At 35.2% G+C, this 72,089-nt stretch overlaps 1 pseudogene; it reads left to right on the forward strand.

The window, feature by feature from the left end:
• The first annotated feature begins 20,758 nt into the window (after positions 1-20,758).
• LOC139856857 (palmitoyl-acyl carrier protein thioesterase, chloroplastic-like) lies at positions 20,759-56,773 on the forward strand (annotated as a pseudogene).
• The last annotated feature ends 15,316 nt before the right edge of the window (positions 56,774-72,089 follow it).

Here is a 72,089-nt window from a genome sequence, read left to right on the forward strand (position 1 = left end):
ACCCCATCCAAAGTACCGGATGATTTAGTACTTCGAAATTTATATTATATCCGAAGGGTGTCCCGGAATGATGGGGATATTCTTATATATGCATCTTGTTAATGTCGGTTACCAGGTGTTCACCATATGAATGATTTTTATCTCTATGTATGGGATGTGTATTGAAATATGAAATATTGTGGTCTATTGTTACGATTTGATATATATAGGTTAAACCTATAACTCACCAACATTTTTCTTGATGTTTAAAGCATGTTTATTCTCAGGTGAATATTAAGAGCTTCCGCTATTGCACACTAAAATAAGGACAAGATTTGGAGTCCATGTTTGTATGATATTGTGTAAAAACTGCATTCAAGAAACTGATTTCGATGTAACATATTTGTATTGTAAACCATTATGTAATGGTCGTGTGTAAACAGGATATTTTAGATTATCATTATTTGATAATCTACATAAAGCTTTTTAAACCTTTATTTATGAAATAAAGGTTATGGTTTGTTTTAAAAATGAATGCAGTCTTTGAAAAACGTCTCATATAGAGGTCAAAACCTCGCAACGAAATCAATTAATATGGAACGTTTTTAATCAATAAGAACGGGACATTTCAGAGAATACAGGTGGCCTTCAACTTAGGCTATCCGAATAAGACGATGTCTCTTCTAATATTACACTTTTTCTTAACTACAAGAAGTAAATTCTTTAAGAAATCACGTAAACTATTTCTCTATATATATATATATATATATATATATATATATATATATATATATATATATATATATATATATATATATATATAACGTCTGTGTAAAAGTTCTTATTTAGACTTTAGAATTAATCGAGTGTAATGTCTTGAACCTATTTATGACAACTAAAAATCCCTTTTTCAATTAAGCTGTTTGTCTCAACCACTACAGTTGACCATGCATTTCTGTAATTATTTGTCACATATAATTACTTCAATCTCACCCGAGATGTTAACAAAGATAATCAACGAATTTATTAACGATTGACGTTTAAGTTTAGATAAACTGTTAACCACACAAATAATCGGAAAGGGTAATCTTGAACTAGTATTCTAGTTGAACAGTGTTAAATTTATATAAAGTAGTTCCCAAGAGTTTTAGTAGATTTATAATTTATGACTCTAAAGATATATGAAAGATTTTATTATTTGAAAGATATTTGTAATATTCAATAGCTTACGCGTTGAATATTACGGGGATATTACTTAATCAAATTAAGATAACGATATTGTGTAATTATTTTAACAACACATATAATAACCATAATAATACAGATAAGTGCTAATGTAAATAGGATAAGTATAGCAATAGATTTTTCTTACAATGACATAGACGATCTTGCAAACCTTGCTATCACGGTGATTCACTTATGTATTATTCAAAGATAAATATTACTTAAGATAGTGCTTTAACCCCAACTCTAAGAAGTATATACAACTTCTTAAAGCTCCAAAACCTACACTAATTTATAGTAAACAAGTCTAATCTTTGAGAGAGTGTTGTGTGAGAGATTGCTTTGGAATGAAACTCTTTGAATGAATGAAATGAAAATATGAGGCCCTTTATCTATAGTAGAATGAGTCCCCAATTTTAAGGCCTGGGTCACCAGTTTTGGTGCCCGGGTCGCCAAATGATAACCACGAGTCGCCAGTTGCTAACCACACGTCTCCATATGTGATGCCTTATATGGCCGAAACGGAAGGTTTATTTAGTGGCAGTGTCGTCAGGTCGCCGACCGTTTATTTCAGATATTAATTGGAGAGTATGGTTTTATATTTATAATATGCGAGGCCTAAATCTACTACTCTTTCCTACCGGTGAGGAAGGGAAGTATGACATAGGGTCGTTCGTTTAAGAAGACAACAGAATCGAAACTTATCTATAGAATTATCCTAATAACTAATTAGATAGAGGAGTAGTTTAGGGTTTTTCTAAAGGTCTAATCTAAACAGATAAATAAAGGAAAGTAAATGTGATAAAATTTGTAATTCAGATAAGGTTAGAATAAGCTGAGATTGTGGAATGTTGGCTCATGAATAAGTAGTAACTTTGCTATGCTATACCTATACATCCCTATCACGTTGGTGATATGTCACTGGGTAATTACGTTAGGTTTGGTGAGTCTGAATAGACAACAATGCCTTCAACCCCCGACGTCCATCAAACACGAATACATGTAGGCATGGGCAGCTCATCAATAAGAGCGCTCGAAAAGGCGGCATATTAACATTGCACAAGATCTAAACTTTCTTATGAATAACAAAAGACAAAGTATTCCTAATTCGAGAGACGTGATTTTTTTCAAAACTTTCGTTAATGATTTGTTAATACAAAGTGGTTAGGCCCTAAAAAGAGTTCAACCATATAGAACACCATGTCTAAGTTACTAGGTAACTTCCTTGAACACGTTTGGTTATCCTAATGATCTACTCCTTTATGGCTTTTAAACAAACAGTTCCTTAATCAACCAAGAATCCCTCAAACGGGGTGCAATGCTTGAGACCACATTATGGTGTAGTGTACTAGTCAACACTTAACTGTTTCCATGGCCTTACGTAGCAGTGGTACAGCTTATAACAACCGTTATACTTCAGCATGAACGAACTAAGTTTATATGCTTAGTAACTACACTAGCATGGTTCGAGACCGATAATGTACTCCTAGTCTAATCAGAGGTTTCACTATGAAAGGGATCTTTCTAGGAATCCAAAGCTCGTGTTGACCTACTAGAACCGTTGTGCCTCAATCAAGCTTACGTTGTATTGGACAAAGTTCTCTTACTAAGGGGTGACACAGATAGGGTACACTGAATCGGGGTTCGCGACTTCCTAATAATTGAGCCGGTAACTACATTTTATTTAATGGAAAAGCGATTGAGTTTAAAACATAATCGGTAAGCATCTCAACACATACACAATCCACAATATAGTTTAAGCAGCGTAAATGATACACTAAAGATAACTACTCGCCAATTATGTAAACAATATCATAAATCATAACAATGAAAGACATTATATAAAGATAAAGGATAGAAGTACCAGTAGATTAACTGAGTTCTAAAAATACAAAAGTGACAACTTCAGAATCCAGACCGCTCCTAATATAATCTTTGACGTTCACCTTTGGATACTAAATTGAAATGTCCCGTTCATATTGATTATAAACGTTCCATATTAATTGATTTCGTTGCGAGGTTTTGACCTCTATATGAGACGTTTTTCAAAGACTGCATTCATTTTTAAGACAACCATAACCTTTATTTTATCAATAAAGGTTTTAAAAACATTAGGTAGATTATCAAATAATGATAATCTAAAATATACTGTTTACACACGACCATTACATAATGGTTTACAATAGAAATATATTACATCGACATATGTTTCTTGAATGCATTTTTTACACAATATCATACAAACATGGACTCTAAATCTTGTCCTTATTTTAGTATGCAACAGCGGAAGCTCTTAGTATTCACCTGAGAATAAACATGCTTTAAACGTCAACAAAAATGTTGGTGAGTTATAGGTTTAACCTATATATATCAAATGGTAACAATAGACCACAGGATTTCATATTTCAATACACATCCCATACATAGAGATAAAAAATAATTCATATGGTGAACACCTGGTAACCGACATTAACAAGATGCATATATAAGAATATCCCCATCATTCCGGGACACCCTTCGAATATGATATAAATTTCGAAATACTAAAGCATCCGGTACTTTGGATGGGGTTTGTTAGGCCCAATAGATCTATCTTTAGGATTCGCGTCAATTAGGGTGTCTATTCCCTAATTCTTAGATTACCAGACTTAATAAAAAGGAGCATATTCGATTTCAATAATTCAACCATAGAATATAGTTTCACATACTTGTGTCTATTTTGTAAATCATTTATAAAATATGCATGTATTCTCATCCCAAAAATATTAGATTTTAAAAGTGGGACTATAACTCACTTTCACATATATTTCCTTCCTCGGAAATAAGACTTGGCCACGGATCGATTCACAAACCTATACAAATATGTACATATATATCAAAGTATGATCAAAATATAATTACAACCATTTTTATTATGTTTTAAAGATTTGAGTGTATTAAGTCAGCTGTCCTCGTTAGTAACCTACAACTAGTTGTCCACAGTTAGATGTACAGAAAAAATAGATATATATTATCTTGAATCAATCCACGACCCAGTGTATACACATCTCAGGCTAGATCACAACTCAAAGTATATATATTTTTGGAATCAACCTCAACCCTGTATAGCTAACTCCAACATTATTGCATATAGAGTGTCTATGGTTGTTCCAAATAATATATATACATGGGTCGATATGATATGTCAAAACATTTGCATACGTGTCTATGGTATCCCAAGATTACATAATATATTAGAATACATGTATAATACAATATAAGTTAGCTAGGATATGATTTGTATAGATTTGTTAAACATTTCCCGTAGCTAAAAAGATCAAAAATATCCAATCTTGTTTTACCCATAACTTCTTCATTTTAAATCCGTTTTGAGTGAATCAAATTGCTATGATTTCATATTGAACTCTATTTTATGAATCTAAATAGAAAAAGTATAGTTTTATAGTCAGAAATATAAGTTACAAGTCGTTTTTGTAAAGGTAGTCATTTTAGTCGAAAGAACGACGTCTAGATGACCATTTTAGAAAACATACTTCCACTTTGAGTTTAACCTTGATTTTTGGATATAGTTTCATGTTCATATGAAAAATCATTTTCCCAGAAGAACAAATTTTAAATCAAAGTTTATCATAGTTTTTAATTATCCAAACCAAAACAGCCCCCGGTTTCACTACGACGGCGTATATCCGATTTTATGGTGTTCATCGTGTTTTCAGGTTTTAAATCATTAAGTTAGCATATCATATAGATATAGAACATGTATTTAGTTGATTTTAAAAGTCAAGTTAGAAGGATTAACTTTTGTTTGCGAACAAGTTTAGAATTAACTAAACTATGTTCTAGTGATTACAAGTTTAAACCTTCGAATAAGATAGCTATATATGTATGAATCGAATAATGTTATGAACATCATTACTACCTCAAGTTTTCTGGATAAAACTACTTGAAATGAAAAAAATGGATCTAGCTTCAAAGGATCCTTGGATGGCTTGAAAGTTCTTGAAACATAATCATGACACGAAAACAGTTCAAGTAAGATTTTCACTCTAAATAAGATTGTTATAGTTGTAGAAATTGAATCAAAGTTTGAATATGAATATTACCTTGAATTAGAAATATAACCTACTATAAATAACAAAGGTTCCTTGATCTTAGATGATTACTTGGAATGGATTAGAAAGCTTGGAAGTAGACTTGCAAACTTGGAAGTATTCTTGATTTTTATGAAACTATACTTATGGAATTTATGAAGAACACTTAGAACTTGAAGATGGAACTTGAGAGAGATCAATTAGATGAATAAAATTGAAGAATTAAAGTGTTTTTAGGTGTTTTTGGTCGTTGGTATATGGATTAGATATAAAGGATATGTAATTTTGTTTTCATGTAAATAAGTCATGAATGATTACTCATATTTTTGTAATTTTATGAGATATTTCATGCTAGTTGCCAAATGATGGTTCCCACATGTGTTAGGTGACTCACATGTTCTGCTAAGAGCTAATCATTGGAGTGTATATACCAATAGTACATACATCTAAAAGCTGTGTATTGTACGAGTACGAATACGGGTGCATACGAGTAGAATTGTTGATGAAACTGAACGAGGATGTAATTGTAAGAATTTTTATTAAGTAGAAGTATTTTGATAAGTGTCTTGAATTCTTTCAAAATTTTATGAATACATATTAAAACACTACATGTATATACATTTTAACTGAGTCGTTAAGTCATCGTTAGTCTTTACATGTAAATGTTGTTTTGAAACCTTTAGGTTAACGATCTTGTTAAATGTTGTTAACCCATTGTTTATTATATCAAATGAGATGTTAAATTTTTACATTATCATGATATTATGATATATAATATATTTTAGTATGATATATATACAGTTAAATGTCGTTACAACGATAATCGTTACATATATGTCTCGTTTCGAAATCATTAAGTTAGTAGTCTTATTTTTACATATGTAGTTCATTGTTAATACACTTAATGATATATTTACTTATCATTTAACATAATTAACCAAGTGTATCAATATCTTAATATGATTCATATGTACCTAGTAAGACGTTGTTATAACGATAATCGTTATATATATCGTTTTCGAGTTTCTTAATTTAATAGTCTCATTTTTATGTATATAACTCATTGTTAAAACACCTAATGAGATACTTACTTATAATAAAATAATGTTAACTATATATATATAACCATATATATGTCATCGTATAGTTTTTACAAGTTTTAACGTTCGTGAATCACCGGTCAACTTGGGTGGTCAATTGTCTATATGAAACCTATTTCAATTAATCAAGTCTTAACAAGTTTGATTGCTTAACACATTGGAAACATTTAGTCATGTAAATATCAATCTCAATTAATATATATAAACATGGAAAAGTTCGGGTCACTACAGTACCTACCCGTTAAATAAATTTCGTCCCGAAATTTTAAGCTGTTGAAGGTGTTGACGAATCTTCTGGAAATAGTTGTGGGTATTTCTTCTTCATCTGATCTTCATGCTCCCAGGTGAACTCGGGTCCTCTACGAGCATTCCATCGAACCTTAACTATCGGTATCTTGTTTTGCTTAAGTCTCTTAACCTCATGATCCATTATTTTGACGGGTTCTTCAATGAACTGAAGTTTTTCATTGATTTGGATTTCGTCCAACGGAATAGTGAGATCTTTGAGATCTTCTTTAGCAAAACATTTCTTCAAATTCGAGACGTGGAAAGTGTTATTTACAGCCGCGAGTTGTTGAGGTAGCTCCAGTTGGTAAGCTACTGGTCCGACACGATCTATAATCTTGAATGGTCCAATGTACCTTGGATTTAGTTTCCCCCGTTTACCAAATCGAACAACGCCTTTCCAAGGTAAAACCTTAAGCATGACCATTTCTCCAATTTAAAACTCTATATATTTTCTTTTACTGTCCGCGTAGCTCTTTTGTCAACTCTGGGCGGTTTTCAATCGTTGTTGAATTTGGATGATTTTCTCGGTAGTTTCTTGTATTATCTCCGGACCTGTAATCTGTCTATCCCCCACTTCATTCTAACAAATCGGAGACCTGCACTTTCTACCATAAAGTGCCTCAAACGGCGCCATCTCAATACTAGAATGATAACTGTTGTTGTAGGAAAATTCTGCTAACGGTAGGTGTCGATCCCAACTGTTTCCGAAATCAATAACACATGCTCGTAGCATGTCTTCAAGCGTTTGTATCGTCTTTTCACTCTGCCCATCAGTTTGTGGATGATGAGCAGTACTCATGTCTGGACGAGTCCCCAATGCTTGTTGCAATATCTGCCAGAACCTTGAAACAAATCTACCATCCCTATCAGAGATAATAGAGACGGGTATTCCATGTCTGGATACAACCTCCTTCAAATACAATCGCGCCAACTTCTCCATTTTGTCATCTTCTCTCATTGGTAGGAAGTGTGCTGACTTGGTGAGACGATCAACTATTACCCAAATAGTATCATAACCACTTGCAGTCCTTGGCAATTTAGTAATGAAATCCATGGTAATATTTTCCCATTTCCATTTCGGGAATTCAGGTTGTTGTAGTAGACCTAATGGTTTCTGATGTTCAGCTTTGACCTTAGAACACGTCAAACATTCTCCTACATATTTAGCAATATCAGCTTTCATACCCAGCCACCAAAAGTGTTTCTTGAGATCTTTATACATCTTCCCCGCTCCGGGATGTATTGAATATCTGGTTTTATGTGCTTCTTTAAGTACCATTTCTCTCACATCTCCAAACCTTGGTACCCAAATTCTATCAGCCCTATATCAGGTTCTGTCTTCCCGAATATTAATATGTTTCTCTGATCCTTTGGGTATCTCATTCTTCAACTTTCCTTTTTTTACATCCCCCTGTTGCGCCTCCTTTATTTGAGTAGTAAAGTTAGTACGAATAATTATATTCATAGCTTTTACCCGTATAGGTTCTCTGTCCTTTCTACTCAAAGCATCGGCTACCACATTCGCCTTCCCCGGGTGGTATCGAATCTCAAAATCATAATCATTCAACAGTTCAATCCACCTGCGTTGTCTCATATTCAGTTGCTTCTGATTAAATATATGTTGGAGACTTTTGTGGTCGGTATATATAATACTTTTGACCCCATATCAATAATGCCTCCAAGTCTTTAATGCAAAAACAACAGCACCCAATTCCAAATCGTGAGTTGTATAATTCTACTTGTGAATCTTCAATTGTCTAGACGCATAAACAATTACCTTCGTTCGTTGCATTAATACACAACCGAGACCTTGCTTTGAGGCGTCACAATATATCACAAAATCATCATTCCCTTCAGGCAATGACAATATAGGTGCCGTAGTTAACTTTTTTTTTCCAACAATTGAAACGCTTTCTCCTGCTCATCCTTCCATTCAAATTTCTTCCCTTTATGCGTTAATGCAGTCAAGGGTTTTGCTATTTTAGAGAAATCTTGGATGAATCTTCTGTAGTAACCATCCAATCCTAAAAATTGACGTATATGCTTCGGAGTTTTTGGGGTTTCCCACTTTTCAACGGTTTCGATCTTTGTCGGGTCCACCTGGATAACTTCTTCCAACCAAAATGCACACTTTGAAAACTTAGCATACAGTTTTTCTTTCCTCAATACTTCTAGCACTTTTCTCAAATGTTCTTCGTGCTCTTGATCATTCTTGGAGTAAATAAGTATGTCATCGATGAAAACAATGACAAACTTGTCAAGATATGGCCCACGCACTCGGTTCATAAGGTCCATGAACACAGCTGGTGCGTTAGTCAATCCAAACGGCATAACCATAAACTCGTAATGACCATAACGCATCCTAAAAGCAGTTTTTGGAATATCATCCTCCTTTACTCGCATTTGATGATATCCAGAACGTAAATCGATTTTCGAATAAACCGACGATCCTTGTAGTTGATCAAATAAGTCATCAATTCTCGGCAGTGGATAACGGTTTTTGATGGTAAGTTTATTCAACTCTCTGTAGTCAATACACAACCTAAATGTACCATCCTTCTTCTTGACAAACAAAACAGCAGCTCCCCATGGTGATGTGCTTGGTCGAATGAAAACACGTTCTAATAGTTCTTGCAGTTGGCTTTGCAGTTCTTTCATCTCGCTGGGTGCAAGTCTGTAAGGAGCACGAGCTATTGGTGCAGCTCCTGGTACAAGATCTATTTGAAATTCAACAGATAGATGTGAAGGTAGTCCCGGTAATTCTTTCGGAAATACATCGGGAAATTCTTTTGCGACGGGAACATCATTGATGCTCTTTTCTTCAGTTTGTACTTTCTCGACGTGTGCTAGAACATCATAGCAACCTTTTCTTATTAGTTTTTGTGCCTTCAAATTACTAATAAGATGTAGCTTCGTGTTGCCCTTTTCTCCGTACACCATTAAAGGTTCTCCTTCTTCTCGTACAATGCGAATTGCATTTTTGTAACATACAATCTCTGCTTTCATCTCCTTCAGCCAGTCCATGCCAACTATTACATCAAAACTCCCTAACTCTACTGGTATCAAATCAATCTTAAATATTTCACTACCCAGTTTAATTTCTCGATTCCGGCATATATAATCTGCTGAAATTAATTTACCGTTTGCTAATTCGAGTAAAAATTTACTATCCAACGGCATCAATGGACAACTTAATTTAGCACAAAAATCTCTACTCATATAGCTTCTATCCACACCCGAATCAAATAAAATGTAAGCAGATTTATTGTCAATAAGAAACGTACCCGTAACAAGCTCCGGGTCTTCCTGTGCCTCTGCCGCATTAATATTGAAAACTCTTCCGCGGCCTTGTCCATTCGTGTTCTCCTGGTTCAGGCAATTTCTAATAATGTGGCCCGGTTTTCCACATTTATAACAAACTACATTGGCATAACTTGCTCCGACACTACTTGCTCCGCCATTACTCGTTCCGACACCATTTGTTCCTTTCGTTCTATTAACCCCCGATCCGTAGACCTCACACTTCCCCGCGCTATGACCATTTCTTTTACACTTGTTGAAAAATTTGGTGCAGAACCCCGAGTGATACTTTTCACACCTTTGGCATAGCTGCTTCTGATTGTTGTTGTTGTTGTGGTTGTTATTGTTGTTGGGATGATTGTTGTAGTTGTTGTTGTTGTTGTGCCGTTTGTTGTAGTTGCGATTGATGTTGTGATTGTTGGGGTAGTTGTTGTTGTTTTGGTGACTCTTATCACCATTTTCCTCCCACTTTCTTTTGACTATCTTCACGTTGGCCTCTTCGGCCGCCTGTTCTTTAATTCTTCCCTCAATCTGGTTCACTAGTTTGTGAGCCATTCTACATGCCTTTTGTATGGAGGCAGGCTCGTGTGAACTTATATCTTCTTGGATTCTCTCCGGTAACCCTTTCACAAATGCGTCGATCTTCTCTTCCTCATCTTCGAACGCTCTCGAACACAATAGGCACAATTATGTGAATCATCTTTCGTACGAAGTAATATCGAATCCCTGTGTTCGTAACCCTCTAAGTTCTGACTTGAGCTTATTGACCTCGGTTCTGGGACGGTACTTCTCGTTCATCAAGTGCTTGAATGCTGACCACGGTAGCGCGTAAGCAGCATCTTGTCCCACTTGCTCTAGATAGGTATTCCACCATGTTAACGCAATACCTGTAAAGGTATGCATAGCGTACTTCACTTTGTCTCCTTCAGCACACTTACTTATGACAAACACCGATTCAACTTTCTCGGTCCACCGTTTCAATCTGATTGGTCCTTCGGTCCCATCAAATTCTGAAGGTTTGCAGGCAGTGAATTCCTTGTAGGAACATTTAACACGATTTCTTGCACCGTTAGTTGTATTGCTAGATTCAGAGTTATTGTTGGTATGTAGCGCGGCCTGTACTGCGGCTATGTTTGAAGCAAGAAAGGCACGAAATTCCTCTTCTCTCATATTCAAGGTGTGTCAAGTAGTCGGTGCCATTTCCTTCAAAATAGTCGAATGAAACAAGTTAATCATACAAAATATTAAGAGTAGTCAATAGTATCTCGTAGCATAATATGAACTCATTTATAAAAGCGTTTTCTTCATATTAGCATTTTATAAGATTAAATTCGGGTACTACCTACCTGTTAAGTTCATACTTAGTAGCTAATATACAATTCAACTACTACAATTCCATATGAAAAACTGATTATAATAATATATCACATACAAATATTCTTCAAACTTACAACTTCGCTATATTACATATAACATGAAATATAGTACACTATGATACAGGACAGTTTTGAAGATAAATCTAGTTAATACGCAAGTTGTTCAGCAAAGGAAATAAAGACACGTAATTCATAAGTCCAGAAACAAGTCATGCATTCTGGTTTTACTAAGACGACTTCCCATCCTTGGTCTTATGGAAAATAACCGTTATGACCATTGGCTAGGCAGCATGTTGTAATTTCGTCAAAATGACGAGGGTTTCGTAATGTCCAACAGCCCCGTAATAATCTAAAAACCTTGTTTCTCACCCCAACTACTGAATCCGTCACTTGTGGGAAAGTTTTATTTAAAAGCTGCAATCCGATGTTCTTTTTCTCACTTTGGTAAGAAGCGAACATCACTAACCCGTAAGCATAACATGCTTCTTTATGTTGCATGTTAGAAGCTCTTTCTAATTCACGAAATCCTATGTTGGGATATGTTGAGTCAAAATAGGTTCTTAACCCGTAGCGTAAAATTGCATTTGGGTTCCCCGCATTTAACGCTTTAAAGAAAACACGGCGTAACTTAAAGTCTCCCCAATGTGATATACCCCACCTATCAAAGGAAAGCCTTTTATAAACTAAGGCATTTCTGAAAAGTCTTTCAAATGTTTGACAAGTTAATTTCGCCATAACTAAATGTGCTGATGAATTCTGACCGACTCTAGACAAGATTTCCTCAATCATATCCTCTTGTAGGTCTTCTAAAATATTCGGTTGTCTACCCTTAACGTCCATTTTGTTTTTATACTGTAAAATAGACAAGGATTAGATGCGTAATAACAAACGATACAAGCAATTTTTACATAGAACATAAAAGTACAAGCACACTACAATACATTTATTACACAACATGCTCACACCCCTCTAATCTGAATCACTGGTTTCTTCTTCTTCAGACTTGGTTCTTTTTCCTAATCTTCTAGGGATATATGATGTTCCTCTAATACGAGTCGTCGTTTTCCACATTGGTTTAGAAAAACCTGGTGGTTTAGAGGTTCCCGGGTTATTGTCACGATATTGAAAATACGGGTGTTGACGGTACATATAAAGTTCATCAGGGTCGGAATCAGATTTCTCTATTTTGATGCCTTTCCCTTATTATTTTCTTTTGCCTCATTAAATTGGGTCGGGGTAATTTCTATAACATCATCGGAATCCTCATCAGGATCCGATTCATCATAAAATTGGTAATTTTCCCAATATTTTGCTTCCTTAGCGGAAACACCATTGACCATTATTAACTTTGGTCCATTGGTTGAGGATTTTCTTTTATTTGACCGGTTTTCTGTGGTTCCTACTATTCCCCCCTCCGGAACGTCTTCTTCTTCCGGTTCCTATTCTTCTGGTTCCTCTTCTTCTGGTTCCTCTTCTTCCGGTTCCATTTCCTCTTCTTCCGGTTCTTTAAGAACTTGTGAATCTTGCCAATATATATTCGACTCTTCGTTATTATTAGGTGAGTCAATGGGATTTGTGCTAGAGGTAGACATCTATCACACAATATCAAACATGTTAAGAGATTAATATATCACATAATATTTACATGTTAATAATATATAGTTTCCAACAAAAATGTTAAGCAATCATTTTTAAAGAAAACACGGTCGAAGGCCAGACTCACTAATGCATCCTAACAAACTCGATAAGACACACTAATGAAAATTTTCTGGTTCTCTAAGACCAACGCTCGGATACCAACTGAAATGTCCCGTTCATATTGATTATAAACATTCCATATTAATTGATTTTGTTGCGAGGTTTTGACCTCTATATGAGACGTTTTTCAAAGACTGCATTCATTTTTAAAACAACCATAACCTTTATTTTATCAATAAAGGTTTTAAAAACATTACGTAGATTATCAAATAATGATAATCTAAAATATACTGTTTACACACAACCATTACATAATGGTTTACAATAGAAATATATTACATCGACATATATTTTTTGAATGCAGTTTTTACACAATATCATACAAACATAGGCTCCAAATCTTGTCCTTATTTTAGTATGCAACAGTGGAAGCTCTTAGTATTCACCTAAGAATAAACATGCTTTAAACGTCAACAAAAATGTTGGTGAGTTATAGGTTTAACCTATATATATCAAATCGTAATAATAGACCACAAGATTTCATATTTCAATACACATCCCATACATAGAGATAAAAAATCATTCATATGGTGAACACCTGGTAACCGACATTAACAAGATGCATATATAAGAATATCCCCATCATTCCGGGACACCCTTCGGATATGATATAAATTTCGAAATACTAAAGCATCTAGTACTTTGGATGGGGTTTGTTAAGCCCAATAGATCTATCTTTAGGATTCGCGTCAATTAGGGTGTCTGTTCCCAAATTCTTAGATTACCAGACTTAATAAAAATGGGCATATTCGATTTTGATAATTCAACCATAGAATGTAGTTTCACATACTTGTGTCTATTTTGTAAATCATTTATAAAATCTGCATGTATTCTCATCCCAAAAATATTAGATTTTAAAAGTGGGACTATAACTCACTTTCACAGATATTTTCTTCCTCGGAAATAAGACTTGGCCACGAATCGATTCACGAACCTATACAAATATGTACATATATATCAAAGTATGATCAAAATATAATTACAACCATTTTTATTATGTTTTAAAGATTTGAGTGTATTAAGTCAGCTGTCCTCGTTAGTAACCTACAACTAGTTGTCCACAGTTAGATGTACAGAAATAAATTGATATATATTATCTTGAATCAATCCACAACCCAGTGTATACACGTCTCAGGCTTGATCACAACTCAAAGTATATATATTTTTGGAATCAACCTCAACCCTGCATAGCTAACTCCAACATTACTGCATATAGAGTGTCTATGGTTGTTCCAAATAATATATATACATGGGTCGATATGATATGTCAAAACATTTTCATACGTGTCTATGGTATCCCAAGATTACATAATATATTAGAATACATATATAATACAATATAAGTTAGCTAGGATATGATTTGTATAGATTTGTTAAACATTTCCCGTAGCTAAAAAGATCAAAAATATCCAATCTTGTTTTACCCATAACTTCTTCATTTTAAATCCGTTTTGAGTGAATCAAATTACTATGGTTTCATATTGAACTCTATTTTATGAATCTAAACAGAAAAAAGTATAGGTTTTTAGTCGGAAATATAAGTTACAAGTCGTTTTTATAAAGGTAGTCATTTTAGTCGAAAGAACGACGTCTAGATGACCATTTTAGAAAACATACTTTCACTTTGAGTTTAACCTTGATTTTTGGATATAGTTTCATGTTCATATGAAAAATTATTTTCCCATAAGAACAACTTTTAAATCAAAGTTTATCATAGTTTTTAATTATCCAAACCAAAACAGCCCCCGGTTTCACTACGACGGCGTATATCCGATTTTATGGTGTTCATCGTGTTTCCAGGTTTTAAATCATTAAGTTAGCATATCATATAGATATAGAACATTTGTTTAGTTGATTTTAAAAGTCAAGTTAGAAGGATTAACTTTTGTTTGCGAACAAGTTTAAAATTAACTAAACTATGTTCTAGTGATTACAAGTTTAAACCTTCGAATAAGATAGCTTTATATGTATGAATCGAATGATGTTATGAATATCATTACTACCTCATGTTTTCTGGATAAAACTACTAGAAATGAGAAAAATGGATCTAGCTTCAAAGGATCCTTGGATGGCTTGAAAGTTCTTGAAACAGAATCATGACACGAAAACAGTTCAAGTAAGATTTTCACTCGAAATAAGATTGTTATAGTTGTAGAAATTGAATCAAAGTTTGAATATGAATATTACCTTGAGTTATAAAGATAACCTACTATAAATAATAATGGTTCCTTGATCTTAGATGATTACTTGGAATGGATTAGAAAGCTTGGAAGTAGACTTGCAAACTTGGAAGTATTCTTGATTTTTATGAAACTATACTTATGGAATTTATGAAGAACACTTAGAACTTGAAGATGGAACTTGAGAGAGATCAATTAGATGAAGAAAATTGAAGAATGAAAGTGTTTGTAGGTGTTTTTGGTCGTTGGTATATGGATTAGATATAAAGGATATGTAATTTTGTTTTCATGTAAATAAGTCATGAATGATTACTCATATTTTTGTAATTTTATGAGATATTTCATGCTAGTTGCCAAATGATGGTTCCCACATGTATTAGGTGACTCACATGGGCTGCTAAAAGCTAATCATTGGAGTATATATACCAATAGTACATACATCTAAAAGCTGTGTATTGTACGAGTACGAATACGGGTGCATACGAGTAGAATTGTTGATGAAACTGAACGAGGATGTAATTGTAAGAATTTTTGTTAAGTAGAAGTATTTTGATAAGTGTCTTGAAGTCTTTCAAAAGTGTATGAATACATATTAAAACACTACATGTATATACATTTTAACTGAGTCGTTAAGTCATCGTTAGTCGTTACATGTAAATGTTGTTTTGAAACCTTTAGGTTAACGATCTTGTTAAATGTTGTTAACCCATTGTTTATTATATCAAATGAGATGTTAAATTTTTACATTATCATGATATTATGATATATAATATATCTTAGTATGATATATATACAGGTAAATGTCGTTACAACGATAATCGTTACATATATGTCTCGTTTCGAAATCATTAAGTTAGTAGTCTTATTTTTACATATGTAGTTCATTGTTAATACACTTAATGATATATTTAATTATCATTTAACATAATTAACCAAGTGTATCAATATCTTAATATGATTCATATGTACCTAGTAAGACGTTGTTATAACGATAATCGTTATATATATCGTTTTCGAGTTTCTTAATTTAATAGTCTCATTTTTATGTATATAACTCATTGTTAAAACACCTAATGAGATACTTACTTATAATAAAATCATGTTAACTATATATATAACCATATATATGTAATCGTATAGTTTTTACAAGCTTTAACGTTCGTGAATCACCGGTCAACTTGGGTGGTCAATTGTCTATATGAAACCTATTTCAATTAATCAAGTCTTAACAAGTTTGATTGCTTAACACGTTAGAAACATTTATTCATGTAAATATCAATCTCAATTAATATATATAAACATGGAAAAGTTCGGGTCACTACATAAATTTCCCGCTTGGAAATGAAAGCCTCGAGAGTATGACTAATTGTAGTGAAAGAGAGTGAAAATTAAAGTGTGAAGTGTGTGGAAAGTTGCATGACAAATTGCCCTTTAAATAGCCACATTCTGGGCTTGGCAAGCTGTGGGCTGTGCCCTGACAGACCGTGGACCAAGGTCGTGGGGCATGCTTGTGGATGCTGGTGACCCGTGTGACTTGGCCGTGGACACTGGACTCTGGCAGGTCGTGGGACAGGCTGGCAGGCTATAGGTAATGGCCGTGTTCCGTGTTCGTGGGCTGGCTAGTCAGCGTTTGTCTCCTGGATCGTAATTCTAATTTCCGAGGTCGTAACTTGGTCTTCACCGTTTTCGCTCTAAATTCTTCGGTTAAAGTCCGACTTCTTCGATTCATTTTGTTTTTTCTTCGTAAGCACTTAATCTACAAAAATAAAGTGAATAAACGCTTAAATTGGCGATAAATTCTATATCTTTATTGATTTTGGACTTCATATCGGGGGTAAAAATGTAACCTTTTGGCCGATATTAATGCCCGAGTCGCCATGCTAACCCTGGATCACCAAATGCTAACCCTGGGTTACCAGTTGTGTCTTAGAGTCTTGAGTTAAGTTCGTAAGGTTGCCAGTTGATTCTTCTGGGTTGCTAGTTGAAGTAACCGAGTCTCCAAATGAAGTAATAGGTTGTCGTTGTGTTAGCTGGGTCTTCGGTTGCATTAAATGGGTCGCCAGTTAGCCTAACTGAGTGGCCAGTTTGGCTAAATTGATCTCCAGTTGTGTTTGTGCATTCTATATTTGCCGTATACTGGTTTCTGATAGTACATTATTGGGTACCAGTCAAGGTTGGAGAACTCGGATCTCGGGGAGATCTCATTTAAACTTTTTTAGGGAGATCTCGGCATCTCGGAATAATCTCGGGGAGATCTCGGATGTTGACTTACGTTGACTTTGTAGTTTTTTTACTAAAAATATACATAAAAGCATAAATATATGTATATTTATATACGTTTTTACGAGATTTTACAACAATATCCGAGAAATGAGCGAGAAAATCTTAGAAATTAAGAATTTTACAAGAAAATCTTACAAATTAGCAAGAAAATTCGAGAAATCATGGCTTTGACTAAGTTTGACCCCGTTGACCGAGAAATCTCGGGAGATGAACATCTCGTCTCGGTTGCCTTCTAAAAACGAGATCTCGGGGGAGATCTCGGGGAGATCTCGGGAGATTTACAACACTGGTACCAGTATGCGTTTTGACTTGTAGTTTAGTAAATGTACTTTCTTGGGTGATCAAGCATATTTCCACTAAAAACTGGAAACACGCTTGAGTGCAGTAATGGAGAGTTTATTAAGTACATCGATGTTAACATTCGATCTGGTTAGCGTGATAACCCTATCCGAGATGATGATCTCGGGAGGGTGGTTATGGATGTTTGCCGGTTGATTGAGACGGAGTTGATCGGCAGTTAGGGGAAAAACCTACACGACGATGTGGGTAAAACCCTTCAGGGGAGAAGGAGCTTATGCTCTCTTTCTTTCCTCTTTGCTAGCTATTTGCAGGAACACCCCAATTCGGTTTGGCAATACTATCTGAATAAACAAATAGAATGTTCGGTTCCCTAGACGTTGACAAATAAATAACCCATGTCTGCACATGTGTTAAACTTCTGCATTCCCACGTGGTCTTGTAAGGTCACTTGTTAGTCACCGACGCGTGTCCTTTTCTATTCAACTTTGTCGTCGGCTTCGGTTGAATAGTACAATTGATGTAGACCACACGGAAAATTATTATGCTTGTAATGGAGCATAATTGTCTAAGTGTTGTATGCTGCTATCAGCTATACTGGTTCACTTGATCTTCTTAATTTGCTTGGCACACATCTCATGCTGATTGAAGAATAGTGTCTACTTTATGCTGGTAGACCAGACATCATACTAGGCCAACTGACACAACAGTAAATGCTGTCTATACATAAATAAACCTATGCTGGCCGCACATAACATTTTAGTATATATAATACTATTTTGTCTTAATTAAATCCTTAATCATTTTAGAGACTTAATAATGTCTTTTTTAAATGTTCATATTTTCATGTGATTTTAATGTTAGAAAAAAATTTCAAAATAATGAAAAAAATCTACTTTCCCCCAAAAAAGTGCTTCCCTCTTGATTAAAACACTGTATATATAGTTAAGTTTTGTATTAATATTTGTTTTATTAATTTTTAAATTTGGTTATCTGTATAATATTTATACATTTATCATTTAAGATTTTATCAACATCATTTTAACAGCAGCCAATTCAACACGTCTATTTACTATTTTCTAGTCTATTATGTTCCACACGCCCATATGATATATGATAATATGTTATATTTTGCGGTAGTGGTAGTTATATTTGTGGCGGCTATTTCAAATTTGAAATATTCGATATTTAAATTTGAAAATATAAAATAAATAATTTGGCAGGTACAATTTAATAATTTATTAAGGGACACGACTAAATGAGTTTATAAAATTGCCCTAGAGCACGTCTAATTATACTTGAAACACGTCTAATTTTACTAACAGAACGCTTCCAAATGGGTTTAGACCACATCTAATCGAAGTAACGCAACACGTCTAAATGATTTAACGGACCAAGTCTAATTGAAATAACAGATCACGTCTAATTGAACCCCGTCTAGTTACTAATAAATATGTCTAATTGACATAAAGGAACACGTGTAATTGAGTTTATTAGACCGGTTCAATAAATCGCACAAATTAGCGCTATTAATTAGTTGCATCTAGATGTGTTGATCAACACGTCTAATTAGCCAATATGACACTTCTAATTGATGCTTTTTGTAGTAGTGAGTTTTATTTGTAGCCTTAGTTCCATTTGGAAATTCACCACGTTACGGCCATATGTTATGTTCATCATTAAAAACCCTAATAGTTTTTCTTAATGGCGATTTTTTGGCATTAGTAGATCATTTATTTGCACGTAACACACACGTTCGGGAGGAAACCCGAACCTGATCGACCGTATCCAGGCACACATCTATTCGGGCAGTGGTCCGGGTAGAGGTCTATGAACGAATCCGGTAAAACCTCCCTATAGGGTCAATATATACAAAGACTTTTTTATTAAGAGACCCGGGGGGACCCGCCCCCAGTCGATTTTGAAATTTTAGTGGAAAAATTTTAGATTTTTTGACTTTGTTCCGGTGGATTTTTTTTGCCCATTACCTATATATTTTGCTCCAAATCTTCAGATTTTGTCTAAAATTCTCCAAATTTTGCCTCAAAACCTTCGAATTTTGCCCACAAACTTTAAATTTTGCCTAAAAATCTACATTTTTTGCCTCAAAACCTCCATTTATTGCCCAAAAAAGTTGCTGCGATTTTAAATTTTTTTTCGCCCCCGGTGAAAAAAATCGTGGTTCACCATTATTGGTGGTCTATTGGTTTAAAGAAAATCATGTCATCTCTAAGGATCGAACCCATGATCTCTCTCTATACCATGATACATGGGGGAACCGTTGGGCTATGCCCACAAGTTGAGGTTAAAATTATTTTAACTATAAAATTTTTAAGGTTGCCTAATGGTTAGATGTTCGAATAAAATGATAGTGAGATTCGACCCTTACTGGCTACATTACGGAGTCTTGCTTTTAAGAAAAAAAAAAAAAACGATAAATAGTTAACGAATTGAAGACGGTTAGATGTTTACATATTTGCGGTTTTCACCCTTGATATGTTTATCGAAATCCAACAAAGAAAATGATTACTAATGTGATAGATAATAATAATCTGATGCAAAAGAAATTGGTGCCCCACAAAGACATAAACAATCAAGAACCAAAATCTGTTTGTATCCTTAACTATCGATGGATACTACAATTAATTGTTTAATTATCACATCCATAATTCAAACCACCAATGAAGTTAACAACTCATGTTCATAACAAAGTTTTCATTCATTTTTTTGTCTGCAAACCATAAATTCTTCTCTTGTTTTAATCGTACAAACAAAACAATTACTATAAGAACCATACAACACCCTGTTCTACTTTCCAAATTTGTTGGTTCCAGCTGAAGTTTCATACTCCAAATTCTTACTATTCTGATCTTCATAAAAAAATGACCACTTGTTTTATGTCTTATGTACCCTGCTACAAAACGAGCTCGTTAAACTGTGACGACTGGTGTATCATAGGTGGTTTAAAGATCAATGGAATGTTCGTTAGAAGGAAAATGAGCCGGATCACCATGACTGTTGCCTCGGTGGCAGGTGTAAATTGGAAGACGCTTGTTGAAAGTCGAACCATGATCCCAACTCAAAAGCAATTTGTGGACCCTTTTCGACAAGGGCTAATAATATTGAATGGGGTCAGGTACAGACAAATAGTCGTTGTACGCTCTTATGAAGTTGGAACTGATAAAACCGCAACTCCCCAAAGTCTTCTAAATCTTCTCCAGGTTTATTTTGTGTTAACTTATGGGAAGTAAGATTTAGCAACTACATTGTGGAATATATATGGATAGTTTTGAAACTTACATGTAATAGAAAAAACGTGCAGGAAACCGCGTTGAATCATGTATGTGTTGGAAATATGTTCTCGGGTTGGCTACGGTCCGACCGTGGTTTGACCGTGGTACATATATTCCGAAGATATGCCCATGATATTAAATAATAAAAGTCCATTTATCCTATTCGGTCACACACAAAGGCCAATCGTAAATTGTTTGATATACCTTCTAATCGGAAATTAATTTATTAATCATTAGTTAATGGTTTAATAAATTAAGTAAGTTTTTTTTATTTGTATACATATACTTAAAAATCTAAATATGTAGAGATTTGATTAGATTTTGCAAATCATATTTTATATAAGATATAAGATTTCATTTGATTTATAAAATATGATTTGATTTTGTAAATCTTATTTTATATAAAGATTTGATTTTGCAAATCTTTTCAAATCTTTATTTATTATATTTGTACTAGATGTATTATTGTATCAATTATGTAATATATAATACCAAGTCTTGGTATTGGAGATGTCATGTTAAAGATACAAAACACACATACAAAATTGCTATTTTTCTCTTTCTCATTTTCAAGTAACCAAAATACTTGAAATATATAATTGGGTTCGGTTTTGGTGGAAATAAGAAAGAAGAAAAGATCCGTTAAGTAAAAGGTATAGATCGAAGCAAGGTTGGAACTTTGGGTGTCTACCGTTTAGAGGAATCCTTCTTTGGGTTATCAAATTCGATCTTCAGAAGGCTACAAAGGTTGTAATCTAACCTCTTCTTGTTCGGTTTCATTAATTTGTTTTGTTTACTAAAGTTTTGTACAATGATCCGTGTAAAAGTATGATTTTGTAAAGTTTTAAAAATGCTTCCGCTCGCTTTGTATTTGTATCATACTCCAACAATGGTATCCGAGCCATCTTGTACAAGTTTTAGCAAACTTTTCTTATGATATTTAGTTTTGATGGATGTGTTGTGCATGATTCTTGGAGATGATCATGCATAACAAACATGCAAAACAAGTATCATGATTTATGTTTTATGTTTCCAAAATACTAATTTGAATCTTAGATTTTGGCAAAATGTAAAATGGGTTAAACTCATTTTTTTTCATTTAAGAAATATTTTTTCAGCTTGGACAGTCCATCTTTGATGGAGTGTTATGGGGCTTTAAACTCAATATTATTGTATGAGACCAATTGCATTTGAAAGCTAACTGAAAGAACTTAAATTTGAAAAAAACAAACATCGAAAACGGACTAGAAATGAGTAAGATATGACCATATGAAGTTGCATGTATGAATCTGCCAAAATCCGAAAATTTGATAAGGTAACTTGCATGTTGACTAAAAGAGATTCAAAATTTAGGAAAATAAAGTACATAAATTATATTCATGTTTTATATGAAATGAGAAAATTAAAATTGTTAATTTTAGACTTTATTCTTTGTTAAAGTGGATAAATCTCCAACATGTTTTAATTCACTTAATATGTTTTTTTGGATAGTTTTGACATGAAAACCATACTTACAAAATATGAAGTGGGTTTACATACATAAGTTATGTAAAGAAGGATTGATATTTGTTATGTGCCATTAAGTGTTATTTAAATCAATCCTTACCGAAACATGTTTCATAATATGGATGTTTGGCACTCCATTTGTAATATATATGATTATTGTATGAAATCGGTAGTATTTGCCTCTATAAGACCCTTGTGTGAATGTTTGGTTGTGTGATTTAATTTATTATTTATTCGGGATGAATGTAATAATTTATTAAACGACTTGCATGTCGTCTTTCTTATTTATTCGGGATGAATGTAATAATTATTAAACGACTTGCATGTCGTAGTTCTTTTTCATATTGTATTTGTAGTAGTATAGAAAATAAAATAGTTATTTTGTAAAATAATACAACCAAGATTGGAATCACGAAGATGATGTTCACAAGGCGTCCTTTCCGAGCATTTAATGGAGATGGTGGTTTTAGTGGGAGCCGATTCTCACACATGGTTTTGTCCCTAGTTGACCCCGTTTTTTCGTGTGTTGGCTCACCGAAAAACGCATAGGATTAGAGGCATACTACCGATAATTGCGTGTCATGATTATTATTGTGTTCTTATTTGTCTATGTCATGCTAGCTAGAAAATTAGTATAGAAACAAAAGACAATAATCACTTAAAATGGTTTGGTTAAAATTAGTCTAACAAACGCAACACGCAATACATAATTAGTAAATGTTTTAAAATGGAATAAACTACTTTTGCTAACAGAAAACAAAACCCCATTTTAAATGTAAACTTTACGCTACCCATTGAGTAGTACACACATCCGAACCTTCTACTTGTTAGAGTTCGCGATACCCGAGAGTCTTGGGCCGGACTTTAATTGGGTGTTGGGAAGGGTGAGGTGAATTTCGCGATACCCGAGAGTCTTGGGCCAAATTTCACGTGTATCTATCACGGACGGTTTACAATCTGAAATCGTGGTTCGCGGCAAACCCGCCACGAGGAAGGATTAGCGTAGAAGGGATTAAACATGCCAAGTGAAATAATTGATTATCACTAAATCCCGCAGAACCTAAGAATTTCATAATGGATGAAATTGGGAATATAGTTAACTACCTAAATAGCTTATGATTGGCGATCCGCGGTAAACCCGTCGTTACCATAAGTGAAATATGGATCTTAGCCTTGTTAATTATATTTGTTTGAATATTGAACACACTTGGGTAATTATCTTAACAAGGATTAAACATATCAAACTAACTAATACAACTTACTTTAAAAATATGATAGATGTCTGCAACAAACACAAATCCTACTCCGTCATCAATCACTAATTTCTGCCTTAAAGAGCTCCTCGAAAAGGACAAGCTTACGGGCTTGAACTACATGGACTGGCTTCGCAACCTAAGAATTGCTCTTAGGATGGAAGGAAAGATCAGGGCAATTTAGGAACCCTTACCGGCAGAACCCGGATCGAGAGCTACTCAAGCGGCTAGGGACGAGTTTGAAAAACGTCGTTTCGAGTCTAATAAGATAGCATGGTTGATGTTGGCGACCATGTCTCCGGAGCTCCAAAAGGGCATGGAGAGCTTAGGGTCGTATGACATGCTTAACCAACTCAAGGACATGTTCTAACAACAAGCAAAGTAAGAAAGGTTTGACACCGTGAAAGCTCTCGTATCTTGTAAAATGGCAACGGAAAGTAGCGTTAGTGTCCATGTACTACAAATGAAAGGGTACATAGACCGACTGGAGCGCTTGGTTTTTCCATAAGTTAGGAGCTTGCAACGGATTTTATCCTGAACTCGCTGACTAGTAGGGATGGCGCCCGCGGGTAACGGGCACGGGTTCTATAAACCCGCGACCCGCCCATCGGGTTTCTTTTTTGCACATTGAGACCCATTACCCGCCCACGGATAAAAACTTTTCACCCATGCCCGTGACCCGCGGATACCCATGACCCGCGGGTACCCCGCGGGTAATAATAATATATAACTTCTAATAAGAAAATCCAAATAATTTTATTAATTATAAAACGATATGTTCAAGCTATATGTATAATGACGTCAAAATTAAGTTTTTTATTTTTATTTAATATTATATTTTTAATCATCATTCAAATACCAGTAAAATATCTTTTAAATTTAATAATTGTACGTATTAATTCATGGGTAAATTAAGAAAAGTCTCATGTATTCACGGGTCGGGTTTTACCCGCGACGGGTAGTATATACCCGCGATCTGCCCGCGACCCGTCAGCGGGTATAAATTTTCACCCGTACCCGTGCCAGCGAGTAAGGTTTAATGATTTTACCTGCCCATCGCGGATCGGGTACCCGCGGTTCACGGGTTTTTTCTTGCCCATTGCCATCCCTACTGACTAGTGCATATGAAGGATTCATTATGAACTATAATATTAACAATATAGAGAAACCAATCATGGTGCTCCATGGCATGTTGAAAACCGCTGAGGTTAACATGGCCAAAGCTAAACCTGCAACTACCGTCCTAGCCATTCGTGAAGGTAGGATCAAGAAGAAGAAAAACAAAACAAAGGGCAAGAACAAGGGCAAGGGTAAGGTTGGCACGTCCAACTTCAAACCTAAACCTAAGGGCATTGCTAACTCTTCTACTTCAAAGATACCGCAAACCAAGTCTCATGAAGAAGCAATATGCTTTCATTGTGGGGATAAAGGACATTGGTGGCGCAATTGTACGAAGTACTTGAAGGAACTTAATGAACTACGGGCTAAGGGAGTCGTCGTACCTTCAGGTTTGTTCATGATTGAACTAAACAATACTACTATTTCTAATTACTGGGTATTGGACACAGGATATGGTACTCACATTTGTACAAATGTGCAGGGACTCACAAGAAGTAGGAAGCTGAAGATCGGAGAGCTCAATCTAATCATGGAGAATAAGAACGTTGCCTCTGTTGATATGATTGGAGAATATAAGCTCACTTTTGATTCTGGTCTATGTATTATTTTGTCTAATGTTTGCTACAGTGCCGAAATGGTAAGAAACATTATATCATTTGATGTTTTATTTAATGATGGTTTTGATTTTAGTTTTGATAATGGATCAATACTTGTTTACAAGAATGAAATATTTTATTTCAAAGCTAGTCCTCGTAGAGGTATCTTAGAAACAACAATAAAGCTAAATGATAGTTCAATCTATAATGTTGATTCATCCAAAGATGGTTTGGATAAAACGTATCTATGGCATTGACGCATTGTCGTTTAGGCCATATAAACAAGAAACGCATAACAAAACTCCAGTCAGATGGAATTTTAGAGTCATTTGATGTTACATCATATGAAGAATGTGAATCTTGCTTGTTAGGAAAAATGACAAAAACACCTTTCACAGGATACTGTGAAAAGGGTAAGGATCTGTTGGAGTTGGTACACACTGATGTGTGCGGTCCATTCAGATCGCTTACTAGACACCAGGAACGATACTTCGTTACATTTACTGATGACTTCAGTAGATATGGTTATGTTTATTTAATTAAATAAAAGTCTGAAACTTTGGGAGTGTTCAAGGCATACCAAAATGAAGTAGAAAATCAACTGAACAAAAGAATTAAGATTCTCAGATCTGATAGAGGTGGTGAATATCTTAATGATGAATTTTGTGATCATCTACGGGGTTGTGAGATAATCTCACAATTAGCTCCTCCTAGAACACCACAACATAATGGTGTGGCTGAAAGGAGGAATCGAACATTACTTGATATGGTTCGATCCATGATGAGCCGCACAAAGCTTCCAATCAGTTTTTGGAGTTATGCCCTACAAACTGCCGCAAGGATCCTTAACCTCATCCCAACCAAGAAAGTTTCTAAAACACTTTATGAGATATGGCATGGTAAAACTGTATCTCTCTCATATATAAGAATCTGGGGTTGTGAGGCTTACGTTCGTAGTGAAGCTCAAGATAAACTTGAACCCAGATCCGAAAAGTGTTTATTTGTTGGTTACCCGACTGATTCTTTTAGATATTTGTTTTACAACTCTACTGAGAACAAAGTCTTTGTGTCCCGAAGGGGAGTCTTCCTTGAAAAGGATCTCATATCAAAAGGAACCAGTGGGAGCAAAATTGACCTTGAAGAAATTCAAGAATCAACCGACATGGAAACCGATATTGGAACTGATTCTCCTCAAGAGGTCAACGAGCCTGTAGTTGAAAGAGAAACTAACCTACAACCACCACCCATACGTAGATCTGATAGAGTGCGCCGAACATCAAAGAAATATAGTTTACACATATTTGAGGGTGATGACAAAAATATAGATTCTGATGAACCTATTACCTATCAGGAAGCAATGACAGGCCCCGAGTCTGCCAAATGGAAGGAGGCTATGGACAACGAGATCCAATCAATGCATGATAATCAAGTCTGGACCTTGATTAATCGTATACCAGGTAGTAAAACCATTGGGTGTAAGTGGGTCTTCAAGAAGAAGACAGATATGGATGGAAATGTACACACATTCAAAGCCAGACTGGTGGCTAAGGGTTACACGCAACAATATGGTGTAGACTATAATGAAACTTTTTCACCAGTAGCTATGTTGAAATCCATTAGAATACTTCTTGCCATAGCTGCATTTTATGACTATGAGATATGGCAAATGGATGTAAAAACAGCTTTCCTTACTGGTAAGCTAACAGAGGATGTGTTTATGACACAACCTGAGGGTTATGTACATCCTAAGTATCCTAATAGTGTGTGCAAGCTTCAAAAGTCCATTTATGGACTTAAACAAGCTTCTCGTAGCTGGAATCTTTGCTTTAATGAGAAAATCAAAGAATTTAGTTTTATTAGAGGCGAAGATGAGCCATGTGTCTATGTTAGGTCTAGTGTAAGTGTTGTAGTCTTCCTTGTACTATATGTCGATGACATATTACTTATGGGAAACGATATCCTGACATTGAAAGATGTCAGAGCTTGGCTAGGGAAATGTTTCTCCATGAAAGACATAGGAGATACATCATATATTTTGGGAACAAAGATCTATCGAGATAGGTCAAGGAGATTAATTGGGCTAAACCAAAGTACATATATAGATAAGATACTGAAGAAATTCGGTATGCATAACTCCAAGAAAGGGTGCATTCCTATGAACCCTGGAATGATATTGAGCAAGTCTCAATGTCCTAATTCTGACTTGGAATCAGCTACCATGAGTCGGACTCCATATGCTTCAGCTATAGGATCGATCATGTATGCGATGATTTGCACTAGGCCTGACGTGTCGTATGCACTAAGCATGACTAGTCGTTATCAGGCCAATCCTGGTGAAGCTCATTGGATAGCAGTCAAGAACATTCTAAAGTATCTTAGGAGGACTAAAGAGATGTTCTTGGTCTATGGTGAGAATGACTATGTGACGACCCGAAAATTTCTGACCAAATTTAAACTTTAATCTTTATATTATTCCGACACGATAAGCAAAGTTTGTTAAGTTAAATCTCAAGAATTTTAAACTGTGTTCATACATTCATTATAACCTCGACCAAATTCCGACGATTCACGAACCGTTATATATAAATAGATATGTATATGTATGTATATATATATTATAACTTGAGAATATTAATAAAGTATTAAACGTATAATACTTTACACAAACGTATTTGTTTCAATATGATTTTCGACGAAAAAAAAATATATTAAATGATTGAATTATCAGAAACATTGAATTATGATTACAAGTCTCTATTGAGAGGTCCACTATGATTTGAGAAAATCTATTCCTCTTAACGATATTCAGCATAATTTGTAAAGTTATTTATAAATAAAAACAAAACGTTTCATTTACGAAAGTTAGACAAAAGTTAGTGGAGAATTGGTTTCCATAATATTCTATTAATCTATTTTCAAACGTACAAAGAAGTTTTCAGTTTAAAAAGAACTTTATTATTAAAACGTATATAACTTTTATAGATATCTAGAATCACTTTTGACAACTCATTACTTAACCAGTATAATAAATATAACGATATTTATATTTTATTTCATTAAATATATATAACGATTTAAATTAATATTATATATATTTATACGCGTATTATACATACATAGTTTTTTTATACTTTTACTATACTTTAACTTTACCTTTACTTTACTTTTACTTTACTTTAACTTTAATAATTCACTTTAATAATTCATACTTTAATAATTCACTTTAATAATTCATACTTTAATAATTCATTTTTTTAATTCAAAAATCTATTATAAATAGAATTCAATAGGTTTCATTATTTCATAAAAACTTGAAAATATATTTCTCTAAACTCTCTCAATTGATTTATATATATATTTGCTCTGTATTATTTCAAGATATTATTAGTATACACAAAATATTACGACCGAGTGCTCTCCGAGTGATTTCAAAATAGTTTTTTTGAATGAGTCGAAGCTAAGGAAATTATGGGTTATAGCTATGGAGGTGATGGGTATGGTTCATGGGTATGCTCGTGAGGTCAATCTAGTGTTTATCATCTCCGTTGCGTCTACGTACTTTCCTGCAATATTGAATCTCAATATTGATATGTTCGTGAATCCGAGGCCAACCTTGCACTTATTAAATGACGTTATATGTATTTTTACTACGAAATACAGTATTGTGAGTTTCATTTGCTCACTTTTATATATATTTTTGGGACTGAGAATACATGCGCTGTTTTTATAAATGTTTTACGAAATAGGCACAAGTACTAAAACTAATTCTACGTGGGTTTAAACCAGAAATATACCCTTAGCTTGGTAACGTTAAACTACTTGTCTATGTACGGTAGGCGCGAATCCTAAAGATAGATCTATTGGGCCTGACAAACCCCATCCTGACTATGGGATGCTTTAGTACTTCGAGGTTATTTTAAACACACCTGATCTGGTGTACTTCAGAGGGTAAAACATGAACGTTAAGGCTTGTTACCGGGTGCCTACAACTTATAGAATACTTTTATACACTTGCGAGTGTACATATATTTATAAACGGAAATCTTGTGGTCTATTAATATATTGAAATGATTGTTATGATAAACCTATGAACTCACTAACCTTTTGGTTGACACTTTAAAGCATGTTTATTCTCAGGTATTAAAGAAATCTTCCGATGTGCATTAGCTCATTTTAAGGATATTACTTGGAGTCATTTATGGCATATTTTGAAAGACGTTGCATTCGAGTCATTGAGTTCATCAAGATTATTATTAAGCCAATTATAGTTGGATGTATTATGAAATGGTGTGTATGCCGTCAACTTTCGTTGTAAAGAAAGTTTGTCTTTTAAAAACGAATGCAATGTTTGTAAAATGTATCATATAGAGGTCAAATACCTCGCGATGTAATCAACTATTGTGAATCGTTTATAATGTATATGAACGGGTCCTTTCAGTTGGTATCAGAGCGGTGGTCTTAGCGAACCAGGTCTGCATTAGTGTGTCTAACTGATAGTCGTTAGGATGCTTAGTGAGTCTGGACTTTGACCGTGTCTGCATTTCAAAAGTTTTGCTCATCATTCTTGTCGGAAATTACCTGCTTATCATTCTGAGTCTAGACATCTTATTGCATTGATTGCATGAATAGTGTATAGACAAAATTCATATCTTAGCGTATCTGCTAATTCATATCTTAGAGTATCTGTTACTGTAAACTTTGCCTGACATATTCCGTAAATTCCTCCGTAATCTACGAAACCTTTTGCTCTATATAATTATAATACCACCCGATAGCCGGAAAATCATTTCATATTTAAAAATTCTTTATTCAATTGTACGAAATGGAATTCGTCATTAGTTCAAGTCCCTCGGATTCCGAAATGGAATCCCACTCAAGTTCCGAAAGCAGTGTGACCGGAATGGATCAACCAATTAGTCATCATCTATTCTGGATGAATTGTGGATGGGTTCGTAGCCTCCTTAATCATTGGAGACAAGAAGAAGGTGATCCCTTCCATCCACCACATTGCCCTCTTGGCGAAGAACCTGAAGCACTTACCGGCGAACTTATCCGAAACACCATTTTCTCTCTTATTTCTAGAGTATCTCGTCATGATTACATACTACACCAAATTCTAGATTTTATTTATCCGCTCGTCCGAACCGACAAACACCCCGGTGTAATAGAAGAAGTCAACGAGCTTCGCGCTCGGGTAGTGGCTTTGGAGAATATGGTGCAAAGGTTACAAACACCAGCAGCAGCAGCAGCATAAACAGTACCACCATCAGCAACACCAACAGTACCATCACCACCACCAACAACAACATCCACATCTCACACCGCAACATCACAATATGTATCTCAAACATCAACGTCATACGCCCTGTAAATATCTAGGAATATCAACAACAACAAATGATGAAGTATTAATTCATAAACTTCATTGAAGAGATATCTCTGCGGCAGTTATGTAATCTCCAAAATCTTAGAGATTATTTAATTCTGACCGTAAATCGGATGAGTGAACGGAGATGGTAGAGTAGAAACTTTGATCGAAAATGGTGTACGATTTACAAGTTAGAATTGTTTTACCAACAGCATCAACAGGACCGTAGCATCATCAACACAGTCAGTGCCGTCAGTATCGTCAGAATTAACAGCACCTGTAACATCACAAACTCTGTCAGTTTAAGAATCATTGTGGACATCATTACGAATCAACAACAAATATATTGTATCAACGAGTTATGAAGTATTAACTCATTTCCAATCGAAAGATTTATATGTATAAATTTTTAAACCATAATAAATCTTCCCGTACTAAGCTATTATGTGTGAATCTTAACTACTCAGTTAATTCATATTACAAATATGCAATGATGTACGTCCTTCGTCCGCAACTTAACCATCGTTAATTACAATCTCTGTCTCAATTTAATAAAAAATCCAATTCATAATAAATCAAGTGTATTATTCGAATATATGTTTGATTTTACACTTTCATCATCGATGTACTCGAAACTTTTCAAATAACATCATTCGTACCTTGCGAAGTTCACAAGAATTTCACGAAAACCAACAAATAACAAAGTAATGATTCATAATTTCAATATTATTGAAGAAATACTTATGCAATTTATAAAGTTTTAGGGATTACTCAATTCTAGTTCCAACCATAAAACAAATGAGTTTAATTTAATATTAACTCATTAAATCTATATTACATCTAAAGAAAATATACACATATATTTTCATAAAGACTGTAATAAACTTCTTTTGTACAAAATATTAATTGTGAAATTTTTTTTAACAGGTAGGTAATACCCGAGAGATATATAAATTCACAATTAATATATTACATTTTTCGAAACTGATTCAGCAATCATCAACTATACTCCCTACTTTCACAACAATATCCATTCTTTCATATAAATTAAAACAATCATACTCATTCAAATTCAATTACATATTCTGATTTTGAAATCGCATAATTCAATTCGAAATATAATCAGTATCATCACTCTTAGATTCCTATATCTTTCAAAGCTATACTTTGACTTCAAAACTGTGTTAGAACATCATATGTATTAACGATTACAATATGTGCTCAAACCCTTCGAAATTCCTGAAGACACTTCAACTAAGGAACAATCGAGATGATGATCCAACCACATGTTACCCACAGTTATACACCTGAAAAACTCTCAAAACCCAAGTCATAGTTCGACACGTATCCGTGTTAGACCCTTTGGCATTTACTAGCTAAAATAACTTTTCAATTCCGTTTCAAAATAGACAGTTTTGTCACAGCTCCAGCAAGTCATCTTCGACTTCTCAATCAAAACAGTCTTATTATAACCTCGATAGATACGTTGCCCTTTCGCCAACGTTACCGGGGAATCGTTTATATTCACCACATTAGCAATAAACTTACCAACAACTTCATTGATCTTTGACTTTCCAAAAAAAAAAAAATCATTATAATTATCGAAACCCTATCATATACTCATTCGTACCTTATAACAAGAATTGCCATACCAATTATTGACAATCAGCAATCAGTATTTTGAAACCTCGCAGCATGTCTACATCAACAATTACATATACACACAACGTCTACCTCCAAGACTTACATTCTTTGAATGAGAAATTTTTGAAAAACACCCTAAACTGCGAACCAGTTCTCGAAATTTTGAAAAATGCTGATGAAGCAGCAAAAACTGTAAACGACCTTAATAGTAAAAAGTTGGATGATAAAGGATAGTATATTGGCAAAGCTCAGAAAAAGAGAAGCTTTGGAACTGGAAAACGGATTGAGCAAAGTATGAAGGAGGCTGTGAACAAATCACAAAGGCTGAACCTGCCTTCAAAGAATCCAAATGATTCAGTACTTGCTGAAGTCATTAACGAATACCTTGCTCCTGACTCTAAACCCCTGCGGACAATATCCTTCATCATCCTCTGATATTAGACAATCTAAGATATCATCGTATTTTTCATTATAAATATCATCCATACTTCTGAAGATATTTTTATAATTATTCTTATCTGAAATCATTTACCTCTTCGCGCTATCTGTATTATATCATAAAAGAAACTATTTTAGTTTCTAAATTCTGAAACATTCGAGTTTAAAATAGGAATATTCTTGAAGAAGTGTTGGGAGCTGAAGCATGAGTTAGTATAATATAATGACACTTGATTAATGTGATTATATTACAGTAATTCATGCTGAGTTTCTAAATGGAACATGATGATTCACAGATCATAACGTCATCATGTGCTATGTTACACGACTCTTGTATTCTCTTTGATCTCTAAATATCAAGAAAATATTTCTTGATGATTCGGCCTTTTCCGAGGTATTCTGGTAATTTGACAAGTCAAGATTGTGTCATTACAATTTCCTTCCTAGAACATTAACAATGTTCATTCCGAAATTTATATCTGCGAATTCTGGACCATTACAAGCGGTGCTTAATCGCAAGAAGAAGAAACGAAAGGACAAAGCTCCGAACTAGAAATGGGAGTATAAATCATAGCAAATAGAAGAGAGCATTAACTGTGGATGACAATGATTATAGAAGAAGCAAGGACTTTGAAATATAAGGGAAGATATAAAACCCAACAACAACCCAGAAATCATAAACCGTATATATCAATGCATATAGCAATATAAAGACACGAGAGAACTAAAAACACTATAAAACCAAGAGTATAATAGAAGTAAATAGATTCTTCCGGAGGCAGATGAAAAAGAAGAGCGACAGATATGAAAGTGAGGAGTATATCAAGAATCAGCACTGGATGAAACATATTGACAAATACTTTAAAATATGAGTTGAGAAGGTGTGAGTTGTAAGAAAACAAATGAGGTGGATTTATAGTGAAATATCCGACAGAGAAATCAAAATGGATTATCGCATTAATTCGAAGAGGATCATAATTTCCTTAATCGCCGAATAATCAAATCCAATATAGATTACAAAGATTTTCTTTTCGGAGATCAATCGTGATGACGTCAAAAGATACGACGAGTCACTATTATCTTATTTCATTCATTTACGATAACTTCACTCACACGCTTCGAGTAATCGAATTATTTTATCCATTCTTCTTGAACATGATAAAACTCTATAATCGTTATAATAACATTCTCATTGTTAGTCATGACGACCTCTATCAAATTTCGGGGACGAAATTTCCTTAACGGGTAGGTACTGTGACGACCCGGAAATTTCCGACCAAATTTAAACTTTAATCTTTATATTATTCCGACACGATAAGCAAAGTTTGTTAAGTTAAATCTCAAGAATTTTAAACTGTGTTCATACATTCATTATAACCTCGACCAAATTCCGACGATTCAGGAACCGTTATATATAAATAGATATGTATATGTATGTGTATATATATATATATATTATAACTTGAGAATATTAATAAAGTATTAAATGTATAATACTTTACACGAACGTATTTGTTTCAATATAATTTTCGAAGAAAAAAAAATATATTAAATAATTGAATTATCAGAAAGATTGAATTATGATTACAAGTCTCTATTGAGAGGTCCACTATGATTTGAGAAAATCTATTCCTCTTAACGATATTCAGCATAATTTGTAAAGCTATTTATAAATAAAAACAAAAAGTGTCATTTAAGAAAGTTAGACAAAAGTTAGTGGAGAATTGGTTTCCATAATATTCTATTAATCTATTTTCAAACGTACAAAGACGTTTTCAGTTTAAAAAGAACTTTATTATTAAAACGTATATAACTTTTATAGATATCTAGAATCACTTTTGACAACTCATTACTTAACCAGTATAATAAATATAACGATATTTATATTTTATTTCATTAAATATATATAACGATTTAAATTAATATTATATATATTTATACGCGTATTATACATACATAGTTTTTTATACTTTTACTATACTTTAACTTTACCTTTACTTTACTTTTACTTTACTTTAACTTTAATAATTCACTTTAATAATTCATACTTTAATAATTCACTTTAATAATTCATACTTTAATAATTCATACTTTAATAATTCACTTTAATAATTCATACTTTAATAATTCACTTTAATAATTCATACTTTAATAATTCATTTTTTTTAATTCAAAAATCTATTATAAATAGAATTCAATAGGTTTCATTATTTCATAGAAACTTGAAAATATATTTATCTAAACTCTCTCAATTGATTTTATATATATTTGCTCTGTATTATTTCAAGATATTATTAGTATACACAAAATATTACGACGGAGTGCTGTCCGAGTGATTTCAAAATAGTTTTTTTGAATGAGTCGAAGCTAAGAAAATTATGGGTTATAGCTATGGAGGTGATGGGTATGGTTCATGGGTATGCTCGTGAGGTCAATCTAGTGTTTATCATCTCCGTTGCGTCTACGTACTTTCCTGCAATATTGAATCTCAATATTGATACGTTCGTGAATCCGAGGCCAACCTTGCACTTATTAAATGACGTTATATGTATTTTTACTACGAAATACAGTATTGTGAGTTTCATTTGCTCCCTTTTATATATATTTTTGGGACTGAGAATACATGCGCTGTTTTTATAAATGTTTTACGAAATAATCACAAGTACTAAAACTAATTCTACGTGGGTTTAAACCAGAAATATACCCTTAGCTTGGTAACATTAAACTACTTGTCTATGTACGGTAGGCGCGAATCCTAAAGATAGATCTATTGGGCCTGACAAACCCCATCCTAACTATGGGATGCTTTAGTACTTCGAGGTTATTTTAAACACACCTGATCTGGTGTACTTCAGAGGGTAAAACATGAGCGTTAAGGCTTGTTACCGGGTTCCTACAACTTATAGAATACTTTTATACACTTGTGAGTGTACATATATTTATAAACGGAAATCTTGTGGTCTATTAATATATTGAAATGATTGCTATGATAAACCTATGAACTCACCAACCTTTTGGTTGACACTTTAAAGCATGTTTATTCTCAGGTATTAAAGAAATCTTCCGCTGTGCATTAGCTCATTTTAAGGAAATTACTTGGAGTCATTTATGGCATATTTTGAAAGACGTTGCATTCGAGTCATTGAGTTCATCAAGATTATTATTAAGCCAATTATAGTTGGATGTATTATGAAATGGTGTGTATGCCGTCAACTTTCGTTGTAAAGAAAGTTTGTCTTTTAAAAACGAATGCAATGTTTGTAAAATGTATCATATAGAGGTCAAATACCTCGCGATGTAATCAACTATTGTGAATCGTTTATAATGTATATGAACGGGTCCTTTCAGATGAGCTGAGCATCAAAGGATACTCTGACGCTAGTTTCCAATCAGATAGAGATGATTGCTCTTCACAATCAGGATTTGTATTTATGTTGAACGGTGGAGTCGTCACGTGGAGAAGTGGCAAGCAAAGTACTATTGATGATTCTACGACAGAAGCCGAGTATATAGCGGTAAATGAAGCTGCTAAAGAGGCCATGTGGATAAAGAAATTCATCGGGGATCTGGGTGTGGTTCCTACAATCCATGATCCTGTTGAGATTTTCTGCGACAATGTGAGTGCGGTTGTCTTGGCTCAAGAACCGAGGTCACAAAAGTGCACACAGCACATACTCAGAAAGTACGATTACATCTGTCAACTTGTAGCAGAAAATGACATATTATTAAGTAGAGTACACACGACTAAGAACTTGGCTGATCCTTTCATCAAGCCTTTGCCACAGACTAAGCATGATGCTCATAGCATGTCTATTGGCAATCGTGTCATTAATGATAAAGTTTGATTGTATTTTTTATGTTAAGTTTGATACTTTAAACATTGGGTAATAATATATGTTGCAATTGATCTGATGTTTAATATATTGAGATTATATTATACGTAGGATGCGATCATTTCATTGTATATTGCCATGTTTCATTTTGCATGTTTTAACTTCCAATGAATATTATTTCATAAACTTTCACAGTCGTATTCTCTAAGGAAGAGAGAATTGAATTAAGGCTGCTATGAAGTATAGTAATATATGCTTATATGAAACTACATTCATGAGGAACTTGATACTTGATTCAAGGTTCTGGAATGACCACACTTAGACATTACTTCATGGTTTTAAGTCAAAAGGTAAGCTCTAAGATGGCAACATCATTTATCCTAGAGTGGATATGTATGAGAAATCCTGACACAAACTATGTTATACTTTGACCTGTTTCTAACGCTGTGCGTAAATGCCGGTCATAAGGGAGCAGATTGGGTATATCATGGAATGTGGTGGATGTCTATACAGTTGAAGCAATTTGTTCATTCTTCTTTAAGCGAGTTTAAGCGATATCTCTGGGCCCCTCATTGATTTGTGCTGAATTAAATGCATGGCCATGCTACGAATGAATTAATGCAATTGCAGTCTATTTGATCACCACAAATCTCCATCGGGAAACGTAATCTTGAACGATGATGATTGACACTTAACCATGTCACACGTTCATATAGATATCTTGAACAAAAGGATGATTGATATAAATAAAAATATAGGAGTGTAACGTAGCAGACTAGTTGTTATACATGGTGTGTCTTTTAAGACAGGCCAATATTATTAATGTCAGTGCAACTGGGAGTCTGTTGGAAATATGTTCTCGGGTTGGCTACGGTTCGACCGTGGTTTGACCGTGGTACATATATTCAAAAGATATGCCCATGACATTAAATAATAAAAGTCCATTTATCCTATTCGGTCACACACAAAGGCCAATCGTAAATTGTTTGATATACCTTCTTATCGGAAATTAATTTATTAATCATTAGTTAATGGTTTAATAAATTAAGTAAGTTTTTTTATGTGTATACATATACTTACAAATCTAAATATGTAGAGATTTGATTAGATTTTGCAAATCATATTTTATATAAGATATAAGATTTGAATTGATTTATAAAATATGATTTGATTTTGTAAATCTTATTTTATATAAAGATTTGATTTTGCAAATCTTTATTTATTATATTTGTACTAAATGTATTATTGTATCAATTATGTAATATATAATACCAAGTCTTGGTATTGGAAATGTCATGTTAAAGATACAAAACACACATACAAAAATGCTATTTTTCTCTTTCTCATTTTCAAGTAACCAAAATACTTGAAATATATAATTGGGTTCGGTTTTGGTGGAAATAAAAAAGAAGAAAAGATCCGTTAAGTAGAAGGTATAGATCGAAGCAAGGTTGGAACTTTGGTGTCTACCGTTTAGAGGAACTCTTCTTTGGGTTTTCAAATTCGATCTTCAGAAGGCTACAAAGGTTGTAATCTAACCTCTTCTTGTTCGGTTTCATTAATTTGTTTTGTTTACTAAAGTTTTGTACAATGATCCGTGGAAGAGTATGATTTTGTAAAGTTTAAAAAATGTTTCCGCTTGCTTTGTATTTGTATCATACTCCAACAGTATGGATGTCTGGACTTCTTGGAGACGGATTTGGTGCGACTCATGGTATGATGAAGAACAATCTTATATGGGTTGTTTCAAGAATGCAAGTTCAAGTAGATCAGTATCCCAATTGGTAATTAAGCCGAAATTTCTTATTATATCAGAATATGTAACTAATATATGAATATAAAAGGTAATCATCACACTGAATTAATTAATGTGTAGTAACTGAAATTTTAATATTTTAAGAAATTTTATTTTCATTAAATGCACTTTAAATTATGTGTAATAATTAAAATTCTAATATTTTCGGAAATTTCATTTTCAGTTTAACATAAGTCATAGAGGCAGATATTAGCAAAAAACCCAATTACTGTTTTGTACGCAATATGTAACGGTCAAAAATAAATTGATCATGTTTTGGACTAATGAATAGTTTCATGTAGGGGAGAGATATTGGAAATCGACACATGGGTTGGAGCATCAGGTAAAAACGGAATGCGACGAGATTGGGAAATCAGAAGCTATAGAAGTGGCATTGTGTTCGCTAGAGCAATGCCATGCATAGTGTTAGTTGATTAATGTATCTTATGCTTTATTATTTCATTTGTAACGTACCACATGGGTGATGATGAACCAAAAAACACGAAGGTTGTAAAAAATGCCTGACGTCGTTAGAGGTGAAATCTCACCATGGTTCATTGAGAAACAAGCAATCAAAGAAGATACCCCAGAAAAGATAGACAAGTTGGATGATAATGCCAAATATGTTATCTCTGGTTTGCAGGTATATGTTCTTTGGAGTTAGATTGACAATCTCGAATCGATCTTTAAGTGAGTTTAGTTGGATTAATCACGTAATATTTTATTGTGTTTGTAGGCAAAGAGGAGCGATTTGGATATGAACAAACACGTAAACAATGTGAAGTACCTTGGTTGGATGCTCGAGGTAACAATACATGATTACTATACTTCCGCATTCAATCATTTTGTTACAATAAGTGACAAATATTTTGTCTTTTCAGGCAATCCCAGATGAATGTTTAGAAAATTATCATCTATCAAACATCATACTTGAATATCGAAGAGAATGTGGAAGTTCGGATGTGGTTGAGTCTCTTTGTGAACCCGAACAAGTTGGAATAATTGAAGATGGAATCCAAGACAATGATAGGTGTTCGATTGGAGCAAGAGGTTTATTAAATTGTTTTGAAGAAAATCATAGATCAAAGAACTTCAAACACAAGAGAACAATCGATGATAACCAGATCTGTAATCAATCACAAGATTACAGAATAACAAAGTACAGCACTCTCACACACTCGTTCACAATGTATGAACTGAAGATTAAGCATAAACCTCTCAAGATCTAAACAATTTGTGAAACAGAAAACCCTAGATCTCAAAGTGAGAATGAGAGAGAAATACAGAAATACAGTGAATGAATGAAAATAGCCGAATGAATAAATTAATCCAGAAAATCCCCTTTATAACCAAATAAATTAGACTTCATGGGCTCAAGTGGTGTTGGGCTTCATTTGGGCTTCACTTTGGACTTGATCTTGAGTACACTCTAATTTAAATCTTTAAGACCCATTTTGAACACAAATAAATTAAAAGAGTCCAATAACTTAAAAATACAGCAACCCAACTCCATGCAGACTTAGACTTGTGCAGCTTACACAATTCTTTAGCAAATCTACACTTCAGCTGGAACAATCTGCAATGAACTTAACCCAGAAATAAGTAACAGAATATACAATTTTCATGTTAGATTGCAAAAGTAATGTATAAAAGTTAATACTCCCCCTCAATCTGAACATGAAAAAAGATCCAACATAACTAATTTTTCACATAAGAGATTATGATGAACACCATTTAAACTCTTTGTGAATATATCTGAAATATTTTCTGCAGAATCAATTTGCTCAGTTCTAATAATCCCTTTTGAAATCTTTTCTCTTACAAAATGCAAATCTATTTCAAAATGCTTTGTTCTTTCATAAAAAATAGGGTTCTTTGCAATTTGAAGAGCAGATTTATTATCTCAAAAAATATTAACTGGCAAATCAGACAAAATTTTTAAATCATTAAGTATTTTTAATATCCAAATGATCTCACAAGTTACAGAAGCTAAGGCTCTATACTCAGCTTCTGCAGATGATCTATAAAATGTTGACTGTTTCTTTGATTTCCAAGAAATTAAAGATTTTCTAAGAAAAACACCAAAACCAGTAACAGACTTTCTTGAAAAATTACATTTTCCATAATCAGAATCAACAAAGGCAGAAAGAGTATACCTTTCAGACTTGGAAATAAAGATACCATTACCTGGAGACTTCTTTAGATACCTTAATACTCTTAAAGCAGCCTTCAAATGTGAATTAAGAGGAGAATGCATATGCTAACTTAAAGAGTGTACCACATAAGCAATGTCTGGCCTTGTTAGAGTTATATATATTAATTTCCCAATGAGTTTTTGATACTCACTTACATTGTCTAACAAGAAATCAGAACTACTATGATGATCAGAGTTATCAAAAACAATTCCACATTCCATAGGTGTAATAGCAGGTTTACTAGCAAGCAATCCAAATTCAGAAATTACTTCAAGACAATACTTTCTTTGTGACAAAGTAACACCATTTGACTGATCAACTAACTCAATTCCCAGAAAATATTTTAGCTTGCCAAGATCTTTAACTCTAAATTTTGTGTTTAAAAAATCTTTACACTTTTTGATTTCAGCTTCACTATTCCCAGTAATCACAATGTCATCCACATACACAAGCAGATAAACACACACATCATCATTACACTTAGTAGACAAGGAATAGTCATTAATACTTTTAACAAAACCAAATTCAGAAAGTGCATCACAAAATTTCTCATTCCATTTCCTTAGAGCCTGTTTTAAACCATACAAAGATTTAACTAATTTGCATACTCTTTTATCATCTTTACTAAAGTAACCTTCGGGCAAATCCATATAAACATCTTCTACTAAATCACCATACAGAAAAGCATTGTTAATATCAAGTTGATACAAAGGCCAACAATTATTAATAGCAACAGAAATAACAATCCTCACAGTAACCATTTTCACAACAGGACTAAAGGTTTCATCAAAATCTAATCCTTCTCTTTGATTATAACCTTTTGCTACTAATCTAGTCTTATACCTATCAATCTCACCAGAAGACTTGTACTTTATCCTATAAACCTACTTACAACCTATAGATTTTCTACCTATAGGTAAGTCAGTTAGAATCCAAGTACCATTCCTATTTAAGGCTTCAATTTCATCATTCATAGCATTTACCCAGTTCTGATCAAGAGCAGCCTCAGAGTAAGTCTTGGGTTCACAGCCTTTATTTAAATTAACAACAAAGCAAAAAATTTCAGAACCAAGTTTAGAGTAATTCACATATTTATTTAAACCATATTTTACTTTTCCATCAAGAACAAAGTCCTTAAATTTTGTTGGTAAATTACTCCTTCTACTTGTTCTTCTTAAAATAGTTTCATTTTCAGCAACATTGGTATCAGTATTGCCCTCAGGGACAGTGTGCTCAGCACAAATATTCTCATCATTGGAAGTTGCAGGTATACTTTCAACAATTTGAATTGTTGAAGTATGATTGTCATCATCCATAAGAATGTCTCTCCCTTCATCATTGGGACTTAAATCATTTTCAGTCAAAAAATTTTCTTTACTTTTAGAACTCACATCAGACCTATCTGTAACACCCCAGCTTAACATGACCACAATATTGTCCGCTTTGCCCGCAGGCGCACGGCTTTTTCTTGGCGACCACACACGAGAAGCACTTTCCCAGGAGGTCACCCATCCTGGTAGTGCTCTCACCCGAGCACGCTTAACCACAACGTACTCGCACTTCTACTCAGCCTGTGATCCCAAAACGCGTTGTGTCATTTAAGCGTGAGTATTACCTTATAATCCCATGATCACTCATGTTCGTGGGCGATGTGGGATTTGCCTAGGGTGTTACATTCACCCCCCCTTAGGGACTCATCGTCCTCGATGAGGTTTGCCCCACCACCCCCAACGGCACATGAGTGGCTCTGATACCAACTGAAATGTCCCGTTCTTATTGATTAAAAACGTTCCATATTAATTGATTTCGTTGCGAGGTTTTGACCTCTATATGAGACGTTTTTCAAAGACTGCATTCATTTTAAAACAAACCATAACCTTTATTTCATCAATAAAGGTTTAAAAAGCTTTACGTAGATTATCAAATAATGATAATCTAAAATATCCTGTTTACACACGACCATTACATAATGGTTTACAATACAAATATGTTACAACAAAATAAGTTTCTTGAATGCAGTTTTTACACAATATCATACAAGCATGGACTCCAAATCTCGTCCTTATTTAAGTATGCGACAGCGGAAGCTCTTAATAATCACCTGAGAATAAACATGCTTAAAACGTCAACAAAAATGTTGGTGAGTTATAGGTTTAACCTATATATATCAAATCATAATAATAGACCACAAGGTTTCATATTTCAATACACATCCCATACATAGAGATAAAAATCATTCATATGGTGAACACCTGGTAACCGACATTAACAAGATGCATATATATGAATATCCCCATCATTCCTGGACACCCTTCGGATATGATATAAATTTCGAAGTACTAAAGCATCTGGTACTTTGGATGGGGCTTGTTGGGCCCGATAGATCTATCTTTAGGATTCGCGTCAATTAGGGTGTCTGTTCCCTAATTCTTAGATTACCAGACTTAATAAAAAGGGGCATATTCGATTTCGATAATTCAACCATAGAATGTAGTTTCACGTACTTGTGTCTATTTTGTAAATCATTTATAAAACCTGCATGTATTCTCATCTCAAAAATATTAGATTTTAAAAGTGGGACTATAACTCACTTTCACAGATTTTTACTTCGTCGGGAAGTAAGACTTGGCCACTGGTTGATTCACGAACCTATAACAATATATACATATATATCAAAGTATGTTCAAAATATATTTACAACACTTTTAATATATCTTGATGTTTTAAGTTTATTAAGTCAGCTGTCCTCGTTAGTAACCTACAACTAGTTGTCCACAGTTAGATGTACAGAAATAAATCGATAAATATTATCTTGAATCAATCCACGACCCAGTGTATACGTATCTCAGTATTGATCACAACTCAAACTATATATATTTTGGAATCAACCTCAACCCTGTATAGCTAACTCCAACATTCACATATAGAGTGTCTATGGTTGTTCCGAAATATATATAGATGTGTCGACATGATAGGTCGAAACATTGTATACGTGTCTATGGTATCTCAAGATTACATAATATACAATACAAGTTGATTAAGTTATGGTTGGAATAGATTTGTTACCAATTTTCACGTAGCTAAAATGAGAAAAATTATCCAATCTTGTTTTACCCATAACTTCTTCATTTTAAATCCGTTTTGAGTGAATCAAATTGCTATGGTTTCATATTGAACTCTATTTTATGAATCTAAACAGAAAAGTATAGGTTTATAGTCAGAAAAATAAGTTACAAGTCGTTTTTGTAAAGGTAGTCATTTCAGTCGAAAGAACGACGTCTAGATAACCATTTTAGAAAACATACTTCCACTTTGAGTTTAACCATAATTTTTGGATATAGTTTCATGTTCATAATAAAAATCATTTTCCCAGAATAACAACTTTTAAATCAAAGATTATCATAGTTTTTAATTAACTAACCCAAAACAGCCCGCGGTGTTACTACGACGGCGTAAATCCGGTTTTACGGTGTTTTTCGTGTTTCCAGGTTTTAAATCATTAAGTTAGCATATCATATAGATATAGAACATGTGTTTAGTTGATTTTAAAAGTCAAGTTAGAAGGATTAACTTTTGTTTGTGAACAAGTTTAGAATTAACTAAACTATGTTCTAGTGATTACAAGTTTAAACCTTCGAATATGATAGCTTTATATGTATGAATCGAATGATGTTATGAACATCATTACTACCTTAAGTTCCTTGGATAAACCTACTGGAAAAGAGAAAAATGGATCTAGCTTCAATGGATCCTTGGATGGCTCGAAGTTCTTGAAGCAAAATCATGACACGAAAACAAGTTCAAGTAAGATCATCACTTGAAATAAGATTGTTATAGTTATAGAAATTGAACCAAAGTTTGAATATGATTATTACCTTGTATTAGAATGATAACCTACTGTAAGAAACAAAGATTTCTTGAGGTTGGATGATCACCTTACAAGATTGGAAGTGAGCTAGCAAACTTGAAAGTATTCTTGATTTTATGAAACTAGAACTTTTGGAATTTATGAAGAACACTTAGAACTTGAAGATAGAACTTGAGAGAGATCAATTAGATGAAGAAAATTGAAGAATGAAAGTGTTTGTAGGTGTTTTTGGTTGTTGGTGTATGGATTAGATATAAAGGATATGTAATTTTGTTTTCATGTAAATAAGTCATGAATGATTACTCATATTTTTGTAATTTTATGAGATATTTCATGCTAGTTGCCAAATGATGGTTCCCACATGTGTTAGGTGACTCACATGGGCTGCTAAAAGCTGATCATTGGAGTGTATATACCAATAGTACATACATCTAAAATTTGTGTATTGTACGAGTACGAATACGGGTGCGTACGAGTAGAATTGTTGATGAAACTGAACGAGAATGTAATTGTAAGCATTTTTGTTAAGTAGAAGTATTTTGATAAGTGTCTTGAAGTCTTTAAAAAGTGTATGAATAAATATTAAAACACTACATGTATATACATTTTAACTGAGTCGTTAAGTTATCGTTAGTCGTTACATGTAAATGTTGTTTTGAAACCTTTAGGTTAACGATCTTGTTAAATGTTGTTAACCCAATGTTTATAATATCAAAAGAGATTTTAAATTATTATATTATCATGATATTATGATGTACGAATATCTCTTAATATGATATATATACATTAAATGTCGTTACAACGATAATCGTTACATATATGTCTCGTTTCAAAATCATTAAGTTAGTAGTCTTGTTTTTACATATGTAGTTCATTGTTAATATACTTAATGATATGTTTACTTATCATAATATCATGTTAACTATATATATAACCATATATATGTCATCATATAGTTTTTACAAGTTTTAACGTTCGTGAATCACCGGTCAACTTGGGTGGTCAATTGTCTATATGAAACCTATTTCAATTAATCAAGTCTTAACAAGTTTGATTGCTTAACATGTTGGAAACATTTAATCATGTAAATATCAATCTCAATTAATATATATAAACATGGAAAAGTTCGGGTCACTACAGTACCTACCCGTTAAATAAATTTCGTCCCAGGTGTTGACGAATCTTCTGGAAATAGATGCGGGTATTTCTTCTTCATCTGATCTTCACACTCCCAGGTGAACTCGGGTCCTCTACGAGCATTCCATCGAACCTTAACAATTGGTATCTTGTTTTGCTTAAGTCTTTTAACCTCACGATCCATTATTTCGACGGGTTCTTCGATGAATTGAAGTTTTTCGTTGATTTGGATTTCATCTAACGGAATAGTGAGATCTTCTTTAGCAAAACATTTCTTCAAATTCAAGACGTGGAAAGTGTTATGTACAGCCGCGAGTTGTTGAGGTAACTCAATTCGGTAAGCTACTGGTCCGACACGATCAATAATCTTGAATGGTCCAATATACCTTGGATTTAATTTCCCTCGTTTACCAAATCGAACAACGCCTTTCCAAGGTGCAACTTTAAGCATGACCATCTCTCCAATTTCAAATTCTATATCTTTTCTTTTAATGTCAGCGTAGCTCTTTTGTCGACTTTGGGCGGTTTTCAACCGTTGTTGAATTTGGATGATTTTCTCGGTAGTTTCTTGTATAATCTCTGGACCCGTAATCTGTCTATCCCCCACTTCACTCCAACAAATCGGAGACCTGCACTTTCTACCATAAAGTGCTTCAAATGGCGCCATCTCAATGCTTGAATGGTAGCTGTTGTTGTAGGAAAATTCTGCTAATGGTAGATGTCGATCCCAACTGTTTCCGAAATCAATAACACATGCTCGTAGCATGTCTTCAAGCGTTTGTATCGTCCTTTCGCTCTGCCCATCAGTTTGTGGATGATAGGCAGTACTCATGTCTAGAGGAGTTCCTAATGTTTGCTGTAATGTCTGCCAGAATCTTGAAATAAATCTGCCATCCCTATCAGAGATAATAGAGATTGGTATTCCATGTCTGGAGATGACTTCCTTCAAATACAGTCGTGCTAACTTCTCCATCTTGTCATCTTCTCTTATTGGCAAGAAGTGTGCTGATTTGGGGAGACGATCAACTATTACCCAAATAGTATCAAAACCACTTGCAGTCCTTGGCAATTTAGTGATGAAATCCATGGTAATTTTTTTCCATTTCCATTCCGGGATTTCGGGTTGTTGAAGTAGACCTGATGGTTTCTGATGCTCAGCTTTGACCTTAGAACACGTCAAACATTCTCCTACGTATTTAGCAACATCGGCTTTCATACCCGGCCACCAGAAATGTTTCTTGAGATCCTTGTACATCTTCCCCGTTCCAGGATGTATTGAGTATCTGGTTTTATGAGCTTCTCTAAGTACCATTTCTCTCATATCTCCAAATTTTGGTACCCAAATCCTTTCAGCCCTATACCGGGTTCCGTCTTCCCTAATATTAAGATGTTTCTCCGATCCTTTGGGTATTTCATCCTTTAAATTTCCCTCTTTTAAAACTCCTTGTTGCGCCTCCTTTATTTGAGTAGTAAGGTTATTATGAATCATTATATTCATAGATTTTACTCGAATAGGTTCTCTGTCCTTCCTGCTCAAGGCATCGGCTACCACATTTGCCTTCCCCGGGTGGTAACGAATCTCAAAGTCGTAATCATTCAATAATTCAATCCACCTACGCTGCCTCATATTCAGTTGTTTCTGATTAAATATGTGTTGAAGACTTTTGTGGTCGGTATATATAATACTTTTGACCCCATATAAGTAGTGCCTCCAAGTCTTTAATGCAAAAACAACCGCGCCTAATTCCAAATCATGCGTCGTATAATTTTGTTCGTGAATCTTCAATTGTCTAGACGCATAAGCAATCACCTTCGTTCGTTGCATTAATACACAACCGAGACCTTGCTTTGATGCGTCACAATAAATCACAAAATCATCATTCCCTTCAGGCAATGACAATATAGGTGCCGTAGTTAGCTTTTTCTTCAATAACTGAAACGCTATCTCTTGTTCATCATTCCATTCAAATTTCTTCCCTTTATGCGTTAATGCAGTCAAGGGTTTTGCTATTCTGGAAAAGTCTTGGATGAACCTTCTGTAATAACCAGCTAGTCCTAAAAACTGGCGTATGTGTTTCAGAGTTTTCGGGGTTTCTCACTTTTCAACAGTTTCTATCTTTGCCGGATCCACCTTAATACCTTCTTTGTTCACTATGTGACCGAGGAATTGAACTTCTTCCAACCAAAATGCACACTTTGAAAACTTAGCGTACAATTCTTCCTTCCTCAATACTTCTAACACCTTTCTCAAATGTTCACCGTGTTCTTGGTCATTCTTTGAGTAAATAAGTATGTCATCAATGAAAACAATGACAAACTTGTCAAGGTATGGTCCACACACTCGGTTCATAAGGTCCAAAAACACAGCTGGTGCATTAGTTAAACCAAATGGCATGACCATAAACACGTAATGACCGTAACGTGTTCTGAAAGCAGTCTTTGGAATATCATCTTCTTTCACCCGCATTTGATGATACCCGGAACGTAAGTCAATCTTTGAATAAACAGACGAGCCTTGTAGTTGATCAAATAAGTCGTCGATTCTCGGTAGTGGGTAGCGGTTCTTGATGGTAAGTTTGTTCAACTCTCGGTAGTCGATACACAACCTGAATGTACCATCTTTCTTCTTGACAAACAAAACAGGAGCTCCCCACGGTGATGTGCTTGGTCGAATGAAACCACGCTCTAAAAGTTCTTGTAATTAGCTTTGCAGTTCTTTCATCTCGTTGGGTGCGAGTCTGTATGGAGCACGAGCTATTGGTGCAGCTCCTGGTACAAGATCTATTTGAAATTCAACGGATCGATGTGGGGGTAATCCCGGTAATTCTTTCGGAAATACATCGGGAAATTCTTTTGCGACGGGAACATCATTGATGCTCTTTTCTTCAGGTTGTACTTTCTCGAGTGTGCTAGAACAGCATAGCAACCTTTTCTTATTAGTTTTTGTGCCTTCAAATTACTAATAAGATGTAGCTTCGTGTTGCCCTTTTCTCCGTACACCATTAAGGGTTTTCCTTTTTCTCGTATAATGCGAATTGCATTTTTGTAACAAACGATCTCTGCTTTCACTTCTTTCAACCAGTCCATACCGATTATCACATCAAAACTCCCTAACTCTACTGGTATCAAATCAATCTTAAATATTTCGCTAACCAGTTTAATTTCTCGATTTCGACATATATTATCTGCTGAAATTAATTTACCATTTTCTAATTCGAGTAAAAATTTACTATCCAAAGGCGTCAATGGACAACTTAATTTAGCACAAAAATCTCTACTCATATAGCTTCTATCCGCACCCGAATCAAATAAAACGTAAGCAGATTTATTGTCAATAAGAAATGTACCCGTAACAAGCTCCGGGTCTTCCTGTGCGTCTGCCGCATTAATATTGAAAACTCTTCCGCGGCCTTGTCCATTCGTGTTCTCCTGGTTCGGGCAATTTCTAATAATGTGGCCCGGTTTTCCACATTTATGACAAACTACATTGGTATAACTTGCTCCGACACTACTTGCTCCGCCATTACTCGTTCCGACACCATTTGTTCATTTCGTTCTATTAACCCCTGGTCCGTAGACCTCACACTTCGCCGCGCTATCACCATTTCTTTTACACTTGTTTCAAAATTTGGTGCAAAACCCCGAGTGATACTTTTCACACCTTTGGCATAGCTGCTTCTGATTGTTGTTGTTGTTGCGGTTATTATTGTTGTTGGGATGATTGTTGTAGTTGCTGTTGTTGTTGTTGTTGTTGTTGTTGTTGGGCCGTTTGTTGTAGTTGCGATTGATGTTGCGATTGTTGGGATAATTGTTGCGATTATTGTTGTAATTGCTGTTGTTGTTGTATTGGTGATTCTTATCACCGTTTTCCTACCACTTTCTTTTGACTTGCTTCACATTGGCCTCTTCAGCAGTCTGTTCTTTAATTCTTTCTTCAATCTGGTTCACTAGTTTGTGAGCCATTCTACATGCCTGTTATATGGAGGCGGGCTCGTGTGAACTTATATCTTCTTGGATTCTTTCCGGTAATCCTTTCACAAACGCGTCGATCTTCTCTTCCTCATCTTCGAATGCTCTCGGACACAATAGGCACAATTCTGTGAATCGTCTTTCGTACGTGGTAATATCAAATCCTTGGGTTCGTAACCCTCTAAGTTCTGTCTTGAGCTTATTGACCTCGGTTCTGGGATGGTACTTCTCTTTCATCAAGTGCTTGAATGCTAACCACGGTAGTGCGTAAGCATCATCTTGTCCCACTTCCTCTAGATAGGTATTCCACCATGTTAACGCAGAACCTGTGAAGGTATGCGTAGCGTACTTCACTTTCTCCTCTTCAGTACACTTACTTATGGCAAACACCGATTCGACCTTCTCGGTCCACCGTTTCAATCCGATCGGTCCTTCGGTTCCATTAAATTCCAAAGGTTTGCAGGCAGTGAATTCTTTGTAGGTGCATCCTACACGATTTCCGGTACTTCCAGATCCAAGGTTATTGTTGGTATGTGGCGCAGCCTGTACTGCGGCTATGTTTGAAGCTAGAAAAGTACGGAATTCCTCTTCATTCATATTCACGGTGTGTCGAGTAGTCGGTGCCATTTCCTTCAAAATAGTCAAATGGAACAAGTTAATCATACAGAATATTAAGAGTAGTTAATAGTATTTCGTAGCATAATATGAACTCATTTATAAAAGCTTTTTCTTCATATTAGCGTTTTATAAGTTTAAATTCGGGTAGTACCTACCCGTTAAGTTCATACTTAGTAGCTAATATACAATTCAACTACTACAATTCTATATGAAAAACTGATTATAATAATATTTCGCGTTCAAACTTTTACACAATATTTTACAAACTTACAATACCGCTTATTTTACATATAGCATGAAATATAGCACACAATAAATTTGATACAAGATGGTTGTGAAGATAATTCTAGCTAGTACACAAGTCGTTCAGCAAAGGCAATAAAGACACGTAATTCATACGTCCAGAAACAAGTCATGCATTCTGGTTTTACTAGGATTACTTCCCATCCTTGGTCTTGTGGAACATAACCGTTATGGCCGTTGATAAAACAGCGTGTTGTAACGTCGTCAAAGGGACGAGGGTTACGTAATGTCTAACAGTCCCGTAACAATCTAAAAACCTCATTTCTTACCCCAATTACCGACTCCGTCACTTGTGGGAACGTTTTGTTTAATAGTTGTAGCCCGATGTTCTTGTTCTCACTTTGGTGAGAAGCGAACATTACTAATCCGTAAGCATAACATGCTTCTTTATGTTGCATGTTAGCCGCTTTTTCTAAATCACGAAGTCCTATATTCGGATATACTGAGTCAAAATAATTTCTTAACCTGTTGCGTAAAATAGCATTTGGTTTCCCCGCAATATATGCGTCAAAGTAAACACATCGTAACTTATGGATTTCCCAATGTGATATCCCCCATCTTTCGAACGAAAGCCTTTTATAAACCAAGGCATTCTTGGAATGTTCTTCGAATGTCTTACAAACTGATCTCGCCTTAAATAGTTGTGCCGAAGAATTCTGACCGACTCTAGACAAGATTTCATCAATCATGTCTCCGGGTAGGTCTCTTAAAATATTGGGTTGTCTATCCATTTTGTGTTTTTATACTGTAAAATAGACAAGAGTTAGATTCATAAAAAAAAATACTTATTAATACAAGCAATTTTTACATATATCATAAAGCATAAGCACACTATATTACATATATTACACCACACGAATACAACTATCTTATTCCGACTCGCTTGTTTCTTCTTCTTCGGTTTTGGATCGTTTTGCCAAGTTTCTAGGGATATATGATGTTCCCCTAATACGAGCCGTCATTGTCCACATTGGTTTAGAAAAACCTGGTGGTTTAGAGGTTCCCGGGTCATTGTTACAACTTAAGGACTTCGGGGGTTGACGATACATATAAAGTTCATCGGGGTTGGAATTAGATTTCTCTATTTTTATGCCCTTTCCCTTATTATTTTCTTTTGCCTTTTTAAATTCAGTTGGGGTAATTTCTATAACATCATCGGAATTCTCGTCGGAATCCGATTCATCGGAGAATTGGTAATCCTCCCAATATTTTGCTTCCTTGGCGGAAACACCATTGACCATAATTAACCTTGGTCGGTTGGTTGAGGATTTTCTTTTACTTAACCGTTTTATTATTTCCCCCACCGGTTCTATTTCTTCATCCGGTTCCGATTCTTCTTCCGGTTCCGATTCTTCTTCCGGTTCCGACTCTTCTTCCGGTTCCTCTTCGGGAACTTGTGAATCAGTCCACGAATCATTCCAATTTACAATTGACTCTTCATTATTATTAGGTGAGTCAATGGGACTTGTTCTAGAGGTAGACATCTATCACATAATATCAAACGCGTTAAGAGATTAATATATCACATAATATTCACATGTTAAAAATATATAGTTTCCAACAAAATTTGTTAAGCAATCATTTTTCATGTAAACACGGTCGAAGTCCAGACTCACTAATGCATCCTAACAAACTCGATAAGACACACTAATGCAAAATTCTGGTTCTCTAAGACCAACGCTCGGATACCAACTGAAATCACCCCAGCTTAACATGACCACAATATTGTCCGCTTTGCCCGCAGGCGCACGGCTTTTTCTTGGCGACCACACACGAGAAGCACTTTCCCAGGAGGTCACCCATCCTGGTAGTGCTCTCACCCGAGCACGCTTAACCACAACGTACTCGCACTTCTACTCAGCCTGTGATCCCAAAACGCGTTGTGTCATTTAAGCGTGAGTATTACCTTATAATCCCATGATCACTCATGTTCGTGGGCGATGTGGGATTTGCCTAGGGTGTTACACTATCAGAAACAGTACTTGACTCTTTTGGATTAACAGTATTGTCAAAATCAAAATAAGGTGAATCAAAAAAGTTTAAATTTTTTAACTTTCCTTCATCATAAACAGTTTTGTATACAATATCAAGTTTGAAAGGAAAGATATGTTCATAAAATTTGACATCTCTTGAAAAAACAAAAGTTTTATCTTCTAAGCAAAACAATTTAAAACCTTTTTTAAAATTAGAATATCCTATGAAAACACACTTTAAAGACCTGGGAGAAAATTTATCATGATTATTCAAAACATTTGCAAAACACAGACATCCAAATGATTTTAAATGGGAGAGATTTGGACTACACCCATACACCAACTCATAAGGACACTTCCCTTTCAGAACTGCATATGGTAACCTGTTAATTATATAAGTTGCAGTTAATATACATTCAGACCAAAGATAAAGAGGAATTCCTCCTTGAAATATAAGTGACCTAGCTACATTTAAAAGATGTCGATGTTTTCTTTCAGCTATTCCATTTTGTTGAGGAGTGTATGCACAAGATGTTTGATGTATTATACCCTTAGCCTTTGTAAATAAAAACATTTTATTATTTACAAACTCAGTACCATTATCACTTCTTATGATTTTAACATGTTTTCCAAACTGAGTAAGAAGCATATTAACAAACAGCTCAAAACAATCAAACATTTCATTCTTTAATTTAAGTAAATAAACCCAAATAGCCCTAGAATAATCATCTACAATAGTAAGAAAATACCTAAACCCTTCTTTACTTTTAACTTTATAAGGCCCCTAAACATCTAAATGAATAAGTTCACCAATTTTATTTGTTTTGTGTTCACTTAAAGGAAAGGGTTTCCTTGTTTGTTTTGCCTTATGGCAAACATCACAAGGACTATTCTAAGAAACTTTTTCAAGACTAAGCTTTGACTTTAATACACTCATAACTTGGTCAGATGGATAACCAAGCCTATTGTGCCATAAGTTGTAACTTTTAAAAATTTTAGAAGACACATTGGGAAAACAAGGCTTACTTTTACTTAACTCATCAAAGAAATATAAACCACTAGATTCACTACCAGTCCCCATCAACATTCTTTGAGTTAAATCCTGAATGTAACACTTATCAACATCAAAACTCACAACAAGATTATTGTCCTTAACAAGCTTATTTACAGATAACAATCTAACACAGTATTGTGGAGTAACAAGAACATCATGTAGCTCAATTTTATCAGAAAGTTTTAAATTTCCCATTTGTTTTATAATAGCAACAGTACCATTTAGATGATTTACAGTTAAATTTAAATCAGAGACATCAACAACATTAATTAAGTTTGTATTTGAAGAAACCATATATTGATTAGCTCCAGAATCAATAATCCACCCATTTGAAAACTTTTCAGATGTGTTCATACAATTAGTAGAAAAGAAAAGATTGAAATTGTCATTAAAAAGAGTATTATTATTAACAAAAGTACGTGCCATATTGGCATCAAGATTTCCAGCACAAGGATGATCCTTAATAAGACTCAGAAGTTTCATAATCTGATCACTAGTAAGTTGCATAAAAGAACTACAACCATCATTTTTGTCAGTAGAACAATTATTACTGTTAAACCTATGTGACCCTTGATTAAAAGGTTTTTTAATAAATATAACCAGGAAGATATCCAATTAACTCATAACACCTATCAACAGTATGTACTAACATATTACAGTTTGTACACTTAAGAGGTGGATTCTTGAATCTTTTCTTGTTATTATTAAATCCAGTTTTACTAACAAATGCAGTGGGTTGACTTTTAACATTATGTATATTTCCATAGTGCATTCTATGTGATTCATCATTAGAAATAATAGAGAAAGCAACTTTAACAGATGGAACATGATCACTAGTTAGAATATGACTTCTTATATGTGTATATACATTATCAAGACCTATTAAAAACTGCATAAGTTTTAAAAACTGACAATGATCTTGAAAAGACTTATATGCAGACACAACATCATCAATTTTAACCATTTCATCAAACTGTCTCCACATAGCATTTAGTTTATGATAGTAATTAGATAAAGATAAACCAGATTGACTACATGAATTAATTTGCTGGTATAAATTGAATGTAACAGAAGCATCAAACCTTATCATAAGTCTCTTTTAATTCATTCCATACAGTTTCAGCAGATTTAGAAAAGATTTGACCATTATAAACATCTTCAGATAATGACACAAGAATTCAAGTAAGAACAACAGAATTGCACCTATCCCACTGTCCTAGTAGTACATCATCATCTTCATAACTAAATCTTGGACAACTACCATCAATTAAACCCAACTTATTTTTAGTTTGAAGAGCCAGTTTAATAGCACAACACCAAACATTATAATTTTCTGTTCCTTTCAATTTTTTTGTTATTAAAGAAGCACCAGAAGTATCACTAGGATGCAAATACAGAGGGTCATTAAATTCAAGTGCACTTATTTTAGTAACATGTTCAGCAGAAGACAAAGAAGAATCATCACTAGCCATAAAGAAATATTAACAAATATAGCAATTAAACAAGTAATCAGATAAAATAAAGATAAAAAAGAAACAAACATGCAATCAAATAGCACACAGAACACTTAAAACCGAAACAAATCCATGGTTCAGACACCTGTAAGGAACAAGAATACTTACAGAGTACTCCAGATAACAAAAAAACTGACTACTAGTCAGGCACCCTGCAAGATAATCCAAACAAGCACAAAATATAAGAGAGAAAAAGACTCAAAGATACAGAACAGAGTAATAATGTCAAGAAGAAGGTTCTTCTTGACTACTCCAAAACCTGCAGGCGAATTTGGACTGAGATAGACAGAGTCAGGTTTTCACACCAATCTAGTTGGTAGATCAAGGATGGCTATCTCCCAAAGACCCCACGAATATGACTGAGAGAGTGGATAATGAAAGAAGACTTACAGTGGGAGCGTTTGAGTACAAGAGAAAAGAATATCAGATGAATTGCAGCAGAAGAACACAAAATTAGGGTTACAAGAAACCCTAATTTCACAAAATAGGGTTTGTTCAACCAAACACCTTAAATCACCAGATCGTGAACCTAAAAACGTCCCACGGTCTTTGTCGAACCCAAACACAGTAAAGATTACCCAGATCTTTCAATAAACTTGAAAACCCCCAAATTGAGAAAACCCTAATTTTTAACAGCAAAAATTAGGAAACCTTAATCACCGATGAATCGTATCACAACCAATAGCTCTGATACCATGAAGAAAATCATAGATCAAAGAACTTCAAACACAAGAGAACAATCGTTGATAACCAGATCTGTAATCAATCACAAGATTACAGAATAACAAAGTACAGCACTCTCACACACTCGTTCACAATTTATGAACTGAAGATTAAGCATAAAACTCTCAAGATCTAAACAATTTGTGAAACAAAAAACCCTAGATCTCAAAGTGAGAATGAGAGAGAAATACATAAATACAGTGAATGAATGAAAATAACCGAATGAATGAATTAATCCAGAAAATCCATTTTATAACCAAATAAATTAGACTTCATGGGCTCAAGTGGTATTGGGCTTCATTTGGGCTTCACTTTGGACTTGATCTTGAGTACACTCCAATTTAAATCTTTAAGACCCATTTTAAACACAAATAAATTAAAAGAGTCCAATAACTTAAAAATACAGCAACCCAACTCCATGCAGACTTAGACTTGTGCAGCTTACACAATTCTTTAGCACAGCTACACTTCAGCTGGAACAATCTGCAATGAACTTAACCCAGAAATAAGTAACAGAATATACAATTTTCATGTTAGATTGCAAAAGTAATGTATAAAAGTTAATATGTTTGATCAATGAAAGAACAATTAGGTTCACACACCTTCTTCAAGTAAAAGAAGAGTCAAAGTCCCAAGAAATTGTTAGGGGAAAAATAACATGGAAGAAAAGGATAAATTTCCATTCATTTTCTGGCTAAATACCATTAAATTTTGCTTTCTTGATGGTTTTTAATTCATTGGTTTTTGAAAATGAATATAATTAAATAAACTATGTTTGAATGTACATTTTAAACTGATTATGTGATAATATAATCATGATCAGACTAAGCTGTAACAAGAACAAGTTGTAGAGGGTTGTTGTAATGTCTTTTAAATTTTATTGGTTTTATTTTATATGAACTGTTAACAGTATGCAGTTATATTATATTGTAAGTTATAGTTTCGAATAGGCAATAATAGCGTGAGCTTGATATGTACACAATCATTTTATATATGTACACAATCATATATGTTTTACTGTGTTATACAGTACAACACTGTAAAGCAATATTCGTTGTGTACATAATAAAAATGGTTGTCTCTATATCATCACCTTTATAGAAAATTAAAGTGTAAAGAGTGTTAAAAGAAACAAAAAGATATAAGAAAATAAAGTGTCACCTCCAATATGTTAGCATATGGATTATTGGCCTCTATGTTTAGGCCCATCATTTTTGGTGTAGGGCTTAGCCCACTTGATATGTTTATATAATTGTATCTCTTGTATTATGAATGAAAGTAACCAGATGAATATGGGTATCACACGCCTAGCCTTCTCCTTCCACTATTAAATTGCTAACCCCCTCCAACTATCCCCTCTCTTCACCTTCATCTTCCTACTCTTTGAATTATCTGCCTTCTTTCTGTTTTTGGTGGTCCTCATGCGTCCATCATCGTCATCATCATCATCATCATCATCATCATCATCATCATCATCTCATTCTCTACATCATCAGAATCATGACCCTAACTTATGACAAAATATACAGTGGCATCAATCACTCATTAAATACCAATAAAACACGACCTCGCAAAGTTAAACTACGCAAATTAGAGTGAGTTATTTTCTGTGACGGTTTCGATGCTCAAATTTATTAAGGGCACCTCAACTAGTGAAGAGAAATTGAATTGGATATCGATGAAAGCTTATATAGTGATACGTTTTTATCTTACAATTTATGAGGTATGGATTATTAAGATTCAACAAATGTCTGCCCCTAAAGGTTGGACCCATCTACAAAAGATTTTTCTCGAAAACAAACACGTGAGAACTAATAACTTAGTGCAGAATTACGCACCTTGGAACTTGACAGCCTTTTTGTTGACGAGTACTTTAATCAGATTACTTCTATTGCGACTCTACTAAGAAATCTTGGCTCAACTTTAAGTGAACATGATCTTTCAACTATGTGATTAGTGGCCTCCCTGATAAGTTCTCAAATGTTTAGAGCATTTTTTTGTTACTCTGTGAAGGATCTGATAATGAAACGAAAAAATAACTCGGTCCCTAATTTCCAACCCACACCCTCTAATCCCACGGATCTCCTGTCTACAATGAGCAACAACTGAAACAATATGGTGCATGTCCTGCGTGTTCACACTCAAGAGGCAAATCATAAGAGAATGATGGTGAAAGTAGAAGGTGAAAGTATTGTAGAAAGCCATGAATATACCGTGGGAAGGTAACATTCCGTGGGGAGGTACTCGCTCTTACTCTCTAAAGTTTTAGATATCTGCTAGGAGCATGTGTTTAACACTAATTGTGGGATGAAAAACCCAATTAAGAGTACTTGAATAAATATCCCACTTATCTTAAAAACTTAAGTGTGGGATTCCCTCTTGATTGTTATTTCTATATAACCGTAAAAGTTGTGTAAACAACTGATCTTTAATTAGCGTTATAAAATAATTGGTGAAGAGGAAATACCACTACGAACATTGAGGACAAAGTTCCTCTAAGTGTGCGATAGACGGCATTTTATACCGCAATATGGGTACGTAGGGTAATAAAATGGCTAAAAATTAAATATTTTATGTTCTAAACCTTATGTTTTTGCTAGAATTTTTTCGAATATTTTTAAAGTTTAGCCACTTTCAGAAAGAAATAGAGTGAGAAATTTATTCTATTATCAAATATCAACAAAAACATAATAATAAGAGGATGTGTCTTAATGATTGTCTCAGTGGATGTGTCTATATGACTGCCACATAAAACTTTGCGAAAAGCGAAATAAGATCTTAATAGAGTTATTCACGCGACTAGGCACACGACCCCTACTAAAAAGGCGGGGTATTCCATGGCCAGAGCATAAATCTTTAAATGCTTCACCCCAAAAATTTGAGTGTGTCGATGTCGTGTCTCAAGTTAGAACTTGGTCAGTGTATGCATGTTCGGTATTGGAAATAGGTACCATACGGGGTATTGGTAAAAATTAAATGATCTTGACATCTCTTAGGACTAACCATTAATAAATCCTCAAATACTAACCCTTTTCCCAAGACTTACCTCAAAGTGTTGATGATCTACTTAGAAACCCTTTTGAGCCTAAACTTTTTGATTCCTTGAAATCCACAAAAATATAAACTCCAACTCAATAACAGTTTGCTATCAATCAAAGCACTTTCCAACATCATCCAAGGTGTTTTGATAAATTAGTCGACAGATTTATTTAAGTGAAGACTCACTCCCGCCAAGGATCACTAGGATATGATATCTCTAAAAAAATGAAAGCTTAGCTTAAAGTTGTAGTCTCTGAGATTAGATCATAGATCTTATGGGGTGCTATATCACCTAATCACCTAAGACTGTCCAGTCTGGGATCAGTGGATCAAAAGTTCGCTACATGGATTAAAGAAGTTACCATCTTAAAGTAGAGTAATCATATAAAAATAAAAAAATAAAAAAATAAAAAAAAAAGAATGAAGAGAAAAAAATAATAGAAAAATAGAGAAAATCATCTAAGTGATCAAGCTAATCGAAGTCTAAATGATGGTTCCTTAGAAGAGGGATGTATAAGGAACCTTAGTAGTCCTAATTAGATAGCCATTGTATTGTAAATGAGTTTAAGAAGTTGTGGAATGTAAATTACCGATTCTCTCTAATACCGAGTCTGTTCATACCTTACCTATAACACCCCGTTTTTCCCATATATGATTTATAGGTGTATTGTGTATGTACGATAGGCGTATGAAGGGTCCGGGACATGTTTGGGTGTTGAGGTCTTGTATGCAAGGAAAGGTGTCAGACCACGTTGAACGTCGCGGCGCGACGAAGGAGGTCGCGGCGCGGCAATTAACTGGAATCCAGGTCAGAAGTCCGATTAAAAATGATCCCAGACCTAGGAAAATGTCGCGGCGCGACACTTAAGGCCGCGACGCGGCGATACGAGCAAACTGGTACCAGATTCTTGTAATTTTAAATAAGGTTCAAGGGCAATTTGGTCATTTCACGTTTGAGCCAGATTTGAGGCTTTAACCTCATCCATTCATTTCATTTCCTAATTTCATTTTCCTTTTCATTTCATTTTTCCTCTCAAAAACTCAAACACCCATTTGATTTCAAGGTGATTTTTGGAAAGGAAGAAGCGTGATTTGATCTTTGTCGTAGTTGACTAGGTTGTTCTCCTCGTTCTTAGCTACACGGTGATACTAGTGGTAAGCTCTAACTCCGGATTTCATTTTCGTGTTCATCATTTGTAACATCCCAACCCGTTATCCAACCAAATACGCAACAATAATTTTTTTTTTTACACACAGTGTAGTGCGCCGAGCGCACCCCACCCAGTGCGCGGCGCGTACAGTGGCCTGGGACAAGTCAGATCAAATTATTTGTTTTACGCGAAAAGATCTACCACTTCCCGACACTTTTAGACAAAACGCTTTTAACAACATAATACCATAAGTAAAACTAACACGTTTTGATAATAAACAAGTTTTACGACACCGGGCCCACATCGGCCCGTTTTACGAATTAAGTACGAAATACAATTTTCGACCACATGTTTCTAACACAAAATAAAAGCCGAGCATGGCAATTCGGGATACGCTACCCAATTCTAATCAAATCCAAAAGCAAGTCCACTAATCCCCACGCTCACCCGAGCCACCGCCTCCAATGCAAATCTATAAAAAAAGTAAACAACGAGATGGTAAGCTAATGCTTAGTGAATGCAATAATTATACATATACATATATAATATACCTACTTGCAAACACTCACACAAATACCTCATACACGCTAGCAAATTTACATAGCATACCTTTCGCAAGTATAACTCTAAATTCTTCAAGACCACAAGCTAGCACAACATCAACATATATATAACTCGAATAATATAATATGCTACACTAAAACACACAACCATGGTTAACCATTCGTACAAGGGAATGGTACTTCGAATTTCCCATCGGTGTTCCCAACAACCGTTAGTGTACAATGAATTATATCACTAACCCCTGGGTGGTATCGAACGCCCGAACTTTAAACTCACCCGTCACGTGTAATGTAGTATCAAACGCCCGAACTTCAAACCCACACTACACGCCCACACACACATATATAACATGGTATCTAATGGTGTATCCTATCGTATACATGCATAAAAGGCATAATGGTTGCATAAAAGTAGCATCAAGAAGGCTGGAAACAACAGTTCTGTAGAGTTAACCATCCAGCGTTCTCCGCTGAACATGCTACTCTGTCATGCGTAAGCCCTGAAGGCCGCCTAGCGCGTAAGCCCTGGCCGGAGAATGCCACCTTCAGCGTAAATTTCGGATTACAAGTAACAGAACGTATCATCATCTGACACATGTCCCCAAGCAATCTGGTGGATCTCACACTATAAATAGACCCCTTGGGTCGTCATTTTACACAGTTCAGAGATTCTGACAACTTTGAGAGCTGAGACTTCACTTCTCTTTCTCTCTCTACTTTCTCTCACTAGAAGTCATCCGGCTAGCAATCTTACGCTCTACGGATGACAGATTGATTAAGCCACCGCACAAGTTTCTACACTTGTGAACCGGGTTTGCAGGGATTATTTCCCGAGGGTAAAAATCAATCGGCAACACTCCGCCCTCCTAAAGCTAGATTACTTCTAGTATCTTGTTGGCACACTAAGCCTTACCTCATAAGGAAATAGGTGTTAACAATGGCGCCATCCATTATTAAGACGAATCATCTCACCAACACTGATAAAGATGGCGAAGATAATGAATTCATACCCATAGAAGTGGGCATGATACAGCCATGGAAAGCTGGACAACGGAGGAAGGCAGAAGTATTAGAAGATTGGGAAGAGCAATTAATATCCTTTCCTTCTATGTGTAACACAAATCCATCCGATGGTCCAGTAGTTATAGAAGCGCCAGTTGCTAATTGCTTAATACGCAACATTTACACTGACACAGGAGCTGGAGCAGACATTATGTATGAACATTGCTTCATACAGCTACCCAAAGATGTACAAGAAAAAATGAAGGAAACATATGTGCTGTTGGCAAGTTTTACAAGTGAGCCGTCCTGGTCGGAAGGAAGTATTTTGCTTGTCGTAACCTTGGGCAAGCCACCCCTAAGACGCACAGCCAACATTGAGTTCTTGGTGGTTAAAGCAAATTCACAGTACAACATAATTTTGGGAAGAACTGCTTTAATGACGTTTGGAGCTGTAACGTCAACTGTACATGGTATGATAAAGTTTCCAACGCCAGGCGGAGTAGCAACGTTATATGCAGAACGGCAGAAGTCAATTGAGTGTTCCCAAGTAACAAACGCAGTAATTAAGCCAATCATACATGATGATGGGTCAATTTCACCAAATCTTAAATTTCCAAATCAAAAAATCATAATTGGGCATACGTTGTCCGCCGAATGTAAAGAAAAATTATACAATATTTTAACAACAAATCTAGACGTTTTTGCATGGCAGCCGTCTGAAATGACCGGTGTTCCAAGGGAAATTGCAGAGCATAGGCTAAACGTGAATCCCAACATACATCCTGTTTGTCAGAAAAAGCGTGGCATGACGCCAGAAAGAAGCAAATTCCTCCATGATGAGGTACGAAGTTTGGTGGATGCTGGGATCCTGCGAGAGGTCAAATATCAGACATGGGTAGCCAATCCGGTCATGGTTAGGAAGCCAGACAACTCATGGCAGATGTGTGTGGATTTCACGGATATCAATAAAGCATGTCCGAAGGACAATTATCCTTTACCTGAAATTGATTGGAAGGTTGAATCATTGGCAGGATATCGATTCAAATGTTTCCTAGATGCTACTAAGGGATATCATCAAATCCCAATGGCTTTAAAAGATGAAGATAAAATGGCTTTTCACACGACGGAAGGCATATTCTATTACATGAAAATGCCTTTTGGTTTGAAGAATGCAGGAGCAACATATCAACGACTTATTGATATGGCATTTAAGGATCAAATTGGGCGAAACTTAGAAGCTTATATTGATGACATTGTCATCAAAAGTCATACTGAAGAGAAGATGTTATGAGATATACAAGAAACTTTTGCATCTCTACGAAAAATTAACATGAAATTAAATCCCAAGAAGTGCACGTTTGGTGTGGAAGAGGGAAAATTCTTAGGTCATATTGTAACAAAACGTGGAATTAAAGCTAACCCTAAGAAAATTCAAGCAATTGAAGATATGAAGTCACCAATTAGCAAAAAGGATGTTCAACGGCTACATGGATGTCTAGCAGCGTTAACAAGATTCTTGTCCAGAGCAGCTGAAAAGTCACTTCCATTCATGAAGGTGTTAAAGGGCTGTTTAAATAAAAAAGATTTTGTGTGGATGGCGGAAGCCAAAAATGCATTCCAAGAGATCATGCAGTTGTTAAAAACATTACCCACATTAACAGCACCAAAAGAGGGGGAAACCCTAATTTTATACTTAGCTGTCTCAAAGGAAGCAATAAGTTCTGTTCTAATCGCAGAATGGAATGGCGTGCAAATGCCTATATATTTTGTTAGCAAGTTGTTGCAGCTTAGTGAAACAAATTATCCACCACTTCACCGCATGGTTTATGCCCTTGTGCATACTGCATGACGTTTACGAAGATATTTTCAAGGTCATCCCATCTTAGTGTTAACAGATCAACCATTGAAGCAAATACTCCGGCGTCCAGAATCATCTGGCCGTTTAGCAAAATGGGCCATTGAGTTGGGGGAGTATGAAATCAATTTTGCTCCCCGAAATGCAGTTAAAGGACAAATTTTGGCTGATTTCCTCTTGGAGACAAATGAAAAAGTAGAGTATGACAACAAAGTGGAACCGTCACAGCATGAGTGGGAGTTACACACTGATGGGGCATCTAGTGAAGAGGGAACAGGTGCATGACTGGTTTTAACAACTCCAGACGGTGAAGAGTACACTTATGCATTGAAATTCTATTTTTATGCTTCAAACAATGAAGCAGAGTATGAGGCATTACTCTCCGGCCTCCGCATAGCGGTAAAAATGGGGATAACAAATTTACGAGCATATGTTGATTCTCAAATTGTCGCCCAGCAGGTTAATGGAACATTCGATGCAAGAGATACATCCATGAGGTAATATGTAAAGTTGGTGGAAGCAATTTCAAAGAAATTTGATAACCTTGAAGTTGTGCAAATCCCTCGAAATAAGGACAAGAAAGCTGATGTCTTGAGCAAGTTAGCTACTTTAACCTTTGATCATTTGCACAAACGAGTGTTGGTTGAAGAACTTAAGGAGAAATCAATACATGGAAAACCAATTATTTCAATAGTTGAAGAAGCTAAGGAAACTTGGATGACTCCGTATTTGAGATATTTGCATGACGGATGGTTACCTGTTGATAAGGTAGAAGCAAGAAGAATAAGAGTGACTGCACCAATGTATGAGATTGTTAGTGGTGTCCTTTATCGAAAGTCATACAATGGTCCGTTGTTAAGATGTTTAACCGATGATGAAGCGATAAAAGTGGTCAAAGATATGCATGAAGGAGTATGTTCTCAACACTCCAGTTTCCGTACTGTGGCATCACGGATCATGCGATAAGGGTATTTTTGGCCTTCCCTTTATTGGGATGTCGCAGAAATCATAAAAACATGTGAGAATTGTCAGAGGCATGGTACAATTCAGCGTCTTCCAAAGTATGATTTGATACCGGTGTCATCCGCTTGGCCGTTCTGTAAATGGGCTATTGATATTGTGGGGCCATTCAATAGGAGCACTGGTAATGCTAAGTTCTTGGTGGTAGCGATCGATTTTTTCACAAAATGGGTTAAAGCAAAGGCTTTAGCAAAAATCACAGGAGAAAATGTCAAAAAATTTGTTTGGCATGATATTGTATGCCGTTATGGGGTGCCAAATGAAATAGTCAGCGATAACGGCAAGCAATTTGCAGAAAATCCATTTCGGAGTTGGTGTGAAGAGCTAGGCATAAAGAAAAACTTTACATCTGTTGCTCATCCTCAAGCGAATTGACAAGTAGAGGTTACCAACAAGGAAATCGTTGCTGGCATTAAGGCACGGTTGGGTCTAAGTCAAACTGGATGGGTGGATGAGCTGCCAAATGTATTGTGGGCACACCGGACGACGCCAAAGCGGAGCACGGGGGAAACACCTTTCAGTCTAGTGTATGGAACAGAGGCAGTGATACCAGCTGAAATATGTGTGCCAACGCAACGCATTATGGCATTTGATGTTGAGGCTAATTTTGAGGCATTAAGGGAGAATCTCAACTTGTTGGAGGAAAGAAGGTTGATGGTTGCCATCCGGCAAGCAGATCACAAGCATAAAATGGCAAAATATTATAACAAGAAAGTGCAGCATGTGCAGTTTGAAGTAGGTGATTTAGTACTGCGTGATAATGAGGCAAGCAGGCAAATCAAATTTGGAAAGCTAGCCCCAAAATGGGAGGGACCATATAAGGTCACGAAAGTAAATCAGAATGGATCATACATGCTTGCTGCACCTTCCGGCGAGCAATATGAAAGAGCTTGGAATGCAATGAATTTAAAGAAATTTTATGCGTAGCACTATATGCATGGACAGCTTGATCAACTGTCAAATACATGGGATATAGTCATAAATGTAAAAGTTTCTTTAAGAATATGAATAATAGCAATTATTTTTATGGCAATATTTTTCACAAGTTTTATCCGGCCAAGGATTTTTTAGCCCAGGTGTCACATAGCTGTGTGTCATCCCTACCCGCAGAAAGAAAGAAAGCCTTTCGGTGGTAGAAGTACAATCATACTCAAAATGGTTGTATCGATAGTGAGACATGTAGAACTCACTAAAGCATCGAAGCGATGAAACGAATCTACAAAAAATGTCATGACACAACTTATATACACAAAATGCATAGCACAACGGAAAACGGAACTTAGTGTCCAGCAAAATATATAAAGGCGAAAGTAATTCATAACTTTTCCTCATGAGTTTCATGACGGAAGGCTTATGACGGAGAATATGATTTTGATATTCATAACTATAATGATTGAAAAGTACAATCTCAATATCTTGAGCATTGTTCATTACAACAATCTTACTAAGATACAGCATATAGTTCTAATATACATAACCAAGTGCAATATTAAGTATTATGTAAAAGCAGATGTATAACAACATAGTGTTTCATTCATCTTGTGGAGTATAATTCAATACATCATCTATTGTTACATCTGGCCTTTTACAAAGATTTTCAAGATCAGAAAACCGCATATTTTCTATTGTGGCACCGGCTGCATTAACTTCTAAATCTGTATTTTCATTAATCTTTGATGTGATTACCTCAGGCAGAGGATTTGGAAGTTCCGGTAGTTTTCTTTTCATAAAATTGAAAAACTTTAACCGTTCAACAGATTTGGCAAGGCGGACAAACTCACGGATTCTGTGAGATAATGCCTGACAGTTAAAGATACGCTCTACAAGCGCAAGAATGCCAGTTATCATTCGTCTTTCATTCTCCTCTTTGGCTTTAAGCTGTTATTTCAATATGTTATTTTGCTCAAGCATTTTTTCGTTCTCCTTTACTAGTTCATCAATTTTGCTCAGATGTCGCTTTTCTCTGAAAGATAGTTCTTTGACTTGCTCCTTATACTCCGCCCTCTGACTGTTGCAATTTTCATAGTGCCTCTTCATTGTCTCATATCCCTCTTTATCTCTATGGCTATTCGTTCAGTCTTGGCTACTTTCTCCTTTTCAGCAGAAAGCTCCTTATTTGTAGTGACTTCACTGTTTTGCAAGTCAGATAGGCGTTGAAGGTCATTCAAACCAGAAGCAATGTTCAGAATGATACTTTGTGCTTTAACCTTCTTGGCATCTACATCAGATAAATTGCTGAAGAATTGGGCTAGTGAAGGACACACCATGGCATTCAAAAAAGTCACGAAATCTTCGTACGAGTGTGGTGGTCCTTTTAAAAGGGAGGAAAGCATGTTTGTGTCAAGATTGGGAAGTGTAATTTGTTGTTGAGAAGAACTAGGGCCAGCGCCTTGTTGAACGGATGACAGAGGAATTTGACCAGTTCTTCTCCTCTTGGCGGAAGGCGGAAGAGTTGTTAATGTAGTATATTGATGTGCTGCACTAGCTGTTGGAGATAAAGGAAAATTGTTATTTATAAAAGAGTTCCAATATGCTTCACAACATTTCAAAGGTGGCATAAAGTATAAGGAAGGGTTTGGATTATAAAATCCACCAGTACTGGGTATGCAAGAAAACAAGTACAGGTTTTGGTATGGAATTTTACATAATTTAGTGTTGTCATTTTCATTACCCGAGGTACGACGTTCTCTAGAGGCAACTCGATTCATACCTATGTCTTCTTCTTCTTCTTCTTCATTTTCCTCATCTCTCATTACATCTATTTTGGGGGTATCATCAATAATTTTCTCGGTAGTAAAGGTAAGCTGCGAATAAACCGATGACCGCATGGCGGTAAGCGGAGTAATTTCTGCAAAAATTAAAAAGTCACATTGATTAAATGAATACATAAAGAAGAGCATTTTATTTAAGCATATGTAGCAAAAGTAAGTGCTTACTCTTTTTCCCAGCAAGAATACAGGCATAGCCTTGTGAGATATCCCAATCTTGGCTCATGGATGTCAGCGAAAGCATGTGTTCCCCATATTTAATGTCATTGATTTCTTCAGCTTTAATCCTTTTAAACAAAAGGTTTTATTTGGTGACGAGTTTTGGAAAGGTAACAGATACGGTATGCTAGTATTTGCGCCATACTCGAGTAGCTGAGTATTGTTTATCAATTGCATCTTCATTAATAAAGATAAATGAAGCATACCAGTTGTCGCCAGGATGATCAAGTGCAGGTTTCAGAAACCCATGAACTTTATTAAAAGTGAACCAACCATTTTCATGGCGTGCTATACGTACCAAATGGCAAAATATCTGAATTAATGGTTCAATGCCCCTTGCGTGACAATACATTTCAAAAATCAAGATCTTTCGAATTGATGCTGGTTCGAATTGACCAACAGCAACACCGTAAAATTTGCAAACTTCTAAGAAGAAGGGTGTAAATGGCAGACGTAAGCAAAATTTGAAGAATGAATGGCCATAAATAGCAACCTTGCAGGGGGTGGTGAGCAGGCTCTAGCATTAATTACAGGAATCACTGGTTCAACACCAGCTAATCTAGGAAAATGTTGCAGTAGCTCGCTTAAATATCTCTCATTTACTCTGCTAGGAATAGCTGCAACATCCTTTATGGCTGCCATTAATGTTCTAATGAAACAGGAGGTAACGAAGGTATTGATGGAAGAAGATGAATACTGTAGGAGAAAGTTGTAAAAGTAAATGATCGGTTAGGGTTTATGGTGGTTAAAAAGCAAAAGATATAATAGCTGTAATCAGTGGTGATTTTGGGGGTTTTGTTTTCAGCCACACACGTGTAAAGACAAGGTAAAAAGGTGAGTACATCAAAAGGTATTTTTACAGCTAGAGGCGCGTGCGATATAAGAAATCATTATAATGTCAGTAAAATTCGCCTATCATTTAATGCCTGTGATGTGCTTCCCAATGCAAAAAGGAAGCGTGAAGACTTGGTTGGCATGCGTTATTCTAAGTTTAACAACTTAATCAGTTGTCAAATGCTTAAGTCATTAAACTGGGGGGGACTTAATGGTGTATCCTATCGTATACACGCATAAAAGGCATAATGGTTGCATAAAAGTAGCATCAAGAAGGCTGGAAACAACAGTTCTGTAGAGTTAACCGTCCAGCGTTCTCCGCTGAACAGGTTGCTCCGTCATGCGTAAGCCCTGAAGGCCGCCTAGCGCGTAAGCCCTGGCCGGAGAACGCCACCTTCAGCGTAAATTTCGGATTACAAGTAACAGAACGTATCATCATCTGACACGTGTCCCCAAGCAATCTGGTGGATCTCACACTATAAATAGACCCCTTGGGTCGTCATTTTACAGAGTTCAGAGATTCTGACAACTTTGAGAGCTGAGACTTCACTTCTCTTTCTCTCTCTACTTTCTCTTACTAGAAGTCATCCGGCTAGCACTCTTACGCTCTACGGACGACAGATTGATTAAGCCACCCCACAAGTTTCTACACTTGTGAACCGGGTCTGCAGGGATTATTTCCCGAGGGTAAAAATCAATCGGCAACACTCTGCCCTCCTAAAGCTAGATTACTTCTAGTATCTTGTTGGCACACTAAGCCTTACCTCATAAGGAAATAGGTGTTAACAGTATCGAACGCCCGAACTTTAAACCCATGTCATATATTGACCCGATGTGGTACCGTACGCCCGAACTTAAATCCACATCGAACCTCGTACAAGTAAATACATTATATACACACATGTATAATCATTCCACTCACCTTGTCGCCTTGATGAAATGCTACCGAATAATCCGCAACTCGCCGATGGAATGTACCTATTCCATCATCACAAATACAACAACACACTTAGAGTGGATTTACAAACCAACTCAATTTGACCCTTGGTGCAAATTCGACCAATTTTACTTACAAACCCAAAACGCGCCCAAACTAACCAATAATCACTAACACAAGTGAAAATGGTCTTATTATGCCAATTGAACCCAAGCTTAAGTGTTAAACACTTATCATTCTCAAAATCAACCAAAACCCCAATTTTGACTCATTTCCAAAATTAGTCTTTCATATACACAAAATGGGTTATAACACTTCCATAATCACTAATCCTAGTGATTAAACCCAAATACAAGTCCTAATCATGACCAATTTGTTCACCAACCCAAAATCCACCAACAACAACCAATAACCCGATTACTAGCATCAATAAACTCACTTCAAGAGTTTAAATGGGTTTCCTAACAATTTAAGTTCAAACCCTAACTTGAATATCAAAATCAAAAAATGAAATTCGGAGTTTAAACTTACCAAAACTACCACAACGTAGCCGTGAACGAGATGAACAACTTTAAAACCCGAGCTTTGGTGAGAATCTAACTCCTTCTTCTCCAAATGAAGCTTCCTCTCTCTAAAACATCTTCTCTCTCTAAGGTTGAAGATGAGAGTGTTTGTGGTGTAGAAATGAGGATAAGATGATCAATGGATCAACTTTGAAGGCTCCAAACCGGCCCCAAGTGAAATGACCAAAATGCCCATCATTTAATTCAAAAAGAAAAAGACAAAAAACTGTTGTCAGGTGAGTGCGCTAAGCGCACTCTTAGAGGTGCGCGGCGCGCACTAAGCTCAGATCAGACAGTCGGCTTTTAAATTTAAACTACGCTTTACCCACTATACGTACATCATTATGACTCTTTGTACCATAAATATTTGGGTGTTACAACTCTCCCCCACTTAGAATCGATCACCTCCTCGTGATCCTCGTCACTTAACCACCCAGAACTGCACTCTATGGTCCTTAACGAACGTTACAATTCGATTTCCACCACATTACACATTAACACGAAGATTAATCCAATAACTAAATACACACTTCCGAAACGTGCAATACACACAACATCCAAAGTCTATAACGATCACTTAGAATACGCGAGACCGCCACGTACTCTTCCAACTCCTCTAGGAAATGCTTCTCTAAGAGTCACCATTAATAACCAAATCGTCACCCGCGATCTATTAAAATTCACAAATCCAAGCACAAGAATTTGTTCAATCCCTCCAATCAGGAAAACTCAACCGATCTCGTACCGAGATATCAATCCCTGAGCGTACCCTCACCAAGTACAATGCTAAAAACAACCAAGTCTCAACCTAAGGTCAACAACCCAAACGATGAAGACCAAGTAACAACGAATCCTTACGGATTACACTTGCCACCTAACATCCCCCGTAGTGCACAAACACGGCTAGTGCGCAACTATCGTAATATCGTAAGCAAGCGACCAAAACCGCTAACGTCCAAATCGACTATGGCATCACCTGATCAAAGTGTGAGTAAAACACGGCTATTACTCACAGCCATATGCACAAACACGGCTATGTGCATAACTATCGAATGTGGACAAACACATGAATGGTACTCCCATTCTGATATGGTTATACCACGATTAACCAATAATACAAGGGAATGGTACTTCGAATTTCCCATCGGTGTTCCCAACAACCGTTAGTGTACAACGAAATATATCACTAATCCCCAAGGTGTTCCAAAAACGGCTATCCAACACTATTACCAACGTGCGAGTAAAAATCGGCTATTACTCACCACCATGTGCACAAAATGGCTATGTGCACAATTTATACGGTCAATTAACATCATAAACCTACAAGTAACGGTTCTTTCCGAAAACGGCTCACCATCAATCACAACCAAGAGTGGTCAAACGCGGTCAACCTAGAGATAACCCCAAATAAACAGATACACGTAATCACCTCGTAGTACACAATAATGGCTATTGTGTAACTACCACCCAAAGTATACGATAATGAGGCATCGTACCCTTTCTCAAAGTCCCATTATGCTATTCCCAAGGTAACCAAACGGCTAACACAATCGAGCCAAGAACCACCCATATTGCGCATAGGCACAACAATAATCCCCTAGAAGAGAATCCGGTACGCACATCCCTTAACCGAGGGATCTTACCTTGCTCATCGAACACGTAAATTATCTCCCAATGAGATTTACCACATTACCACCTAGGTGATAATTTAAATCCAAAAACCATAAGTACAATTTATTCCAAATCGTACTTTTACCACAATCAACCAATGTAGGTCTCAACACTAGCTTCGAATCAATACGAGCATCGTCCAAATATTACTACAATAGAACACCTTCGTGCGAGAGTACAAACTCCCCCATTTAGAACTCCGCTCCGTAACCACATCATCGAACAATAGCATCCCGTGGAATGACCACTTATCAACATACACAACCAATATGTCTTCAACAATAAATCCCGACGATAAACACATGCTCACTCTCACGGAAGGAGTGACCACTAATCCAACAACTAATGCGCCATTCGCATTATCATAACCCCTAAAAGAGAGACGAGGTTCA

The sequence above is a fragment of the Rutidosis leptorrhynchoides genome, chromosome 7 (genome assembly GCF_046630445.1).
Source record: "Rutidosis leptorrhynchoides isolate AG116_Rl617_1_P2 chromosome 7, CSIRO_AGI_Rlap_v1, whole genome shotgun sequence".
Classification (NCBI taxonomy): Eukaryota; Viridiplantae; Streptophyta; class Magnoliopsida; order Asterales; family Asteraceae; genus Rutidosis; species Rutidosis leptorrhynchoides.